The following is a 72,089-nucleotide window of genomic DNA, read 5'->3' on the forward strand; positions in this document are numbered from 1 at the left end:
TTATATAAAAAAATATAGCATGTGTAACAGAGATAATAATCTCTTCCTCATCCTAGTGATAAATAATACATTCAACCAAGCAAGAAACAAAGCAACAGGATGAACTTGGGCACATTGCTTTCTGCTATTATTTGATTTGGTATTTAGATATGCAGGTCTCTGTCATTTCATAAAGTGCAACAAACTTGCAGAAACTATGGATGTAGAGGAAGAGTTGCACTTGTGAATGCTGTGAATTTTAATAGCAGGAGACTGACATTTTCAGGCTCGTAACCAGGCCTTTGGTTACTTTGAGAAAGGCTAGGGTACTAACATCAGTCTCCTGCTATTAAAATTCCCACTCTACATGTATATATATATACAAATTTTGTGCATACTGCTACTAAAAAGTGCCTTCCCCTTTAAACAAAACAGGGATTGTCTGTCCATATATTGCAATATATTTAAGCTGGCCAACTATGTCAAAGTCATCCCCGGTCTGGCCAGTCCTACAGTCAAATTTCATTAAGAATTCTATTTCAGTAAACGCTCCATGTACATGCTCATTAAGAGTGTTTTGATTGGAGTCTAAAATAAAGAAACTTTTGCTCTTCAGAAACACTGGTTAGCAAAGTGAATTCATGATTTTATTGAAAATCATGATTTAATGAGCATTGATCTCATTTCTCAAAAACATCGGTCTTCCGGTAATAAGCGCAAGTATTCTCTTAAAAAATTGTAAGAAAAGTGGCTGGGTTATTTACAAACAGCAATAACTCCTTCCCAACTCTCACATTCCATTAGTAATTATAACAATTACCTAGGGGCCAATTCACCAAGCTCGAGTGAAGGATTCGAAGTAAAAAAACTTTGAATTTCGAGTAGTTGTTTGTGCTCCTCGACTATCGAATTGGCGTAAATTCGCCTGAGTAGAATGATTCGAATAGATCGAGTGCAAAAACGCTGCGACTATTCACCATTCGATAGTCGAAGTACTGGATCGAGCGCAAAAATGCTGCGACTATTCGCCCATTCGATAGTCGAAGTACTGTCTCTTTTAAAAATACTTCGACTGCCTACTTCGCCACCTAAAACCTACCGAATTGCTTTAAAAGCCTATGGGAAAGTCCCATAGGCTTGTTTTCCAAGTTTTTGATCGAATAAAAAGGCATTTGATCGAATGAAAATCCTTTGAGCGAATATTCAATCGAGCGCCTATTCGCCTGGCGAATATTCGCAAATTCGACTATTCGCCAGCGCGTAAATTCGCCAGAATTGCCTATTCAATTCTATTCCCCAGTCGAATTTCGAGGGATTTAATTTTGTTGTTTACAGCCGCTATTAAGAAATTATTGTTCTTAAATTGGCTGGCTGAATCCACTCCTTCATTAACAGATATACAATCCCTTTAAAATCAACTTTGTTGGCAAGAAGCAATAAGGATTAAATCAGCAGAACCCCATCTAAAAATAATATTTACTGAAACTTGGTCAATATTCTTGGACCAAATTGATTCTAGCTTTAAACCACGTCCTCTGGACTTGTTATGGTTATAATTTACCTTATAGTGGTTAATCTGATGTGTCCATAAAATGTACTGTAGTTTTACACAAAGTTCATACATACAAATACAAGAGATCCTCTGCACTCAACCCATTATCAATATATTTAAGACATTGAGATATTTTGTGCATTAAGCTACTAAAAATGCCTTATTCTTTAAACAAAACAGGGATTGTCTGTCCATATATTGCAATATTGCCAGACCAGGGATGAATGTGACGTAGTTGGCCAGCTTAAATATATTGCAATATATGGACAAACAATCCCTGTTTTGTTTAAAGGGTAAGGCATTTTTGGTAGTTTAAAGTGATACTGACACTAAAAAATTTATCTTCAAAATATTAATCTACATCAAAAGTTGCCTATGGGTCACGTTGATCATTTTTTGCTGATAGTTCTGATTTTGTACGTAATTGATACTTGAAGTTCCTAAACCTGACTGTTTTGCCAAGCTGCCTGTCCCTTCTCAGCTTGTCAGTTGAAGTTTCTAAAGGTGGCCATACACGGGCCGATAAAAGCTGCCGACAGACTGTGTCGGCAGCTTATTGGCCCGTGTATGGGCCCCCCCGACGGGCTTCACCGATCGAGATCTGGCCAAAAGTCGGCCAGATCTCGATCGGATGGGACAAAAAATCCCGTCGGATCGCGGCCGCATCTATTCGTTGATGTGGTCCCGCGATCCGACCGCCCGTTTAGGCACCGTTAGGATCCGATCGTTGGGCCCTAGCGCCCACTATCGGATCAGCCCGATATTGCCCACCTCAAGGTGGGCATATCGGAGGGAGATCCGCTCGTTTGACGACATTGCCAAACGAGCGGATCTCTCAGTGTATGGGCACCTTAATACTGATATTGCAGCCCCCTCCTAGAGGAACATGGGGGGTAAGAAAGGTAATGTAAAAGCATCACACAAATACTTTTATGGCAAAATTATAAATAACATTTAAAAACAGTTATGACAAATACAAAAAAAAGGTTATTTTCTGGTGTCAGTATCTCTTTAATGGACAAAATGTCTCAATGTCTTTAATATATTGTTAATGGGTTGAGTGCAGAGGACTTCTTGTATTTGTCTATATATAAATATATATTTACAAAAGCCATGAATATCCTGTAAATTATATCCTTATAAACGGTGCTTACTGGTGTCATTGGTTATAATCGGAGCTTAGTGATGTAATTTCTGAATTATAAATAAATAATAAATAAAGTACCCCCTGTTGCAAAATATGAGGATATTATAAGTCACCTAGGAGTTCCATGACCTGTATAATAACACTCGCCCTTCAGCCTTGTTTTTATATGATCATGGAACTCCTCAGTAATTTATAATATCCTCATATTTTACAAGAGGGGGTACTTTATTCACTATAGTTACATAGTTACATATAGTTAAATCTGGTTGAATAAAAGACAAAGTCCATCAAGTTCAAGCCCTCCAAATGAAAACCCAGCATCCATACACACACTCCTTCATACATTTTACATATAAATTATATATACCCATACCTATACTAACTATAGAGGTTAGTATCACAATAGCCTTTGATATTATGTCTGTCCAAAAAATCATCCAAGCCATTCTTATAGTCATTAACTGAATCAGCATCACAACATCACCCGGCAGTGCATTCCACAACCTCACTGTCCTGACTGTGAAGAACCCCCTACGTTGCTTCAAATGAAAGTTCTTTTCTTCTAGTCTAAAGGGGTGGCCTCTAGTACAGTGATCATCTTTATGGGTAAAAAGGTCCCCTGCTATTTGTCTATAATGTCTTCTAATATAATTATAAAGTGTAATCATGTCCCCTCGCAATCGCAACCGCAACCATGACAGCCTACCATCATAATTTAAGTCTTCCATCCCTCTAACCAGTTGCACTTCTCTGCACTTTCTCCAGCTCATTTATATTCCTCTTAAGGACTGGAGTCCAAAACTGCACTGCATACTCCAGATGAGGCCTCACCAGGGACCTATAAAGAAGCATAATTATGTTTTCATCCCTTGAGTTAATGCCCTTTTACATGCAAGGCAGAACTTTATTTGCTTTAGTAGCCACAGAATGACACTGCCCACAATTTGTTATCTACAAAACCCCCTAGATCCTTCTCATTTAAGGAAACTCCCAACACACTGCCATTTAGTGTATAACTTGCATTTATATTTTTTTTGCCAAAGTGCATAACCTGCATTTATCAACATTGAACCTCATTTTCCAGTTTGCTGCCCAGTTTTCCAGTTTAGACAAATCACTCTGCAAAGTGGCAGCATCCTGCATGGAACCTATAGTTCTGCACAATTTAGTATCATCTGCAAAAATAGAAACAGTACTTTCAATGCCCACCTCCAGGTCATTAATAAACAAGTTGAAAAGCAAGGGACCTGGTACTCCACTAACAACACTGGTCCAATTAGAAAATGTTCCATTTACCTACACTCTTTGTAGTCTATCTTTTAGCCAGTTCTCTATCCAGGTACAAATACTATGTTCCAGGCCAACATTCCTTAATTTAACCAGTAACCTTTTGTGTGGCACTGTATCAAATGCTTTAGCAAAGTCTAAGTAAATCACATCCACTGCCATCCAGAATCGAGGTCCCTGTTTACCTTCTCATAAAAAGAAATTAAGTTAGTCTGGCAAGATCTATTATGCATAAAACCATGCTAGTATACACTCATAGTATTATGATTTGCTATGTGTGAACCATGCATCATTAGTTGTATTACTAGAATTGGGACTATTAAAAAGGAAACCTTCATTCACTGGTTCCTCATTTGTGTAGACAGATGAAAAATATGAGTTCAGAATCTGCGCTTTTTTGTTTTCTTTAACCAGCTGACCCCTCTACAATTAAAGGTCCCACCCCTTTCTGCTTCATTTTTTTACTATTAACATATTTAAAAAATAATTTTGGATTCTTTTTACTGCTTGCTGCAATGTCCTTTTCCATATCAATTGTGTCTTATAGCTTTTTTGCATGATTAATTGAACTTGAAAGCCTTAAAAGCATGTATTTTCTTACCCACCTCAACATAAGCAATTCTATTGAACCAAAAAGGTTTTGCTTTGCAACGACGTTCCTTGCTCACAAGGGGAATATACTGACATGTACCATGACATGAAGCTGGCTGCATAGATCTCTGTATGACCAACTGGACATGGTGCAAGCACAAATTTGGACAGACGGTGCATAGGCAAAACAACATGCTATGTAGAGAAAACTTTTAGCAAATACACAAGGGCATTGATTTATGAAATTTTTGTATTTTTACTTAGCACATAATTATTGTTACCATTCGGTCAAAAACATTTCAGAGAACATTTAATTTTTTTATGTGCTAGAATTCATCTTTCAAGCACAGATTATAACTATTTAAATCATTAATCATTCCGTTTGCATGAGGAATTGCAGATTTAAAGGGGCATTAGCGCTTACAGGGAAGAAGGCCAGGGTAGTCAAGTGCTCACTGCAGTGAAACACATTCTGCTGAAATTCTTCTGACACATTTGCTGTATCTGCTTTAATAAATGTGACAGTTTGTTAAAACACTTTCCTGACTCTCAATGGAACAATGAAAAATCTTGTACTGTTAAGTATCCTTTTGGATTCCGCTGTTTAATTTTTGATAAATCTGCCACTTTGGACAATGGAGGTGGATGGGGTAGTGGTAAACGTGGAAATTGTAGGTGGATCATAGGCCCAAATCTATATTTAAAGCAACGCACACACACAGAGGGGAGGTTTGGGGAAGATAGAAAGAGTGCTCCTCTTCATAAGCGCTTTATGATGAAATAGTTTCTAAGCAGGATGAAGATCAGTCTGCACAGCTCTGAATATTTTCCTAAAAATAGGTAATAACTGGAGAACCACTTTAAATCTTTAAATCACGAGATGTCAGACCATCTGCATAGTCCCTTGCGTATAGGCACACACAAACAGTTTGCACAAAGTGGTGGACAAGTTCCTGGGCACACAATATCCGAGTACATGTTCCATGGCATCTACCAGGGCCTGTGGAGAAGGGCAATCCAAAATAAGGCGCATCTACTGTATGTCATGTGCTTGTTGGTGATCCTGCTGAAAGTCACATTTTCCCAAACAGTCTTTATTGTGGACAGGACCTTCTGTTTGGTGCTAGTGATGGGCGAATTTGCGCCGTTTCGCCGAAAAATTCACGAATTTCGCGCGAAATTCGCGAAACGGCGCCGGAGTCTCGTTTTCTACGCCGGCACCCGTTTTTGATGCCGGCGCCCGTTTCTTGCGCCGGTGTCCGTTTTTTCGAAAAAAAAATTTTGACGCCGACGAATTTTTGCCGCAAATTTATTCGCTGGCGGCGAAACGTGCAAATTCGCCACGAATTCGCGCCTGGCGAATAAATTCGCCCATCACTATTTGGTGCCCTCCAGTTCGTTTTTGCCAATGAGTGTCCTAGTTGCAAGGGTACTACTTTTCATATCCCAAACTCCTCCAAAGGGAAAGAAGAAAAAACTGAGACATGGAGCTCCTTGTACAAATAAAATTTTTCAAATGCAATTGCATACTTAGGAACCCTCAGCGTGGTGTTATATTGGGTATGTCCTTACCACCTTTGTGGGGCTTTTTTACATGACTTCATGCCTGACTCTGTCCATCTGAGAGTTCTAGATGAAGTGAAACACTATCCTTATGATAGCTCTGCAGATGGTAGTTAGCAGGCACCATGTCTGAGCCATGTACTGTAGGATGGGAGGAATCTCATTCTGCAGAACCTTTCCTTCTATGGTGAGATCTCTGAGCATCTAAAGGCCAATTTTCTGTCTCACTTTTACCTGTCTCATCACAGAGCTTCATTCAAAGCTAGAACAAAAGGGGGTTATTGTTGTAGTCCACAATTTGCACAAATGCTAGCCAAGAGTCCAAGTCCTTATGAAACCTAAAGATGTTTGTATTAAATTAGTTAAATATCTGCTCATCCAAAGCTTATATATTAATGAGGCTTAGTCATGAGAATATTTTTAAATTTCCAGATGGAAGCTGTTAGAGTTCTTGCTGCTTATAGGATATGTAACACCGCCATCCTGGTGGGTCTGGGAATAGCATCCATGCTAATTTTAAATAAAACGAATGTTGGGCATGGACAAATCTGCATTTTAGACATTGTAGAGATAAGCTGGAAGTCCGTGATCCATGATTGTTTCACATTTGCACATGATTGTTGAACATTTTCACCACATGTGATTTATTTAAGCATCCTCTCCAACATGTACGAGAGTAATTAGAACTAATTTGGGCCATTTTAATAGGGAAATGGTACCATTTTAAGAAGATCTTCCTCAACATTTCCACACAGCCAATACAGCTGGTAGATTTACTGGGCATTGGAGGGTTGTCACCCAATGGTTTTCTGTAAAAGTCAGAGATCAATCTTCAACGTTGCCATTGATTTGGTCTAGCTGAAGCTTTTATTATCAATCATAATCATAAGCAGAGGGGGTTTGATTTGGTGCCATGCAAGATGGACGCATAACCTTGAAAGCTCCCCACCAGTCTCTCCTAAAAAGCAAGTAAGCCCGTTCCGAACAGTAAAGAAACGAAGGGAGGCAATGGAGAAGTGCTTGCACGTCTTCAGCTTTATGGGCAGAACCAAAAAATCCTACTCCACATTAAAACTAACTGTGCTCAAAAGCACCACACAGGGGACCCACACATAGCCCACAAAAAATGGCACTGCAGCTTCAATAACAGCAGCAGTTGCTTCACAGACATGAACAGTCTTTTTAAATATAGAAGAGCAAAATGGTGAATATAACCAGCCAGTCACGGAGGGCAAATTAAAAGAACAGTTAAATACTCTGTACTATGTATTACACTTCAAAGCAACCTAAAACAAACCCTGCCAGAAATAAAGGCAGAGATAAGAGGTCTAGGAGAATAGCATATTTAGAGAATAAGGCAGAGGGTACTGTCTCTGCACATAACAAAGTTGTGAATATCTGTACTAAGCTAGAGGAAGATATACTACAGAAAAAAGTCATTGATTTAGAGGAACACTCACATAGATACAATGTGCATTTCAGAGGAATTTCTGAAGATATTAAAGGCCTAGATTTGATTTGCTTTCTCAAGGTCATAACCTTAGCAGTATTTCCACAGGTCTCAGACCATTTACTAACCCTAGACCTGGCTCACAGACTACCAAAATCCCATAATTCTCCAACCATGGCACCACAAGATTTCTAGTACAATAGCATTTCTCCAATATAAAGGAACTACCAGAACAATTACCAGAGAATTACCAGAACAATTCAGAGCTTTCTGCATTTTTGTAGATTTGTCAGTGGCTACTCTGGCCCAACGAAACGTAAATTCTCTTCAATGTATTATAACCCTAATTTGTTTACTGTCCCGTTAAATAGCAATTAACCCTTGGCAATCCAGGGCCCTGAGTCCCTTTTGCGTATGAAAAGTACTAGGAACTAAGATTTACAGCGCAGTGGCTCCATTTAGGGAACACTAAAGCACCCACTTTAGGGGATTTCCACTAGGAAAAATAAAACGCACACAGTTTGCAATAAAACAAATATAAACATTATGTAAACTGTGTATAGTAAATGTAAATGCAAATCACACAATATCACTTTACTCTGGGGAACCTGTGTGGACTATGGACTCCTGGCACAGTCTCTAAATGCCACAGTCCCAGTAGAATAAATCCAGTCAGTTCAATGTCCCTTCCCCAAGAGCTCTTATGTCTCCAGGTAGCGCTACCTGCTCCAAGGTACCTTTCCCTTTGAAAGTAGTAGCCGATCCCATGCGGCAGGTACAAGAGCAAGGCCTGTCCTCAGCCTGGGGAATCACATAGCGGCCAAAGTATCCACAGGCAGGAGATAGAAACTAGCTCTCCCTGATGCTCAGATAGGTCTTCAAGTTGAGCAAAACACAGCCCTTTCCTTTTCCTTCACCCTGGAAAATCCTTTCAAGCAGCACTGTCACACTCCACAGATCTGGATCTCTCTGGCTGCTGCAGCAGGGATCCCTTTATAAGCTCTGTCAGAGACCCTGTACATTTGGCTTCAAAGTCAGGCACTCCCCCTCTTCCAAGGATGGACTGGGGCACCCAGCCAATTGGATGGCTCTCCAGCCTGTAACTGGGCTGGATGATGTCACAGACAAAAAAAATAGAATACTAAATAAATGTTTATTATCTCAAAAAGTTGACATTACAAATGAAATTGGACAGGGTTGCCCCTTTCTCCATTAATTTTTAACCTAACAGTAGTAATACATGCTTAAAAAATTAGAACCTCTAAGAAACTATTGGTGTTTAAATTGATTGTAAAGATCATTGGTTTGGTTTATACACAGATGATATTTTTATTGCTTTATCTAATCCTATAATATGTTGAAATATCTGGAGGGATAATAGAGAAATGTGTTCTCTGTTTCCTTCTCCTCTGGCACCTATTTCTGTTTTGGAACTAATATTAAACATTGATCTGTTAATATGAGTTAGGAAAGCACCATTAAAGCTAATAGATTTGTACTGTGCAGATCATTTAAAGATAAATTAAATTCCTTCATGTGTCTTAAGAAAGAACTATACTTAGAAAAAAAGACTCTCACAAATACTTGCTAATACGAAATTATATAACAACACTTCTTCATTCTAAACTCAGACCATTATCATGCTTTGAAAGTTACTTTCATGATGGCCTGAGAATAAAAAAAGGATTGGCGAAGATTTATGGCCTATTAGGAGATCCAAAGGAAGGACAGAAAATACCACGTATCAAATGGGAACAAAGACCATACAATGAAGGAATGGCAAATGGCTCTCTCCAGAACACAACAGTTCACTAGATGTGCTATGCATCAAGAGGGCTATTACACAATCTTATATAATTGGTACTTAGCCCCTTTAAGGTTATCAAAAATGTACTCTGGAACTTCGAATTTCTGTTGGAGATGCAGCAGGAGACATTGTCCATATTTGGTGGACATGTGAGAACTTACAGAAATATTGGCATAATTTGAGATCTTTGATTAGAGAGATAACATTGGTCTTCATCCTAAAGTCCCCAGAAGCTATGTTGCTGAATTTTTATGGAAAACTTCCAAGCAAGAATTTAAAAATTATGACATTCCAAATAATAAATTCTGGCAGAATTTTGATTGCTAGAATTTGAAAAAAAATAAGATGTCCATAAGATGTCCCTAGTATTACGCAAGTACAAAGAGATACGAACAACAACGAAAAAGTAGTCCCGAGTTGCTTTGGGAGGAAAAAAACCATCTTGGAAGCTCACCAACTTTGGATGTCTAAGGTCAAAATCTAATTCATACACCATTTATGTGTTATTTCTTTTGATTATGAACTGTAACTACCTTGAGAGACATACAGATGCAATATATGTTACTATCCTTTTTTCTTTGTTTTTGTTTAATTATGTGTATTTTATTTTGGTTAACTCAATGGGTAATGTTATACCTGTTATACAATAATTTTGAACATTACATACTGATACATTGTCGTGTTGATGGAAATTAATCAATAAAAAAACATATAAGCAATAGATATATACCTTTTGTATTTTTTGGTATTCGTGGATTGGGTTGACAGGAATCAATTGGTTTATTGTATGATTACATAAAATGTCTTAAACGCAGATATAGAAAAAACTCCTTCTTAGGGATATGAAACCTGTGTCAAAGTTGTTTGAAAACTTTGAAAACTGCCATGGTTTTAATGAAATCTGATTTAATGGAAAAAGGGACTGAGCCAGAAGTCAGGTTCCACTGATCATAGCCTCTGACTTTCTGGTGTTGACTCCTGAAGTGCTCTCAAAGTCCTTGCAGGTTTGGATGAGTGCTCTTCAGTGGAGAAGGTGGTCACTCTGTCTATGTATAGCAAGTACTTGATCTGAGATTTGGCACATTCTGGACAAATTTTACAACATTGTACCGCGATTTAGGTGCTAGTACCACATAATAGCCAAAATACACATGCTCACATGCCACATCAAGGTCCCTCAATGAATGTCCTACACTGCCTGCTTTATACTAAATATTAAAGTGTGCTTAAAACATTTAAAAACTTTAAATAGAACTCCTAGCAACAGTTTGCCTTTTATGTCACTTTTTGTTTACTCTTTACTTTACCCTTGCTCAGAAATGAAACCAGCAAGCACAATTTTAAAGGGGTTGTAAACCCAGCCATAATGCCATCCCACAGAGCCCCCTAGTTTTCTATAGAAGTTGCTGAAAAAACACAATTATAGATGCAGGAAATTCACCAATAAGAATTTTGCTGATCAAAAACTTCATTATAAATGCAAAAGAACTGACCAATGAGAACTCTGATTCCCATTTACCATGCCAGGCATCTTGTTGTTATCTTTATCTCACATATAAATCATAAAATAATAATTATGATTTTTTTTTACTTCATTAAATTACAATGGAGACAAACATGGGGATAAAGGACAGACATGTTTAGTGTTGGGAAACTGTACTTAGTTTCTTTAGCATTTAACTGGTTGGTCTAGGCAAAGCTTATCTGGAGTATAATACCAGAACATTTGTCTAGTCTTTTGTCTAGTGCATGTCACCATTTTTTGCCTTGCCCCAGATACGTTTTCAACCCATACTAGAAAGGGGCTCTTGGTGGAGAATGAGTAATTAATTTATACATCTAAAACATTAGCCTTTTTTTGTAGGAGGCCATTGCTGGCCAGAGACTTATAGGTATAAAAAAGGGGTTGTGTATCTTAAGATGCAAAAATTCACTTTAATTGAACATACCTTATCTAAATATTAGATTTGCAATGATACTTACTGCTCAGTAAAACATTACCCCATGTTTAATGTTTAACAATTCATTCCAGTGTGAAAAATAATTTTCCAAATTCTTTCTGCCTACATGTAATACACATGAGTGTCAGAATTCAGCCAGCTATTGACCCCATTCTTTTATTCATATTTTGGAATGGTTTCAACTTAATTTGTAAAGTATAAGTAAAGTGGATGAGAATCCTTGGATAAGAATTGACCTGCAAAGGTGTGCAAGTCTGCATTGTATGAGTATTGCTCAAAGCAGTTGAACACATTCTGCCGAACTGATATTGGATATCCTTCAGATCTATATTTCGGTTGTATAAAGAAAGAATCATAAGATACGTATTTTAGTAACTTTTTAACAAAGTTTAGAATCCAAAGGAAGAAAAGATATAGCTAAGATGAAAAAAAACCCCAGTTACTTCCTTCTGTGCCACATTATAGCTAAATTACTTATTATCTAATAACCTTAACTTGAAAATGTAAGCACAGCAAATTTGGTTTATTTGAGTTATGAAGGCCATAAAGACACCTCGTCATTGTCCCCTCCTTTAAATATCCGTATAAAAGGGGCAGCTAACTAACCTGCAGAACACTGCTTCTGAAAGCTGCTTTGAAACATATAATTAACTTCTTTTTTTGTTTCAGGGTCAAAAGGACAATGCATACCTTGCTAACGTTTCTGATTTTATTCTTGGCATCTGATGGATCCCATGCCCAGACGTGCACAACAACAGGTAAGTGTCCAAGCTGAAGTACCATAAATGTTCTTTAATTATTATTACCATTTTTCTGCTGACATCAGGGTATGTTCAACTGCAAGTACAGTGCACAAAGTGCCATTTCAGATACAAATCTCCATGTTGTTCAGCCACAATGTAGCATTTTTTCCCCTTAATTTCCCACTAAGCACAGCTCTGCATTGACCTTAATTTTGGCCAATAAGTCAAAACAAACACAACAGTATGTCCCTTTGTTCATTAGGCGGAAACATGTGGCTAAAATTTTCAATTTTCAAGAAAGCTATAAAGCTCAACTTCAAGTGCTGTTAAAATGTCATTTGCATATGCAATTGTTGGGTAAATGCTCAATTAGCCTGTAAATGGTGCAAATATTAGATTGTGGTTTAAAGGGCTGTTCACCTTTGAGTTAACTTTTAGTATGATGTAAAGAGTGATATTCTGAGACAATATGCAATTAGTTTTCATTTTTTATTATTTGTGGTTTTTAAGTTATTTAGCTTTCTATTCAGCAGCTCTCTGGCAATTTCAACAATCTCGTTGCTAGGGTCTAAACTACCCTAGTAACCATGCATTAATTTGAATAAAAGACTAGAATGTGAATAGGAAAGGACCTGAACAGAAAGGTGAGTAATAAAAAGTAGCAATAGTAATACATTTGTAGCCTTACAGAGCATTTGATTTTTAGATAGGGTCAGTGACCCTCATTTGAAAGCTGGAAAGAGGCAAAAGATCAAAGCAAATAAACATAAAAATATAAAAGAATGAAGACCAATTGCAACCATTTGAAAGCGGGAAAGAGTCAGAAGAAAAAGGCAAATCATTTAAAAAATAATTTAAAAAAACTATAAAAAAGAAAAAAATGAAGACCAGTTGAAAGGTTTCTTAAAATTGGCTATTCCATAACATACGAAAAGTTAATTTATAGGTGAACCACCTGTAGCGTTCCTGCAGGTGGGCCTGAGAATAGTGTTTAAGTAGTGTAACCTGCTGCCAGTGTATCCTGGACACCCTTGGGCTGTGGCAACTCCCAGCAGTGTGTGTTGACCCCATTAAGCTTACCATCAGATAGATCCTGTATGTCTCCTGTGCACAGATCAACCAGGTTGGAAGTAACAGCAGTCCAGTGGGTTGTTTCAAACAAATAATTTTTTGATTGAACAAATGGCAGAGGTTCTGTCTCACAGCAACCAGGCAGTATAGATCTTCAAATACATTCACGGAAATCAGTGAAAAACCTTTACACTTTCGGAAAGTACAAGTAGATCCCTCTCAGGGGTAGTGCAACCTGTCTTGGGCTTTTTACTCATTCCCTCTTACTAGGTTATATATGAGTATTACTTTCCTGCCTGCTTGACTTTTCCTGCACTAACGATCGACTCCAGGGTTAAAAGGTTAATCTTGGAAGTAGTCCTGGCACAGATCATTCTGTTTTTGCAGGGCAGGCAGGCAGGCAAGGGCAACACATAATCAAGTAAGGCAGAATAAGTTAAAAACACCATTTAAAAAATGAGCAGCACATTGCAGTGCAGAGGAGGAGTTTTGCATTGTGGTGGAGGAGCGGAGTTTTGTTATGGTATAGTCACATACCTGAACATGAAAGAAAGCATCAGCACTGTAATAAGAAAGCTGTAAGCCCTTACCCTGAGTGGCCAATGTAGTATAAGCCATTAACTGTGCTGCCGGATTCTTCCTGTCAGTTAAGCATTTAACTTTCCGGCCTTGCAGCTCTGATTGACAAGCCCCATAAGAACGTGTCGGAGTCCGACACTCGCTTAAAAGTGAAGTGACCTATGTCCAATTTACATAGAAAGAGGTCACATTGAGGAAAATGGTCTAAAGGACATATAGGCATATTTTGATGAAGAATTCAATTATGCTAAAACCTGAGAAGTGTCACTATTCCTTTAACATATCTGAGATCTCTTTGCCTCCAGTTTGTGATTAGATATTGATATAGTGGTAGGGTTGCCAACTTTCACTGGCTGTACAAGGGGTAGACCTGTGGTGTCGGGGAGGAAGGCGATGATATAGTGGGCAGGTGACTGCCATCAATGGGTGGGGCTATTGTGTGGTAATCATCGATTGGCTGATCGCCATGTCAAGAGGAATCCTGCCTGGTTTTCCTTATTTGGAAAAACGGGCAGTCAGTCATGACCCAGGCAGCCCTTCTGAAAACTGGGCTTTTGGTCTAAAGATGAGGAATAATAAGATAATTGACAAGATACAGAAATGTATATACAATTCTAGTTATAAACTGAACCTTAATACCTTACATGCTTCTTCCTCTTTATTATCCATCTAAATTCCACTGATGTATACTTTGAATGATTATTTTAACCCAAATATAGTGATATAGTTAGATTTTGCTTTGCTCTGTTGTTATTTGTTATTTTTAAACTTCTTAACATTTAATTTTAATATATATTTTTTTGTTTTATTCAATGTATTGACTGTTCTAATCATCAGTTTTGAAATTATGTTACCTTATATACTCGTGTATAAGCCGACCCGAGTATAAGCCGAGGTACCTAATTTTACCTACAAAAACTGGGAAAACTTATTGACTCGCGTATAAGCCTAGGGTGAGAAATGCAGCAGCTAAGTTTCCCTAAATGTGGCTCTTCTAGCTCAGAGAGCACAATTGTGCCTCTCTGGGCTAGCATCGTGGAACCCACAACCTCCTCCAGAGCCAAAAAGATGAGGGGGGGGGGCAGCAGCAAGCAAATGGGCCAGGATCACCCAAGTGGCAAAGCTCTCTGTCAAGCATCACCTAATATCACTTGAGGTTCAAAGCAGCCTGGCAGTTCCAGTGCTCTCAGGTACCATATAACAATAGGATGGTGATAATAAAACTGTTTAGAATGTATGTGATAAATGTATGGCAAAATACCTTCTTCAGAAGAACTGCTGTCTCCATCGTACCCTGTTTCAGAGCAGTCACACTCAACCTTAGCAGGGAAGGGGTTAATCATCACCCCTGGCTAGCTTCTATTACTAAACTGCAATGTTACCGTGGTAACCCGTACCGCACTCTCTACTGGCCACTGCCATCTTGCCCACTGAAAGTCTCGTGAGAGTTGCAGAGGCTGAGCGAGAGCGGACGGGGAGTAACTTGTACCGGTAACTTGTGCAAGATTAATACGGAGTCCGGGAGGATCTGGCGGAGAACGTCGCAGTTGTGGCGGACATGTTTGCGGACAGTGGCGAGAGAAGAGGCGCTGGTCTGTGAGCGCTGCCTGCAGGAGCAGCCGTAACACAATCCCAGGTACTGTGTGTTGTTCTGCAGGGAAACTGCATAGACATTGTCCTATTCACTATTTTAGTACCTGCCACGGACCCCAATAGTGAACCCGAACCTGCCCGCGGATATCTCTGGTGCGCATTGGCTTTATCGCTCGCTTGTCTGCAGGGTCTGGTCTGGTACTGACTCGAGTATAAGCCGAGGCAGACTTTTTCAGCACATTTTGGGTGCTGAAAAACTCGGCTTATACTCGAGTATATACGGTACATATCTGAATGTCTATGTTAAAACCTCAATAAAAACAATTGAAAAAGAAAAGAAAAAGAACATATAAACCGCAAGAGACAGGCTTTACAAACTTTTTCTCATAACTCAGTTCTCCCCCACACAACCATGGAAAGGTATGTTGCAGATATATATTCATGTGGTATCCCTTTCCTAATAGAAAGTGTTGCTACTGTACTACGTATGTAAACCAGTAATGTAATAGTAATTGTAAATGAAGTAATGTAAGTCATGTAGGTTGCTGTAGGTCCAGTAACTCATTGCAGTCAATACCATGTTTGCATACCAAGGGCAGACCGTAGATGCAACCTGCTTATTGGTTTCTATTGAGACTAGAAATGGAACAATATGTGTACCCTTCATTCAACAGGGATAATGTATATTCAACAAGTTTCGTTGCAATCATTTCCTTTTTAATAGGCCCACTTCTAATAATTTAATGACTAACAACTGGTTGGCTTAGGACCTGTTAAAGTAAATAAAGGTTCAGGACTGAATGGTATTCATTCCAGGGTTCTAAAAGAGCTCTGCGATTGGCTTTATTTTCCAGGATTCCTTGATGTCGGTAATGATACCATGGTGTAATATGGCACCATTATTCAGAAATTGATCCCTCTCTCTGCCTGAAAATTATAGGCCGGTTAGTTTGACATCAGTGGTAGGAAAACTTTTGGAAAAGGGTCATAAGGGATATGATATTGGTATTGTATCAAAAAAAATCACAATCATATAGGCTTATTCCAGAATTATTTGATGCATAAGACAGAAACGTAACTAGAGGGGGTGGGCCCTGGTGCGGGACATGCCCCCCTCCGTACGCAATTTCATGGCCGGATTCCAGTGGAGTGCGAGCTGCCAGGGGGCCCAGAGGGGGTGCGGGCCCTGATCCAATCACACCCTTTGCATCCCCTGTAGTTACACCACTGGCACCAGAGATGGTTCCTGACATATTTAATTACCTTCTCCAAGAAGGTGAGCAGAAACCTAGACACTAGGATGGCAGTGAATGTGATCTACTTTGCTAAAACATTTGATACATAACCACACAGAAGGTTACAGGTTAAACTAAGGAATATTGCCCTGGAACATGATATCTGTACTTGGATAGAGAACTGGCTGAACAATAGATTGCAAAGAATGGTGGTAAATGGAACATTGTTGAACTAGTGTTGTTAGTGGAATACCATAGAGTCTAGGTGAATGCTTGTCTTTGTAATATATTCTTCCATTATATTCTTAAATCACTAACAACTTAACACACTAACAACTTTGAAAAAGTTGTGATTCCTCTATAAAAATAAAAAACTGTGAGTATGTTTCCCTTTTTGTCTTTCAGTCACATCATCCCTGACTTATTTAGTGGACACAACAGGGTCAATGTATGATGACCTCCAGCAGTTAAGTTTGGTGAATAATTGGATACTTGATCAAACAACGGCAAGATTTCCATGCGGAGTGCGGCAGTATACAATGGTTGAATTCAACGACCCAAGTATGGATTTTCCTTCAATTTTCCTTTTAAAATAATGCATTTGGACGATAATGAGAAAAGTCTATGGAAAGCCCAATATAATAAGTATTAAAATTATTTAAGTATAATATGCATATAAGGCCAGGTGGCACTTGCAAACCACGAATTTCCCTATTGGTGAGAAACGTTACTGTTTCTGAATTCCCTATTAAAGATCAACTACAGGGGATCATGCAGGAGGATCATTTGGGAACACAACTGTATTGGATCTGAGACAATATTGGACAATGTGGCAATATTCATATTATTGCACTCTCACCTTGACATAAATCAAATCCAAGATTGTGTCAACATGAAGCCTGATTTTTTAGATACAAGTGAGCTGCAGCCATTGATACTCTACCCTTATTAATGCACTACCTGTTCTGGAGTGGTGGTAGATCCAGGGCTCCTCTGTGTCAACAGATGTGACTTTGATCCATTTGAAATGGGTGTCAGAAAGGACTGAGAAGCACCATGCTCAACCAATTGAACACCAGATTTTCCATCATTATTTTACACTGCTTCAGACCTTTTACAAGGATAATGTCATGGGAAAAAAACAGTTTCAAAACACATCAGTTAATAGTGATGCTCCACCAATTCTGCACTGAAATCAGTTTCTCAAATGAGCAAATAGATTTTTCGATATTTAATTTTGAAACCTGACATGGGGCTAGACATATTGTCAGTTTCCAAGCTGCCACGAGTCAATTGACTTGTGCTCTGATAAACTTTAGTCACTCTTTACTGCTGTACTGCAAGTTGGAGTGATATCGCCTCCCCTTTCCCCCCCAGCAGCCTAACAACAGAACAATGGGAAGGTAACCAGATAGCAGCTCCCTAACACAAGATAACAGCTGCCTGGTAGATCTAAGAATAGCACTCAATAGTAAAATCCACTTCCCACTGCGAAACATTCAGTTACATTGAGTAGGAGAAACAACAGCCTGCCAGAAAGCAGTTCCATCCTAAAGTGCTGGCTCTTTCTGAAAGCACATGACCAGGCAAAATGACCTGAGATGCACCTACACACCAATATTACAACTAAAAAACATACACTTGCTGGTTCAGGAATTCAATTTTATATAGTAGAGTGAATTATTTGCAGTGTAAACAGTGTAATTTAGAAATAAAAACTACATCATACAAATCATGACAGATCCCATTAAGTAAGTTCAGGCAGTGATGCCTGGAGATGTGTGCAAATTATTTCACCATTTTTACACCACATAACATATGGGGGCAGATTCACTAAGGGTCGAAATTCGAAGTAAAAAATACTTCGAAATTCGACCCTCGAATTGAAATCCTTCGACTTCGAATATCGAAGTCGAAGGATTTAGCGCTAAACGTTCGTTCGATCGATCGAAGGATTTTTCGTTCGATCGAACGATTAAATCCTTCGAATCGAATGATTTGAAGGATTTTTAATCCAACGATCGAAGGAAAATCCTTCGATCAAAAAAAGTTTAGCAAGCCTATGGGGACCTTCCCCATAGGCTAACATTGACTTCGGTAGGTTTTATCTGCCGAAGTAGGGGGTCGAAGTTTTTTTTAAAGGGAAAGTACTTCGACTATCGAATGGTCGAATAGTCGAACGATTTTTCGTTCGAAACGTTCGAATCGAAGTCGAAGGTCGTAGTCGAAGGTCGAAGTAGCCCATTCGATGGTCGAAGTACCCAAAAAATACTTCGAAATTCGAAGTATTTTTCATTCGAATCCTTCACTCGAGCTTAGTGAATCGGCCCCTTAGTGTCTCTAGAGCTGGAAAGAGATGGGTCAACGAAGAATGGCAAACTCACTGAAAAATAGTGCAGGTGAAAGTAAAACTTGCCAACTGACCAGACAATGCTTAGGGCCATATTTTTTATGCTGTATAAAATGAAATTCACAGAAAAAATGGTGTATAAAAAAGCTGTATAAAATAAAAAAATGTCCATTGACCATATGTGGTGAAATTTTGCTATTTCACACATTTTTCCATGATTTTGCCAATTTTTCAGCAAAATTTTTCTTTTAAAATTCAACTACACCGTTCAGTAAGCATTTGATGTTAACAGGTGACTCACCTCTCTACGTCCCTGGTCCGGGTGCAGCACCCCGAACCGGCAGCTTGGGAGACACAGTGGACACTATTCCCTTGCAGTGCACACTCAAACAGCAGACAGCGGTGTGATTAAAACATCTTTACACACCAGACAATCCTCCTAACGCGTTTTGTGTGAACACAAACGTACTTACAGTATAGGCATAGGCACAGTTTGCTCATCTCTATTTACAGGAGCTGTGAGCACGGTGGATGTCAGGGAATTAAGAAGAGATGTGAAATACAAAGGCTTATAATTAAAAAAACAGTAGAGGATTCTTAATGAGATAACATTTCAGATTTATTTAATTTGTTCTAAATAGCACAAACATAGAGTTTGATTTTTGACTTTGAAGCACCTTTGTAAGTAAGTTCTAGCAGTGATGCCTGGTGATGTGTGGCAAATGATTTTCACACCATATAATATATATGCCCCCTAGTGTCTCTAGAGCTGGAAAGAGATAGGTCACTGAAGAAGTAAAGAATGGCAGACTCACTGAAAAATACTGCAGGTACTTGCCAACTGCCCACACAATGCCATAAGGGCCATATTTATTATGCTGTGTAAAGCGAAATTCGCTGAAAAAATGGTGTAAGAAGCTGTGTAAAATAAATGTAGAATTTATCAAGGTGTGTGTAATTTTATGCCATGTGTACGTCAGATTTGCAGCTGTTATTTTACATTGCTTCAGGTTGAAGTGTAAAATTTTTTACACTGCCAAGCCTGGTGATGTGTGGTGTATTATCCCAATGTTTTTTACACAGCAAAATAAATATGCCCCTAAATGTTCCATGCTGACCAATGCTGACTGCACAAATAGCCAGTGAGCCTAAATGAAATGTTAGGAAGCCTCCACAAAACTTATTATACCCTATTTTGCATGTGGTCTGAGAGACTGAGGAATACAGTCAATTAAATACAATCAATTAAATATTCTGCATCGATTCTGAAACAATCAAGTTTATCTTCACGATCCCTCTCTCAGCATCTGTTTCTCTTCATTCTCTCTTCATGCAGCAGTTGGGCGTTAGATAATCATTGACAGTTAGATCCATTATATCTTATAGGGGGCTCCCTTTCCTAGCAGATGTATTAGAGCTCACTCAATTAACTGATTCCAGTAGAAACAATATCCAACAAAATAACTGCCTTTTGCACAAATCCTGGATGTAGAGAGACATGATATCTGATGATTTCAATAGAATGAGCTCTAATACAGCTTCTAGGCACAAGGAGCCTTCCGATAAGATAAATTGGATCTAACGGTCAATGAATAGCTGACACCCAACTTCTGCCTGAAAAGAGAATGAAGAGAAGCAGATGCTGAGAGAGGGATAGTGAAGATAAACTTGATTATTTCAGAAACAGTACAGATTTTTTTAATTTATTGTATTTAGAAAGTTCCTTATGTCAGTATGGCGAAGCTTATATTAAATTTTCATTTTCACGATAGTTCCCCTTTAAGCATTGTTGCTTTAATCATGGAACCCGGATGTTGCTGAACTAAAGTTGTAGCAACATTTCAATAAAGTATGGTCGAGCAACTGAATCCCCATTTAACTTGTTTCCTGCTTTGCTAATGCAAATATTCACCCATGATTATAAATTTTCTTAAATTAGTTTTTATTATACTATTATTATAATTTCTCCAGTATCTCACTTTGTTTTGCAGCATTTGGACCAGCAAGGGTGACAAGTTCAATAGATGAGTTTAAGACATTTTTCAATAAACTCACTGTTTCGGGTGGAGGCGACTGCCCAGAATTAGCAATGAATGGGCTCAAATTGGCTTTAGATAAATCTCCACCTGGATCTTCCATTCTGGTGCTCACAGATGCATCTGCTAAGGATTACAATGTTGTCTCCATTCTAAACAGCATACGTTCACTTATCCTTACTAAACAGTCACAGGTACAGTAAAAGTTTTTTTCAATGTTTTAATAGTTTGTGGTGTTTCTGATTCTTTGTTTTGAAAAGCTTTTTTATGTGTTCAGTGATATTTTTATTTACTCATATTCACTGTTTTTCCCCACAGGTTATCTTTTTGATTACAGGGCTTTGCTCTGGTTTAAATGATCCAAAGTTCCTTATTTACAGAGATATTGCTTCTCTGAGTTATGGACATATTTTTCAAATTAGCCTCTCAGATCTGGGCAAGGTAAGTTTAGTATAGTCCATATGGAGGCTCTGCATATTCATACATTTCTTTTCAGAATGCCAAACCTACTCAAGATTAAAGGGTTCTAAAGTCAATGGGGCAAATTCACTAAGATTAGTAGTTGCGCCAGGCGCAACTTCGCCGCGCTTCGCTGCACTTCGCCAGGCGTAGTTTCGCCAGTGCTCCGCAAATTCACTAAAATCCTAAGTTGCGCACAGGGGTAGCGTAAGGTTGCGAAGTTGCGCTAACGTTGATTCGCTAAGTGAAGCGAAGTTACGCTAGCGAAGGTTAATTTGCATACGGCGCCAAATTCAAATTTCAATGCAGGAATACGTAGAATCACTACAAATGCCTGGGAAACCTTCAAAACATCAAATATTTTTTTTTTTTTGCCCTACACATGTGCCCACTGTATAGTTAAGTTGCCATGAGTCAGAAAATGTAGGGGGGGAAGGAGGGGAGCCCCAAAAAAATTCTCGATCTTTTTCAGCCTATCACCCATAATATAGAAAACACGCCAGCGTTTTTTGGGACTTAGAAACAATTTGAACTTTTTTGGAAGCAATCCCTATCTACTCTATTGCGCTTCGCCTGGTCTGAGGTGGCGAAGGAAGTCTAGCGTAAAAGGCAGCGTTCAGTACTCTGCGCGCTTTAGTGAATTTGCGTAGTTACGTCTGTAGCGAAAATTCGCCAGGCGTAAGGGTGCGAAGTAACACTAGCGAATCTACGCCAGCGTTCGTTAGTGAATTTGCGAAGTAACGAAAATGCCCAATGCTAGCGAATTGACGCTAGCGTTCGGCGCTTCCGCGCTTAGTGAATTTGCCCCAATGAATATACTCAGCATTTATACAGGTATGGGACCTGTTATCCAGAATACTCGGGACCTGGGGTTTTCCGGATAATGGATCTTTCCGTAATTTGGGTCTTCATGTCTTAAGTCTACTAGAAATTCATTTAAATATTAAATAAACCCAATAGGCTGGTTTTGCTTCCAATAAGGATTAATTATATCTTAGTTTGGATCAAGTACAAGCTACTGTTTTATTATTACAGAGAAAAAGGAAATCATTTTTAAAAATATGGATTATTTGGATAAAATGGAGTCTATGGGAGACATGCCATTCCGTAATTTGGAGCTTTCTGGATATCGGGTTTCCGGATAAGGGATCCTATACCTGTATATAACCCTGATATAAGAAAGAGCTGTAACAGATGAATTTCTAAGCATCTGTAATGCAAAGCAGTAACTATAGTTTAAAAATACAGCTTATCAGAGCTACTGTGCTCCTTAGCATGTGAATGAAGAGTGGGCATATTTCACTCTATGCTAGGATTGCCAACTTTTGGGTTTAGGCAGGGGGCAGGTTTTACAGGTATTCTTATTTTTAGTACATTGTTCAGTTTTGTTTTTGTTTTTTTTATTTGGATCTTTTAATACCTTTAATGGCATTTGTGGTTTTAGAGAAATTAGTTTTAATTGTGGTTTCAAAAAGCTCTAAAACCACTATAATTCAACCTTTAATAAACGGGCCTCCTTGTACAGTCAGTTTCCTTATGACATTGGCACATGCTGGACCCTAATTAAAGCCGCTGGTACACAGTAGGTATCCAGTCCCCACAATCCTTAGGGCTCTTACACATGAGCGTTCCGACCTGCGCTCCCCTGCGTTCCGTTTTTTGGCGTTCAGCCGCAGGGGAGCGCAGGAATAGACGCAAGTCATTATTTGAAATGGGGCTGTACTCACTCAGGCGCGTGTAGGCGCTGAACGCAGGGAAAATGCAGCATGTTGCGTCTGAACCTGCGTTCGGCGCAGGTCAGAACGCTCATGTGTAAGAGCCCTAAAAATGGAACTATCGCAAAAAAGAAAATTTCATTTAATCTTCAAGAAACGTATTAAATACAATCAATAAAATATTCTGCATAATTTCTGAAATAATCAAGTTTATCTTCACTATCCCTCTCTCAGCATCTGTTTCTCTTCATTCTCTCTTCATGCAGCAGTTGGGTGTCAGATATTCATTGACAGTTAGATCTAATATATCTTATAGGGAGGCTTCCTTTCCTAGCAGATGTATTAGAGCTGATTTAAAAAATTGATTCAAGTACAAACAAAATCTAACAAAATAACAGTACCTCAATCCGTGTATTTGTCACCCACAATCTCTGCCTTCCTTACCTTTGCAAAAAAAGATGGTGGGGAAGAAGCTCATTTATCAACACTGGTCAAATTTGCACCTGGGCAGTAACCAATGGCAACTAATAAATATGCTTTTATTTTTCTGCCTGCAGCTGGCTGAAAAAAACTATTGGCTACTATAGGTTACTGGTCAGGTGTAAATGTTCCCACTGATGATAAAATTAGCTTTGTGTTTGTTTGAAGATGTCCAAGCACCTGGTTAAAATTATGAGAAATGTAACCAGAGTTTTAACATTTTTTTCCCAAGGTATTTAATTATCTGGATTTCACTCTTTCAAGACCTGTTAACAGTACAGTAAAAGTTTTGTATGAATACTATAATGACATCAGTCACTGTGATGACTTTTCAGTAACAAGTAACTTCTCTACCTTACTGGTGATCACTGATGGACCGATTAACTCAATAAGAGTTCTTGGACCTGACTGTAAGTATGAATAATAGCGAATAATTAATTACAAATTAACAATGGATATTGACCCAGTATGGGACCAATACAATTACTCCTAAAATTAATATATGAATATGGTGATGGTTCAGATATTTTTTGGACCAAGTGGAAAATCCCATTGGACAAGAAGAACTGCATTGGGTGATACAAATAGCCCAAGACCAATGGCAATGTATAAAATTGTGACATAATACACCTTTCATGGGAACTCTCTGTATATCATGCACCAGTCAGTACTGTCTACTGGTTACCGAGAGCAGACAAGAAGATGCATATGTTACAATACATTGTTACACACTTTTGTATTTGTTTATTGTGTCTCAGTATATGCAACTTATTGCCTTGCAACTTCAAGGATATACAGAAAGAAAATCACAGTGAACAAAAAGAAATTTTATGTACATTTATATATTTTTTTTTCTCCTATTGCAGCTAAAGACCCAAACCCAAAGACAATTGTGTCTGAAAAGTGGGGATCACTGTATGAGATTAGAAAGCCCAGCAAAGGAGCATGGACCATATGTGTTGTTTCTACTGGCCCCCATGCTGTTCAAGTGGAGGGATTAACTGGTAAATAAGAATATATATATATATATATATATATATATATATATATATATAAAAAAAATTCTCAAATGATCATTACTCAGCCCCTAAATCATTTGTTATGTGTTATGTCATACATACATACATACAGGCTTGATAAAGGGTCCAGTGGGCCCGAAACGTTGCCTGTTTGATGTGTTTTTTGGGCATATAAATCAACCTTTGCAATCACTATACTACTTGAGATATTTATGATCCCGTGGCAGGCTTGGATCTCCCAGTTCAGCACCAGACACCGGCGATTGGATGTCACTATGTGGGAGTTTGAGCATTCCATTCCTGTTACCTATACATACATACATGAAGCATGGTACTATTACACAATTTAATATATATATATATATATATATATATATATATATATATATATATATATATATATATATAATATATATATATATATATATATATATATATATATATATATATATATATGCAGTCCCACAGTACCAGCACTCAGACAGATGTTGCCAGTGGTGCACGATGAATAAATCGTATATAGTCTTATGAAGGATCAGCACACACTGTTCTGTAGTGAAGTAATAGTGTTTATTTTCAAACAAAACACATTTTTATCCCTAAAAATGTGTGGGGTAAAAATGTGTTTTGTTTGAAAATAAACACTATTACTTCACTACAGAGCAGTGTGTGCTGATCCTTCATAAGACTATATATATATATATATATATATATATATATATATATATATATATATATATATATATATATATATATATAATGCAGCAGCGACAGCACTTCCTTTGGAGTGCTGTCGCTGCTGCATTTTTTTATTTTACCCTATTCTGACTAGAACCCAAGCTATATTTTTTTTAATGCATCAGAAAGGTAGTAGGTAGCACCATCCATTGATAGAAATTTGCATAAAAATTAGTGGTGTGCAGGGTCACATGATATATAGAATATATAGAGAAAAGGAAGAAAAAAAAGTATGTCCCATAACATTGCATCTTCCCACTATTTTGACTAGGGATGTAGCGAACTGTTCGCGCGAACTTCGACTGTTCGCGTCCGCCGCAAGTTCGCGAACGTCGCGCGACGTTCGCCAATAGGCGTTCGCGTCAAAATCGTTCGACCATTCGACCATTCGATCGCTAAAATCGAACGATTTTCGTTCGATTCGAACGAAAATCGTTCGATCGAACGATTAAAATCCTTCGATCGTTCGAATCGAACGATTTTCGGATGTTCGAAGTTCGCGAACAGTTCGCGAACTGTTCGCATTTTTTGCCGGTGTTCGCGAACGGCGTTCGCGAACACATACTCGGCGGTTCGCTACATCCCTAATTTTGACCTGAGATCCCACTACTGTAGGAATAAAATGTAACTTTTACTTATGACCACCTAAAATTAATATGAACCAAAAAGTGTGAATATTAAAAACAAGGTTAGGCAAGGAAACTGATTAGACACAAAGTCAGCAGCTAATAGACGGTATTTAAAAGTTGAGATTGTGGTATGGGTTTTAACCACAGTAATAACTGTTCCCCAACACCGTTCTCAACTGCAGTAGATGCTGGAGAAACTCAGTATATGGGTGGTATTTGGGGTTGTATTGGCACCTTGATAATGGACCCAACGTGGTTGGCGTTCAGCAAAAATGCCACAACAAGCACCTTTTACTTAAAATGCCTGTAATTAAATGCATACGCAAATGACCATGGTTATCATTGGCGACAATTCAAGTAAGGTTACAGTGAGGAGGGATTGTCATATTGTAATGAATCATCTGCTTCCTCCCACACCACATTCATATCACCACCTGTTTCGTGGCCAGAAAAAGGTACTAGAGTTATAAGAGGAGGAACAGACCTTCCGGTATCGCATACATTCCCTGCTTCCTCCCGCAACACCCTTCCTTTGAAATTAGTCCATAGAAACTGGAAACACTAGACGCTCGCACCCCCTGCTCCCCCAGTAGTTCTGCCACTGCCTTAAGGGGTTGTTTAATTATGGCCAGGACAAACTAGCAGGAGCACTAAGGGGTGCAAAAGCATATCTCAATCAAAGAGTATTTCTGTCCAGCCCTGTTCTTACCATCAGCCATAGGACAGACAGTTATTGAAGTTACAAGTTAGAAAAAGAAGTTACCGGTAATAAAAGGAATGTCGGATGCAGTTTCACAGCAGCTACAGCAATGGCTACTTATTCTCTTAGGAATGTTCTTTTTTTTTTTTTTAAATAATTTTTAAAAAAATAATTATAAAACATATTATGTTTTTCTCTTTCAGCTACCAACACTTCAGGTAAGATGCTCTCTATATCATCTAAACATACTTTTTAATACACACATACTTTGTACACACTTTTACCTGTACCCAGGCATGCTGTGTTTTTGTTTGGTGAGTGCTCTTATACTGTATATATATAAGGCTTTATTCAATGATATCCTTAATATACTGTGGGAATGTACTCAAATGTTAGCCTTAGCAGTAACTTCAAGGCAGTGACATCCAGGTAACTTTAAACAGAAATCCATCCATCCAGAGTTTTCAAGAGAGAAGTAACTTGCAACAGCACAACACAAGTAACAGTCGCTTGTTAATTAACCAGAACAGCCTGTTCCACTGGCAGACTGGCTGCACAGGTCTTGCCCCTTTGCAGCAAAGTTTTAGCGCCTACAGGATAATTAGTTTATATAACTATTTACAACTGCCTTGTTTGCTCCAGAGTCATTACACTCAACTCTTTAGCAAGCTCTCACACAGACTTTCACTTTCTGTTTCCCTTCACCTGACGTTGCCTAGGAAATTTATTTTTACAGCTATACAACAAGAGAATATATTTTTTAATCACTGTCTTTCATAACTTATGCTGCTAAAAAGTTCTCATTGGTATGAAAAGCCACAATGTAATTGGTCAGATAGGCAGGCTGGCCTGTAACCAGCATTGGCTGGTAAGCCAATCAGGCTTGAAGGCTTGAAGACTGCATAACTGTGTGCAGCATCCTTCAATTGTATATAACTTCTTCTCTGCTATTGCAATTGAATGGTGAATTGAAAGTTGAATGGTGCAATCAAAAAAAGGCAGACCTTTTGAGGTAAAAAAAATGACAGATTGAAGCACCCAAGCAAACCCTTAAAGGAACAGTTTAGTGCAAAAATAAATATTGGGTAAATAGACTGTGCAAAATAAAAAAAACATTTGTGACATAGTTAGCTAAAATTGTAATATAAAAAGGCTGCAGTGACTGGATGTCTAACATAACAGAACAGAACACTTCTTCCTGCTTTGCAGCTCTCTAACTCTGAGCTAATCAGTGACTTTAAGCGGGGCACATGAGACATAACTGTTCAGTGAGTTTGTAACTGATCATTAGCATTCAGCTCAGATTCAAAAGCAAACAGTTATGACCCATGTGCCCCCCTCCCTTGAGTCACTGATTGGTTACTGTCTGGTAACCAATCAGTGGAAACCAAGAGAGCTTCAAACAGGAAGTAGTGTTCTGGCTATTATTTTAGACATCCAGTCACTCCAGCCTTTATACATTACATTTTTGGCTAACTAACTATATTGGAAACATTTTTTATTTTGCACAGCCATCTATTTACCCAGTTTTTATTTTTATACTAAACAATTTCTTTCAGCACATGTTTTGTCCTTTCCCAAAATGCCTTGTTGAATAGTTCTCTAATAATATGGAAAGATGTTTCTGATTGGTATGAGTGGAATGGGAGTCTAAATGGTCACATGGGAGGCTTGGAATTTTGGGGTAAACAGACGGCAGGCTGAAATTCTGCACCCTTGAAACCCCCAAGATATATGTTTTGTTGCATTTTGTTATACCCTGGGGAATGATGAAATCTGATGGTCAGAGAGCATGGTAGGCTTTTGTGAACAGGAGGACTGAAATTTTGCTAATAAAACAGTTGTTGACCTTCTCCAGAATGAAAGAAAAGTCCCTGAAAAAGATTGGTCCATTCTGTGTTCAAATGCAACCAAATGAGATGGGGCCTAAGATATGAAGTCCCATTACATGGGGGGGCCCAATGTTAATTGAACCAAGTACTTGTTGACATCATCTCATTCAAGTAAAATCATTAACTTAAAGCAGTGGTGTAACTAAAATATATCACATATTTTGCTTATTTATTCCAGTGACTGAACGCTGCTCAGACTGTCATGCCGATGCTATATGTGAAGCGTATCTTGACCTATTCGAATGTACCTGTAAAGATGGATACGTTGGAGATGGCTTCTCATGCTTAGATGATGATGAATGTGCCTACCCGTGGTTAAACAACTGTACTTATGGATATTGTGAAAATACTAATGGCTCCTATGACTGTGTGTGTCCTGCTGGCTACACAAAAGGAGAAGGAGACACTTGTGTTGACATTGATGAGTGTTCTAGTCCAGAACTAAATGGCTGTCATCCATCAGCAACTTGTGTTAATTATGTAGGAACCTACACATGTCAGTGTCCACCTGGAGTCCCTGGCGATGGATTTAACTGTGAAACTGATCCATGTGCCAGAGATGTTTGCGGGAGTAGTAAGGAGTGCATTCCAAATGGCAGCTCCTATTTTTGCTCTGATCCATGTGTCAATCACACTGTTCTTGATGAACCCTGGAGAAGTACGGCTAATGATTTATATGTGAATATCAAATGTGACAATGACAAAAATGGATGGTATCGCTTCATTGGAAGTGGAGGAATACGCATGCCGGAGTTCTGTGTTCCAGAAAATAGGTGTAGCACCCATGCGTCAATGTGGTTAAATGGATCACATCCCGCTCCAACTGATGGTATTGTCAGTCGCACAGGTTGTGCTCACTGGGGAGGAAATTGTTGCCGGTATTCATCAACTATACAAATTAAGGCTTGTCCTGGTGGATACCATATTTATAAGCTGATAAGTACACCAGCCTGCTCCTTAGCATATTGTACAGGTACATTGTTGGCACTTAAATATATATATATATATAGAGTACTAGACTACTGGACTACGAATACCAGCATACGTATACATTTTATTTTTTTATCTCATTAGATCCCAGTTCACTTAATGGTGAATGCTTATGTGCTCCTGATGAGGAATGCAGATTTGTTTCTGGATCCCATGGGTGCTACTGCAATGACAATAGGACAATATCTGGTAAGTATAATCTGAATATTATTTTATAAAAATGTATTGCATTTACTTGTGTAGCTGCAAGCAGAGCAGTATACATAAATTACAGTACACTGAGAATATGTAAGTGCTATAACTTTCAATACACAGTTATAATTAGATGGCTAAATAAAATGCTCTTAATTTTAATCATTGAAGACGTTTCACTAGTCATCCAAGCAGCTTCTTCAGTTCAACTCTTAATTTTAGTTGATATTTTTGAGAAATAAGAATGTGGCGGGGCACTTTGTCACAAAATACTGGGATCAATGTGTCACATAATGCCGGGGGCACTAGGACATGAAATACAGTACTTGGTAAGCTTGAGTTACAGCAACAAATATTGCTAATACTGTAGCATTTTGTGTTGAAATAAAAAAGGGTACAGGGTGGCTAACAGGGTTCTTGGGTGAATGGATATGGGCACAACTCAATAATTAATTGTATAAAAAAATACAGTTTAAAAAAATAATTTATTGTTGCTGTTTAAAGCTTTCTCAGACTTAAGGCCAACTGTGAGCTGTGGAACACAAAGCATGAAAACAACTTTCCGCAAATGTGAGCTCAGGGCTCTGAACATTGACGTCAAGGATATAATACTCGCAGACGGTTCCTGCTTCAATGTCCTGAATGATAATAATACCAACACATATTCAGTTCTGTCCACTCTGCAAGCAGGGAACTGTGGGATGAAGTTTATTGTAAGGGATGCTCACACTTTTGCATTATACAGTTGATTGCAAATGTTAGGGAACCCCAGGCTACATTACATATTTAGTTAATTTTGTAAATTAAGGGTAGTAAAAAAACACTGCAGGAATCATTGTGTTAAAAACAACATATATGCAAATCTTAATGTATAGTTACTTTATATTTTTGTGATCTTTAAAGCATAGAAAGAAAAAATTTTTTGATTGTGGCATGTGCAAAACCCTTCCACTTGTCTAAAAATAAACACTGTTCTTGCAAAGTCCCTGATTACATCATTAGGCCTTAAAACCCATTATGAGTTGTCACCTGTTGAGAACTGCAACGCTGAAATATCTCTGATACCCCAAACTTTGAGTTGTCACTCAACAAAATACCTACAAATAGAGGAAGGTTGCCGTAAGATAGCCAAAATCCTTTCTAGTTTGTAATTTCTACTTTCCATAATGTCTTTAAGAAATGGTCGTTAAGGAAAACTGTGGAAGTCTAGGCAGGATCTAGAAGAGCAAGAAAACGTTACTGCAGTCTAGAAAGACAGAGGAAATATTTAGGGGAGAGATGGCAAAAATTTCTACCACAAGAATTTAAAGGCTCTTTGATAGAAAAAGCATGTACAAGCTGTAATTTGTGCCAATGAGTGTTTAAAAGGGAACCAAAGAAATAATTCCAAATACGTTTCTATCATGTTAGATGGACAAAATAAACTTTACTTACAATATGATTACACTTTACAAGTACATTAGAGGACATTATAGACAAATGGCAGGGGACCTTTTTACCCATAAAGTGGATCACCGTACCAGAGGCCACCCCTTTAGACTAGAAGAATAGAACTTTCATTTGAAGCAAACGTAGGGGGTTCTTCACAGTCAGGACAGTGAGGTTGTGGAATGCACTGCCGGGTGATGTTGTGATGCTGATTCAGTTTATGACTATAAGAATGGCTTGGATGATTTTTTGGACAGACATAATATCAAAGGCTATTGTGATACTAAGCTCTATATTTAGTATAGGTATGGGAATATAGAATTTAATTAAAAGTAGGGAGGGGTGTGTGTATGGATGCTGGGTTTTCATTTGGAGGGGTTGAACTTGATGGACTTAACTTTGTAAATTTGAATCTCCTTCACTGCAAAATTATAATTAGCATTCAAAAACAATGTTATGACAAATACAAAAACAGGTTATATTCTGGTGTCAGTATCTCATGTTTTGTATCATCATTCCAAAACCTTGTGTATGTGCTAGAATGAGGCACGTAATGCCTGTGCCAATCACAAGTTACACAATTATAGACCATGAGGAAAGAGGGGACATTGTGACTGAATGGAATGGCATTTGCAGACTGACAGTTCAGATTTATAAAAATAAAAATATAGGAAAAAATAAATAGGAAAACCACAAATCTTTAGAAAAAAAATTTCTGGAAAATTGAATTAGATTGTTAGTAAATGGGCCCCATAAAATATTTGCAGAAGTTATTAAAAATTAAAACATGTAGTTGCCAAAATTCTTTCCCTGTTACTATACACATAGGACAGATTGACCTCTTCACTACCAGCAGTTTTGAGATTTTGGAATACTGGGTATCCAGATAATATATTCTATATCTGTATTATTTATACTCTTGTTTGTACTGATTTATTTTTTTCTCATTTTTATCAGACAAATGGAACCCATGCCTCTTACATGAACAGTTTTGAGTTTTACTTTGTACTTCCCGGGAACATTATTAGAGATAAGCTGATAACGACTTCAACTTGTATTTACCCGCTTGATATGAGGCTTAGTCTACAAACTGCCCTGAATCCCATTATCAGGTAAATGTAATATTTAAATCTGTTATGATTATGTTTATGTATAGTTACTAAGCTCATACACTGTTTGTAATGACGCCTGTGTTTACTTTATCATTTGATTAAATATTAATTATAAATTTATAATCAACTGTCCTTTTTTAATGTGGGTAGCAAGTATTATTCGTGTCATTTCTAACATTCTTTTTAATGTTTTTTTATTGTATTTATCTTTTTTTTATATTGCAGTGTGAAATGAGCTTTTGTAGGTGTTCTGCATTCAACTATGATTTTTTTGAATACATACTTGTATTATATTATTATATTCTTATATATTCTTATATATATTCTTATATATTCTAGTATTTTCTATATAACTATTGGGCTATTGGGATATATATATATATATATAGTCATATTCCTCCTCAGCCCTTCTACATCCTACAATGCCTCAGATTCACTTAGCTTTAGTCCACAAGTACTGATTCAATGTACTTATGTAAGGCTGCAAAGAAATAACACAGGAGCTGTATGTATATTTTATTTATAAAGATTCAGAACTATTTGTTTGTGCAGTACTGCATAGCAGAACAATACATCAACAGAACAAACAAAAGCAGTGTCAGAGAGTAGAGCATCCAAACACTTGCACTGAGAGGAATGGAGGAGTCAACCACAAATGCATGGAGACACAAGAAAAGTGATGTAGTAAGGTGCAGAGGAATGAAGGGTTTTTGTAAAACATATGTAGAGTTTATATAAGTTATTCTATCTTTTATGTGAATCCAGGATAAGCACTTTAGTAAGGGAGGTGGCTGTTCTCGTTTATATACTGTACAAAGCCAAGTTGTCATAGTCAAGTTGGGTTGAAAAAAGACCTCTCGGGTATATTTATCAAAAAGTGAAGTTAAAGATCGCCACAGTCCTTTGAGTGTAATTCAGCTACTCTCCATGAATATCTATGGGATTTTTAAAACAGTATTTATCAATGGGTGAAAGTGAAAGTTTTTCAAATGAAAATGAATAAATCAGCCTCTACATGTGTCTTTGGTTAAATGTTTTTCTCCTCGAAATGTCTTGTACTGGAATATGAATGTGCTCATTTGCATTGTCTTTGTAGCTCTACAAATATTTCTATTAACGGCACTGGACAGTTTAAGGCTCACATGGCGGTTTATAACGGCAGTGACTATAAATATCCATATGAAGGAACCCAAGTTGATATATACACCAAAACGGTGATTTATATTGGAGTATTCCTTGAGGGGCCTGATCCATCTCAGTATGCTATGGTACTGAAAAACTGCTACGCTACTCCATCAAACAATCCAGATGATCTAAGGAAATATTATATCATCCAAAACAGGTAAGGTATCAGGATGCCAAAATTTTTAAAAAAAGATACCAGACACAGTATCATGCGGTGCTCATGATTTACACATAAATTGATTGTCAAACACTGCAAAAACTTTACAACAAGTGCAGTAAACAAAGTGCAATTTTGAGTGAAACTGGAATGTTTTTCCCCCACAATGCAGTGTTTTCCTCATGATTCCAGCATAATTGTGCTGCCAGGGAAGATGCGTCTGACACATTTGCAGCCCATGCCTTAAAACCGATACAATTGCGCTTGCACGTCATTGCAAATCAAACACAACTGAAATTTTCTAGGTTCAGTTTCTGTAATTTAAGGTATTTGCTGTGCAAGTGACATTGAGCCCTATTCTCTTAGTGAAACTGCGCTGCTCCAGCTGACATGGGCCACCAGTGGCGTAACTACCGGCGGAGCAGGGGGTGCGATTGGGCCACTGCCCTCACACCCTCAGGGCCCCCTGGCAGCTTGCGAGCCACTGGAAACACACAGAAAATAGTGTACAGAGGGGGGCCTGGCAGCATGTCCCGCGCCAGGGTCCGCCCCCTCTAGTTACTGCAGACCACTGTGGGAACCCTGGATCACTTCGAGCGATTTCAGTTTTTTCCCACAGAAAACTCGATTAAATTAAGTTTTCTGGTTGTTAACCCAGAACTCGCGGATTCAAGTTTTTTCCATTTGAGTTTTTTCTTAAAGTGGACCTGTCACCCAGACACAAAAATCTGTATAATAAAAGTCCTTTTCAAATTAAACATGAAATCCAATTTCTATTTTTTATTTAAGCATTCATAGCTGTTGTAAGCTCATTTAAAAATCTCAGCTGTCAATCAAATATTGTCTGCCCCTCCTCTATGCCCGTGGCATAGAGGAGGGGCAGACAATTACTTTCACTTTCAATTCAGCACTTCTTAGATGTCACTGCTCCCCACACATTCCCCCGTTCTCTTTACCATATAACTGTGTGGCCAGGGCATAGGGATGGACATTGGGTCCCCCATTCTGGTGCAAAAACAAAATTCTGAGATGATGCAAGGCTTGTCTTAATAACAGTGTCCACAAAATGGCTGCTGCCTGCTTGCTGTAATTTTGAAATCCCAGACTGAAGGAAACAATATTCAAATAATTTATATAGTGTAATTAAAGTTCATTATCCTTGACTAATCTGATAAAATAGGATTTTGAATAATTTTTTTGGGTGACGGGTCCCCTTTAAATTAGAAACCATTCGAGTTGTGAATTCATGTGAGGTCTAAAAAAGCTCACATAACTCTAAAATTCAACCATTGATAAATAACCGCCTTAATGTTGGATCCCTTTCAATCATGCAATATTTTCTGTCTTTTGAACAGGTGCCCCAGCACAATTGATAACACTGTCAGCATAGCAGAAAATGGCTTATCTAGCCAAGCACGGTTCTCTTTTGAAATGTTTGCATTTGTCGGGGATCATAAGCAAGTCTATCTGCACTGTGAGATCTATGCGTGTAACAACAGGACCACCGTTTGCTCACCTGTGAGTACAACCAGTGTTAAAATGATTGTACCTAACGGAGAAATATGAAATCATTTAAAAATGAAAAATAAAAATATTAGGACTTATGATATACTATATGTTCATCATCGGCAAAATGAAGTTAGACAATATAAACCCTGCCCATTTTCTGATTAGTGTCACCACTTTTTGATCTTCAAAGTAGGTTGATGGATAGGGATGGGCGAATTTTTTCGACTTGTTTCGTGGAAATGACTCCCATAGACGTGTGACAAAAAATTTTTTGACGCCCATAGACTTTAATGGGCGTCGGCGAGAATTCACCAGCGGCGAATGTTTGGCGAAACGAAACGGCTCAAATTCGCCCATCTCTAATGACGGAAAGATTGTATGCCTAAGACCTAATGCATTACAGCAAGCGTTGGGAAAATCAGTATAGTAATCTGAATGTAATTTGGGAGGACTGTGGTAGCAAAAAATATTGGTCCTAATAAAGCAAAATACAGTAATAGTTTCACCACCATGCCATATTAAAAGAGAAGGTGAAAATTAATGAATTTGTACAGAAAACTCATTCAAGGATGCATTAATAGAATAATGTGATAACTATGAACGACTTTTTGGTGCAGCAACTTTTTTGTAGCAAAATATATTATACAGGTATGGGATTTGTTATCTGGAAACCCATTATCCATAAAGCTCTGAATTATGGAAAGGCCATCTCCCATAGACTCCATTTTATCCAAATAATCAAAATTCTTAAAAAATAATTTCCTTTTTCTCTGTAATAATAAAACAGTTCCTTGTACTTGATCCAAACTACTTGATCCAAACTAAGATATAAATTATATAATATCTTTATTTAATGTTTAAATTATTTTCTAATAGACTTAAGGCCAAGGACCAAATATGGAAAGATTCATTATCCAGAAAACCCCAGGTCCCAAGCATTCTGGATAACACGTCCCATACCTGTAGTCTATGGATAACTTTTTTTCTCACTCCAGTTGCATTAAAGTCAATGGAGGTTTTTTTTCTCAAGTTTTTTCTCACTCCAAATGCATTAAAGTTTATGTGCATATTCTCAAGTTGTGTCTCACTACAAATGCATTGAAGTGAATAGGTCATTTTTTCTTGTGTAGGGATGGGTGAATTTTTTCGCCTCGTTTTGCCGAAAAAATGACGCCCATAGACTTGTATGGCGGCGTGCGTCAAAAAAAAAAAGACGCGAATCAAAAATTTTCGCCACGCGACAAAATTATTTTGACCCCCATAGACTTTAATGGACGTCTGTGACATTTCGCCGGCTGTGAATTTTTGGCGCAACAAAATGGGTCAAATTCGCCCATCCCTATTCTTGTGTTTTTACTTGCTGGAAATGTTTTCACATGTTATGACTAGACTGGGCAAACCAACATGTAAAACCAGAGCTCCAAATTACATGAAGACCACCTCCTATAGACTCCATTTGATCCAAATAATCAACATCTTTTTTTAAAAAATATGTGCTTTTTCTCTGTAATAATAAAACAGTACCTTGTAGATATAAATAATCTTTCCTGGAAGCAAAACCAGCCTATTTGGGTTTATTTAATGTTAATTTTCTAGTAGACTTAAGATATGGAGACGCAAATTACAGAAAGACCCAAGTCCCTAGCATTCTGGATAACATGGATACCTGTTCTAGAAATTCAAGTTGCAAATATATTTTAGGAGTCATTCACGTTGGAGAATGCAGTGTACAACGTTAGGGACATATAAGCATCTCCCTCCCACTTCAATCCCTTAACTCTTTACAATGCTTTTGTGCACTAGCACTTGTACCCCAGGGATATACAGTATAAATTACCTCTTTTGTATTTGTAAAGATTGAGTGACATTCAGGGCGACTCCAGCCAAGGTAGGAACATGGAATTAAATCAATCCCGGGATAGAGTCTCGTAATCCACAACAGCCTATCCACAGGTAGCTTTAACTGATCACATATTTGATAAGGCGAAGATATGGTTGATATACTGTAGCTTACTAGACCTGCCCCAAGTCATTGAACTGGCAATGGAAAGGGTATAACAAAGCTTCCAACCTACCTCTTAGCTGATCCTATTAAAATAAAATAATCTTAGACAAGTCTGGATATGAACTAAAATGTTCTTTGAATCATACACTACAAACAATGTATATTTATGTATTACAGACATGCTCTGGAGCCCGTGCTTTGGATGTAACCACAGAAAATACCTTTAACCTGAAACTTGGACCATTCAACAGGCTGGGTGAGTAATCACATGGGGCTGTAAACAAAAATAAGAATGAAATGTCACAATTATGATGTACTATTGTTCATTAGCAAGTTTTTTATATTCCAAATAGGGATAAGTGAATTTTTTTCAACTGATACAGATTTGTGGCAAAATTTGCATTTTTTTTGCGAGTGGCAAAAATTGCTCTAGAATTTCACCACACTTTTAGTTTTGAAAATGGCATTTTATTGGCACAGATAATTTTAAATGTTACATACTAGTGATGCACTGCATCCAAAATTTTCATGGAGGCAGGCTTATTAAAATTAAAATTTGAGCATTTCTTTTGAATACAGGACTTGCAGCCAAAATGCTTGTGTTTTTCTGCTACTGTGAATTTACAGACTTTTTACTTTACCCCCCCTTCACCCTTTTTCTTTTCCTCCCCTTCCCATTCATCCTATTCTCATAATATATACACTCATGTATATGATGTTGCGTATAAGAAACTGCTTAAAAAAAAATTGAGAATTTCTTAAAAGAAAATTCCAAATATGATATAAAAACACAAAAATCTCGATCGCTATCTTATTTATGAATAAAAACCTAAAATCTTGAGAACTCAATTGTTAAAAACTCATGGCAAAAAAGAAAAAATGCATTTTCAATGAGTCTGCAAATACTGTACTCATATTTGAAAAGCCTGGGTGTGCAGGTGAAGCTCATTTCAAGCACAATTATTTGGACTTTGAATGTGGGTTTTTGTTTTGGTTGCTCTGAATGAATTAGGTGCATTGGCTGTTACATTATAGACATGATCTGTGGATGACTGTAGCTCCCCATGGCTAAGTAGTCTATAACACAGGCCCAGCTGTGTGGAATAATACTAAGTGAATAGGCAGGAATTATATTAGCATCACTGTATAGCACAATAAACCACTGGACTGATTGGTCACTTTCATGTGCCTTGATGTTCTTGCTCATATGGAAACCTAATTAGTAGTGCTCCACAAATAACCCATAAATTGAGCCCCTGGCTTGTTCCCTTCCACCCCAATCTTAGTTTTTCTTCTCTTCCCCAATATTTCTCTAATAAGACCTCAACCTGTCCACTCATGTTGTCATCACTCCCCACTGCCCCTAGTTTTATTTTCTGCAAAACATACACAGACTCCGCACACACTCAAATTATGCAGTTGGGGAGTACTTTTGGTTATGCAATAAATGGAGTAAGCTCCCCAACTGCATACTTTTAGTATGTGGGTCCTGTATATTTTGCACTTGCTAAGGGACCAAGCCAGGTCAATGGATAACATCACCACCAGTGCAGTATACAGTATGTGATATACAGGTGTAAGGTGGACCAATCACATTTAATCCTAGCTTTATTGTCTCACCCCAAACATGTCATGAACCACCTCTTCTGTTGGCACCCCCCCCAGCCAGCCAACCAGTAAGAACATTTTTAAAAGGTGACTACCACCACTACATTGTTCCTTACAGGGTTGAACATTTCATTTCTAGAATTGAATTTTAAAAAACACTTCGGTAGCTTTTAGTTGCTGAATTTTTTAAAATGATTTTTCAAGTTTTCTTCATTTAATTAATCGCAAACATTAGTTAGAGTTTGGAAGACTCAAATTTGAAAATAATCATAATCTAATTTTTTTTTGCAAAAAAACCCCCTCAAATCACAGTAAAACCAAATCTCAAATGTAGTTATTATACAAATAAGGGTTAGGGATTTGGTGCATCCCTATTACATGCAATATGCACCGGCAAAAGCTATATAAAGCATGGTCTCCATCTGTTTTGTATTATGTATATATGTATATAGTACCAGGCTTCATTTATTCATTTATGACATAACAAATTATTTTGGGGCTGAGTAATGATCCTTGGAGAATCATTGTTGGGTAAATCAATGAAAGAAAAAACCTTGAGTCAGCTTTTAAACTCAAGGTTTTTGCTTTTGATTGTCTTTTTTCCCAAACCAATTAAAAAAAATAGTGTCTTTCTATTAGTGGGATTTTGCAAAAGATAAACAGTTTGGCAGGTTGTACGTGGCATTTGTAGGATCACTTGTAGGATCATTAATCAACTCCCTAGACTCGTGCATGATCAGTGCAACTCTATACTGTAGTAGGTGAAACATCCAGTGAATAGTAGGTGAACATACAGTGAATAGTAGGTGAAATATAAGTCAATAGTAGGTGAACATACAGTCAATAGTAGGTGAACATACAGTCAATAGTAGGTGAACGTACAGTCTATAGTAGTTGATCATACAGTAAACAGTAGTGACAAATGCAGTCAATAGTAGTTGAAACATACAGTCAATAGTAGGTGAAGCATAATGTCAATAGTAGGTGAAGCATACAGACAATAGTAGGAGAAGCATACAGTCAATAATAGGAGAAGCATACAGTCAATAGTAGGTGAAGCATACAGACAATATTAGGTGAAGCATACGGTCAATGGTAGGTGAACATTCAGTCAATAGTAGATGAAACAGACAATCAATATTAGATGAAACATAAAGGGTTTCTTTACAGTTTAGACATGTAATCACTAATACTAAATGAGGTCCATTATTTTCTTAACTGAGACAGAATTAGTGTAGTTTAAAATCTCTACTCTGTAATATATAACAATGTTGTAGTCTGTTAAATGTAATAAACTTTATTTTGCATTACAGATTCACCTTCGTCGGCAGCTTCTGGTAAATCTTCCCTTCTTTGTGACTTTATTTATTATTGCACCTAAGTTCAGGCAACGTTGTGTAATATATCCAACAAATTGATTTTCCTCATTATTTTATCTTGACACCAATTTAAAGGGCCAGTTATTCCAAAAATTTAATATTATCATTAGGCATGATATTTTATTTGTTTCCATCAATGTATTTTAAAGAGAATATAAAGTATATTTACTGCCAGATTTGCACTTTTAAACAATACTGATACCTCAGCTTGAAAATTCTGAAAACTGATATATAGGACCCAATGTCGAATATGGTAGTTACCCCTATATGCTGCAGCATCAGCAAATTCACAGGATTTTGCTACATTTTCAAGGGCTTAAGAGTGATCATAGCTGTAGTCCAGCAACATCAGATATTTCTTTCTAGTCTTCCAGAGCCAGTGGCCCAGCTGTTTCAAAAGGATCCTCCAGGGAAAATCATTAATTAATTACAAAATCTGACATCACTTCTATGCCCTGACACTAGTCTCCTCCCAATACACAGCACTGACTCTGCAGAGTCCCTTTTGCCCCAACTATAGTGGGTTACTAGCCTATATGTTTTACAAATGTACAACACTTCTCTTGACCACTCTGTTATCTCTACTGTATTAGTTTTATATTTTTTGTTTTCTTTAACATCAGTCCACATTTTACACTAGAGTTCTAAATGACAAGCCATGATGTTCAAAGTCATATCATTTTTCACATACAAGAGTTGTTAATGAATTTGGATTTATAAGGAATATGTACAGAAAAGGAAAAAGCATATCACCATCCCCCAACTTAATATCTACTTATTATTAAAGTGGTTGTGTCTACTTTTAGTTTCTAAATTACGCTGTTTGTAAATAATTCACTCTACCATTTAAAATGTTATTCTTGAACCAACACATGTATTTTTTAGCTGTACTATTGGTGTATAGGCAGCTATCTCAGTGCTTTGTGTCTGATTCTGAGCTTTGAGAAGGAGCCAGCACTTTAGGATGGAACTGCTTTGAGACAACTATTATTTTTTCCCTTCTTATTGTATTTCATCACAACCCAAGTTGTGCTCTCTACCCCCTAGTGGTAGATATAAGAATAACACCCAAGCAGGAAAAAGCAGGGTTTTACTTTTAGCAATGCAAACACATCCCTCAACACAGGTGTCAGGTCGTAAGGTTTGAAATAGACAACATTTCAAAATTACATATAAAAAAATCAGTTTGCTCTTTTAAAAAACAGATTTCATTGCAGAATTCTGCTTGAGCAACACTATTAACTCGTGTTTTGAAAAAAAACGTTGACCCCGCTACAGTATGCCTTTAAAGACAAACACACAAACGTTTACTTCTAAGTTGATGCAGTCACATGTGGGGCCGATTCACCAAGGGTCGAATATCGAGAGTTAATTAACCCTCGATATTCGACTGGGAATTAAAATCCTTCGACTTCGAATATCGAAGTCGAAGGATTTTAGCGCAAATAGTTAGATCATTCGATCGAAGGAATAATCCTTTGATCGAACGATTAAATCCTTCGAATCGAACGATTCGAAGGATTTTAATCCAAGGATTGAAGGATTATCCTTCGACCAAAAAAATTTAGGAAAGCCTATGGGGACCTTCCCCATAGGCTAACATTGACTTCGGTAGCTTTTAGATGGTGAACTAGGGGGTCGAAGTTTTTTCTTAAAGAGACAGTACTTCGACTATCGAATAGTCGAATAGTTTAAAGATTTTTAGTTTGAATCCTTCGATTCGAAGTCGTAGTCGAAGGTCGAAGTAGCCCATTCGATGGTCGAAGTAGCCCAAAAAAGTTTTTTTACTTCGAATCCTTCACTCGAAGTTAGTGAATCGGCCCCTTTATAAGTTCCACTCCTTCAAGAAAAGGTCTCTTCTATTTGAGGTTTACAGGGTGTTTTCTTTTCTGGTGGAGAAGTGTGTAAATACTGTGTCTGCTACTGTCCATTGGTTCAATTGGAACCACCTAACACCACTTGTACAGGAATTTCTCTTCCTGAAAATGTATTTATGTGATGGCATGATACCCTTACCAAATAATATTGCAGGATTACAAAAAAAACACTCTAATGCACATAATCAGGTTGAGAACTGTTGGTACATTGTAAAAACATTTTCAGATTGTCCCCAGAAAAGTCAATGGAATCCAGAAGATATAGTTTCAGGCTACCTAAAATATAGTGATGGAAAAACACTGCCTTTGATATTTAGCCATTAATCTCATACATATTGAACTCACAGTCATATACAAACCATTTGTTTGCTTGGCCTAACATTGTTATAGTAATATTCAAAGCAATTGTAATTGCTTTGCTAAGATTGCTCTGTTGTCTGTTCCATGAAAATAAAGATGCTCAGATTTTAATCTGGTGGTAACTGTTACCTTTATAAGCAATCACTAATATGAAACGGAGTATCCTAATGCCTTCTTCCATTTTCTCCTCCAGGTAAACAAGCATCTTGGGCAGTTACTCTGCTAATGTTTTTGTCAATAGTCTTGTTTTGTGGAAATAAGTCATCTTCTGGACTGGATTTCTAGAAACCTGCAAACCAAGTCACTGCAGTATTCTTCAACTATCATGGAAAACATCCAGTCTTTTTTACATATATTTCCCTTGGAAGATGTGCTATCATTGTGCATATTAATTGGAGCATTGGAATAGTTGATTATTCATTGATGATTATGTTAGCCAGTAAAATAATAAATGCTTATTGCTGAAAATAATAAATGCTTGCTAATTTTGTATTCACACTTTTGATGTGACCCTATCTACATAAGCTTTGTCTGCTCTTGTCTTCCTGTAACAATCAAATCACATACTGTATATAAGGATTGCTTCATTAGAAGACTTACTCCACCACTGCTCCTCTTTGGAACTAACCGTTTGATTTTTAGAAGCCCAGCTAGGGAGCTTGGGGTGTATTTTGAAAACCATGAGGTTAGCTAAGCATTCTTTTCCATCTCCTCTCAAAAACACCTTTAGACTTTACATCTCTTTTCACTCAAGCTTCAGAATTTCCAATCTACTCTACTACCAAAGACATCCAGAACCATAACAGACAGGGGCGATCCTGGCCCCTCCTCCGCTTGAGGCAGGTTGGTGTTGCTGCCGCCCCCCCTCCCGATGCACTCACCTTTTTGGTCCAGGGGGGATCCACGAGGGCTTCAGAGGGGGCCAGGACACTAGCGCAGAGAGCATAATTGCAATCTCTGTGATAGAAGAGCCGAATTCCGGTTTGAAAACTGGAAAACTTAAAGTACCAGGAGCTGCATCTCCCATTGTCTTTAGTATGTTTGCATAAATACATTTTTCTTACATAAAAAAAGCACAAAATATCGAAAATCGCCCAATGTCTCAGAAAACCCCTATATCACATTAAAGGGATAGCAAACCCTGCTGCGCTGCACTACTCAACCAAACTTTGTTTTGAACTACAGAACCCAGAATAATGTAACATATAATAAAAGTTGAAGCATGCAGAGGGATGTAGTTCAGCAACATCAGGGTTCTTTTATTTCTAAACGTTTATTTATTTCCAGCATAAATTTATAGCAGTGGAATTTTTCTTGATTATGGCATATACTTTCACATTCACAATGCACTGGAAAGCTTACAGTTTTAACCCCTGAGTAAAACAATAAGGGGAAGAGTAGGGTTTGATAGGGAGGAAAGGAAAAGATAGGTGGAAAATTTAGAAGGGATTGTAGTAGGGGGAGAGGGTAGTAATTGTGAGAGGTCACAATATCGGTGATACCGAGAGGTTACCATGTCTGTGAGGAAGTTCAGAAGCATGAGTGGGTGAAACTCAATTGGTAGTGCCATTAGGCGGGAGATATATGAAGCTATTTCTGTCCAGAACATTTGAATTGAAGGACAACTCCAGGCCAGATGGTAGAAGTCAGCATTTGAGCTCTTACACCTATTAAATACATCAGGGAATGCAGGGTTAATTTTATGTAGGATGAAGGGTGTATAGTAAGCTCTATGCAGGTATTTAAATTGCATAAACCTGTCTCTGGCTCTAATTAGGGGCTATATAGATTTAGCAAGAATTGTTTCCCATTGCTCCTCTGTGAATCAGGAATATTTGTAATCCATTTTTGGTACAGTTCACGGTTGGTGATTTTATGCTGGGCCTAATATGATTGTAAATAGTGGATAGTGATTTGTGTAGTAGTTCTTCAGATTAGTTTTTCAATTGGGATTAACTCAATCTGAGTTTCCCCTGAGTTAAATTGCTGGGTAAGAGCATGTCTCAATTGTAAATATTGAAAACGCATCTTATTTGGTATATTGACGTTGTCTTAAGTTGTTGGAAAGAGAATAGGGAGTTGTCCATATAGATGTCTTCCAAGTATTTCACGTTATGTTGTGCCCAAAGGTAAGGATCAGATATTGTGATTAACTCCTGGAGAGTAGGGTTATGCCATAATGAAGTGTGTGGTGATAAAACCAGTGAGCTATTCCCTTTTCTGTTAGAGCATATACGCCAAGCTTTAACCAAATTTTTCATCATTAGGGTGGGATAAGTCATGCCCGATGGCCTTCTATATATCAGGTTCCTCAGAAGTTCTAAAGAACCTATTATTTGGGCTTCTAGTAGCGTCACAGGGTCCTCTGGGTGTGGATTGAGCCATCTCCTAAGAGGTGCCAGCTGGGAGGTAAGAAAATAACCCAGCATGGCTGGTGCAGCTAAACCTCCCTGAGATAGTGGCTTGGTTATAACATTGTATTTTACCCTGGTAGGGCCTGGTGACCAATTGAGTTTATTTAGGTGGCTTTGGAGTTGCTTAAAGAATGTCGGGGGAATCCAGGTACTGTAGGTGACTTCATTTTAAATAAATTTTAAATACATTTATTCTACCTATCAACAAAAGTGGAAGTTTGAGCCATTTGTCAATTGTTTTTTAGGAGTTGTGTCATCAATGGGTCAAGGTTTAATAACTTGAACTTCCCCATTTGTGGATCTATGTGTATCACAAAATATTTAAGTGTGTTTACTCAGACCAAATGGAGCTGGTGATCTATATATTCTAAAGCCTGGGGTCCACTAGCAGCAGTGATGACTTAGCCCAATTGAGGCAAGTATACATTTACAATGATATATGGGCAGCCCACTAGCGATACATGGATAAGAGTGAATTTATCTTCGGAATCATTCTGGAGATTCAATAGTTGAAATGGAAGTGACCTGTTGCTTAAGATTGAGGTGTCTCTAGCATAGATAGAGGAAACAGCATGGTAGGCTTGTGCTGTCCAGTGCTTTTTTAGTGGGTTGGGGTTGGAAGACTTACAGATATGAGTCTCCTAGAGGCATATTATTTGAGGATATTAATCCCAACATTTCCCACCCTATTTCCCAGAGTAATGGATAAGTGTAGTTCCTGTAACATTTTTTCTTAAGAGGGCGCACCTAAAAATTGGTCACACTGTTAACTGAGTAATAACAATACTTTCAAACAAAACGGAAATCTTAGCAGATTTAAAAATCAGTAATATAACAACAGATATATGTTAGGGTGACAACACACTGGTTGCTCTGTGAACCCCACTTAAGGTGAGGTAATCCAGGTTAAGTGATCCCTATAAATCATGTTGTAGGGTTCACTAGCTCTAGGTATTAGACATGCTACAGTTCCAGATCTGTTTTAGCTTCAGGTACTGTAAAGTAGGGCTTGATAAGGCACATACTGTATATGGAACCTGTGATGAGGCTTGTTGTGTGATAGCTTTGTGTGATAACTTGCTCTACTCATTGTCATCGGTCGAGCCAAAGGAAAGTCTCTGTAGTTGAGGCAAAAAATTGAGTTTTCCCATCCACTGAAACACTAGGTTTGGTGGGATATATCATGGCATACTGGACCCTGCTTCTCTGAGTCATCGCTTAACTGTTGTAAATTGCTGGCGTTGTTTGCGTAGGTCATTAGAGAAGTCGGGGTAAAGAGAGATGATTGTATTTTAAAACTTCAATTCCCCTCTGCATCGGGCAGCTGCATCCCTATCTCTAAAGTTCAAGAGGCAGGTTATAATGGGTCTTGGGGGAGCACCAGGTGGCGGTGGTCTGGCTGGTATTTGATGTGCTCACTCAATAATGAAAACTGGAGAGAAGGTTTCGGGCCCTACGTTAGATTTTGAGCCAATTCTCCAAAAATGCAGTGGTATCAGATCCTTCAGCTCTTTTGGGAAAGCAATAATCCTCACATTATTCCTTCGTAGATGATTTTCGAGGTCGTCCGATTTTGCCTCTGCTGCCTCCAGCCTACGGTGTAATTGGTCCATGCATTCAGGCAAAAGGTGGCATAAGTCTTCCAATTCCCCTACTCGCCTCTCTACAGGGTCGGACTGGGGGGCCTCACATATTGACCTCACAAATCATTTATTTCCCTCCTGTGCTGTGTTCAGGTTGTTCGCCTTTGAGTTAACTCTTTTTTTTTTTTTTAACGGTAGTTCTTTATTTATTTTATAAACATTACACATTGACAATACATTAAACATTGTTATTACATTTGTGTGTCACTGGATTTAGTTTACATTGTATCTTATTATTTACTCCTTACTTACAGGATGTTCTAGCAACTAAAATATTTATTTGCAAGGGGGCACCTTCATTCCCGTATCATGTCCCTGATCAAGTGCCAGGGTCCAACTCCCACCATGGGCTCCACACTTTGTTGAATTTACGGGTTGTACCTCTGGCTTCATGTGTGAGCTTAATCAGGGGTATTGCAGCATTTACTAAGTTTACCCAGGAGTCTCTTGTGGGGGGGGGGGGTCCCATGCAGTGCATAATTATGTTTTTTTTTTGCATAATACAGTAATACCCTAAATCTCAATCTTGCATGATTGGTAGGTTCTAAGTGGTCGACTACCCCCAGTATACACACCATTGGAGACAGTACCTGCCGGAAGTCTAGGGTGATTGCTAGGGCTGACATTATCTGCGGCCAGTAGGTATTAATTACTGGGCAGGACCAGATCATGTATATGAAATTGGCTGCTGGGGTTCTGCACCTGGGGCATATATCATTGTCTCAAATTTCAAAAATGAATTTCCATGGCTCGTTTTTCGTGAAATAATAAAAGCTTCTTTATTTATTGTTATATTAATCAGGGCCGGACTGGGAGTAAAAAGCAGCCCGGGCAAAAAAAAATCAAAGCAGCCCACATGTAAACACACAATGCTCTTGTACTCAGACACACTTATATATTGGGTTTAAAACGTATATATTGGTGTCCACTTCGAGAGTCTGTTTACCCTCCATGTATGCAAAAAAATGATCCTCAACATAATTGTGATATACTGGCATAGATGCTATAATTCATCAGTGCAGTTGCCTATATAAATCAATCAATGGCTTGAAAATTAAAGCAAAGGTCCAAATTGCTGTTATGGGGAACCACTCTGGTGCAATTTAGCATCTGTTAGTAAATCATTCCCAGTGTATTTGAAGTTTTTTTTAAAGAACTACCCTCAAACCTTCCTGTTGTATGGTAAATAGTGCAAGAGAATACCTATGCTGACATGGTTTTCTGGTATCTCTCTGTACAGACTATGAGCAAACTTAGGGACTGTTCCTGCTGAATTGTGCTTAGTACAGGGGAATACCTATGCTGCCATAGTTTTATGGGATCTCTCTGTACAGACTATGAGCAAACTTAGGGACTGTTCCTGCTGAATTGTGCTTAGTACAGGGAATACCTATGCTGCCATAGTTTGTGTATAAATTTAAATGTATGTATAAATACCCCATCAGGGGTGACATCTGTCAGATGAGTGGCAATTCCATGTATAAATACCAACAAAAATCATAACAGAAAAATGGCACAACTGCAATTTTTGCTAGCAAGGAAAGGGTTAAAATTCACAAGGCCGTGTAATAAACATGATTTGTAGCCTTAATTGGCCAGCATTCTTTCTGCACTAATAGTCTGGGGGGGGGGGAGAGGATGAATCTGCAGCACCATGATTTCTCCTCTCATGAACCCACTATTACTATTATTCTATGCAGGGGATTCCAGACGTGCTGCAAAATCACTTTGTCAGGCTGCCAGCAGACAGAAACTGTGGGTACCAGCCCGGCAATGCAACAAGTGCCAGTCCCGGTCTAACAACATACCTCGTCATTTACTGCAGTGTGGGCCTGGCCGGCACTTTTTGTAACTCGATCTGACTGCTGCTGCACAGTCTCTATGTCTAAACGGACTAACCCAGGCTTCTCTCACAGCATTTCCAGCCGGAACGGATTGGAGCAGGGGAGTAAAGAAGCACCCGGTGACGAACGATCCTTTTCCCATCCCACCTCTCCGCCGCTCACTCGCTCAACCGCATCTTAATCTGCTGCTACAGTCAGCCTACGGCCAGCACTGGTTAGCGCACGCAGGAGTGTGCGTGCATATTCTGCTGATGCTGTGCTAAAATGCTTGCGGCCCATTTGACCTGTAAATTGAGCGGCCCTTCGGGCAATTGCCCGAACAGGCAAATTGCCAGTCCGGGCCTGATATTAATTGCATGTCAGCTTTGACACAGTGCACATTGTCATTACTACTGACCGGTTTCGTACCTCATGGTACTTCCTCAGAGTATACGAAACCGGTCATATAAATAAAATATAATAATAATAATAAATATAACAATAATATAAAAATAATAAATATAACAATAAATAAAGAAGCTTTTATTATTTCACGAAAAACGAGCCATGGAAATCCATTTTTGAAATTTGTGAGGACGCTCTGTTGCCAGGGAGCTGGATCTTGGACACATGATGGTCGGGAGCCAATTGGGGAGCTTCACACTGGTGAGAGAAGTGTTATATATCTTACCCATAGCCGTAAGTTTTACCGAGGATGTATATAGTTGATGGAACACTTTATACTGAATCAGCTGAATCTTTTACTTGATATTATACTAGAATATATTGTTTCTGTGGCTTCATCTTAATCCTCCTAGGTAAGCTTCGGTACCTGTGACAGCCATTTATTTTGCGCTGATTGGAATGGGGGAGAGATACCGGCTAGAAGATTGTGGTATAGTTTGGATATCAGCTTAGCAGGCTGTTCTATCATAAGGGAATCTTCTATTGCCAGTGTGGTCAAAGTTGGGAATATTGTTCCGAATTGGGCCCTAAATACATGTGGGATTTGAAAGTATCTGTACATGGGTAGGCACCCTGGAGCACATTTGGCTTTGAGCACAGGGTATGATACAAAATTATTATTTAGTATTAAGTCACCCAGATATTAGATATGATGCCCCTTTGTGGCCAATAGAGAAAGTCTTCCAAATTACAGAAGTGTGGTAGGTTAACGTTCTCGGAAGTATATAGCGAATTCCTCCACTATAAGCTTTGTGTCAATAACCACTATTGTATCTATATAGAAAATTAGCCGAACAACACAAGCTGGTGTAGCGGGGATCTCCCCTGCAAGTTTATTTAGTCAAGTGATGTAACGTTTCGGGGGCGTGCCCCTTCATCAGACATGCAGATTCACTCCAAAACAGTGTTTAAAAACCCTTAGTGATTTGCATAATTGAACATATATGTGTGAATATATTAAACATACAGCGTGGAAATATTTGTGTTATACAAAAGCCATAAAAACTTTATAAGCATTTTTTTAAAAAACCGTATTAAAAGGTGAAGCCTTTATAATTTAGATAAATATGTGGCCATTTGTGCGGAAATAGTCCCAATTTCAAGTTGGAAAAAATCTTCTTCTCTACAGGACACTCCCTTGTGTAGAACTTGGAAAGATAGTGTAAAAATTGTGCAAAAAACTGTATATGACAAAATCAGTAATTATAAAGAAGAAGAATCAAAACCTAATAAATAAAGAAAAACACAAATACAATTGTATGCAATGAACAAGGCAATTATTCCGATAATAAGTAATGACAGTATATAAGACTATCTTACCCTATCCACAAGCTGTCCCTGGATAGTGGGTTGTTCAATGCATTATCTATAAAAAATCAAAGATTAGTAATTCAGACTAGAACCTTGATGTAAAAATACAAAGACACCAATTCTAAGAGTGTTAAAAGTTGGATACATTCCAACAGCACTTTAAAATTGGATACAATTTCCATTAAAGATAACAGTTCAAATTATACTCCTCATTTAACCCACGTGGATATTTAGTTTTAGTTTAGTTATTTCCCAATAATAACCCTCAGAATTGGCCATTTGTACTAGGTCATTGACCAGCCAAAGTGGGCTCAGTCTCCATATTCACGAGGTTGTAGGGGTTGACCAACGGAGGGAGAGTAGCAGGGGGGAGTGATCAGAAAGAATACGTGGAAGGTTGCACTTTATCAATAAGGGGGAGGTTGTCTGTAGATGTAAGTGCCAGGTCAATCCTTTAGAAGGACTGACGGGTGGTCGAGTGACAAGAGTATTCTCTTTAGTCTGGATGTTTCCCTTTTCCAAGTGTCTATTAATTGAAAAGCTGCCACCCATTGAGCTAGTTTTGTGGGGCCTATGGCTTGCGAGTTCAGTCGATCTACCTGAGGGTCCATTGTGGAATTAAAGTCCCCTAATATACATACTGGACCAGGTGGTAGAGATGCTAGTTTGTTACCGATTCTGTCTAGTAGAGTCTCTTTGTATGGTGGGGGCATATAGATGTTAATGATAGTGATAGGTTTATTTTCTACTGTACAATTTAGTATAATGTAGTGACCATAGTGGTCTGTCATAACCTGTAGCACAGAGAAAACCATGTTTTTCCTAATGAGTATGGATACCCCTCTTGTGTGAAGAAAATGTGGAATGGTGAGACCATCCCACCCAGGGACGTTTGAGATAGAGGATTTTTTGTCCTGTAAGGTGGGTTTCCTGTAATAGGAGAATAGATGGCGCATGTTTCTTAATATAGTTATACATGAGGTTTCATTTGAATTTGGAGTTAAGACCCCTAATATTCCATGAAATGATATTATAGGTTGACATGGTGAAGGAAGTATTCATGGATAGTGGGTATAGGTCTTGGTGCCTGTGTTGTGGGTACATTCTGTGACACAGTAGTATTATAAAATATAAACATTGATAACATCAACAAACAACATTTCCCGTCTTCCCTCCCGACCCACCCCCCTAACTTAGGTGGGTCTAATACCCATAACATAAGACACTTTGCTGATCATTAACTGGGTGCATGCCCCTTTATCACCAGAAAACATTTAAATTTGATATATGTGATTTTAGTCCCTTTATGACCTGGCTGAATTATGGACTAATGGTCTGCCCAAGTATCGGTCCGGCCCTTTATTTAGTTGCACACACTATCAGTAGTGGATACCGTCTATGCATTTTGATGTGCTCTCAATGTTCATTCCCATAGTACCTGTTTTGGGTAGAGGTGTTGAAGACCAATTGCAAAATTGCTGGGAATTGTGCATACTAGAACATACTAAAAGTCACCTCAAAGGTGAACCACTCCTTTAATCTCTAGCCTAAACAAAGCCACATCTAATCTTTTTTTATTTAATGGTGCCTAAGAGAATGCATAGTCATGAACTGTCCTAAAAATAGAAACTACTTGTAGTTTGAAAGTGGATATAAAATATATTTCAGCTTTGGTTGCAGAATTTCCATACAAGATAGAGCAGGCGTATTGACGCCAATGTCATAATAAATGAACATTGATTAAAATACTTTGTCTAAATAATTGACACCACATTAAGTAGCCAGTGATTATTTGCTATTGAGCCTAAGTGCATATAGCACAATGGTGCAGCATTCTCCAGAATATTATCAGGTGTGACCTCATGATGGGAGCTGTAGATTTTTGAACCTACACTGAAAAATAAAACTTCCTCCATGCTCATTGTCCCAACTGCTTCAAAAAGATCCTCCAAGGAGAATCCAATGAACAGTTACAAATTAAAATTTCCTTAAAACATTTTCATATTTCATCCTTACATTTTTCTTTACCCCAGGCACACGTGCATCTTGGATGGTTACTGGAACAATGCTAATGTTCTTGTCAATAGTCTTCATATCTGGAAAGCAATAATCTTCTGCATTGGATTTCTGGAGCCTGCAGACCAAGCAGTATCTATAATGTATTTATAGATACCCCTGAAAATATCTAGTCTCTATGTTTATATACTGTACATATTATATATCAATACAATAGTGAGTGGTGATTAATATGATTTTCACCTTTGTGAGATTGCGCATATCATGTCATGGGCGGCTCACTGCCATGTCTACATATACATGTGAATGAAGGCTACGTGTTTATAATTACCCAGAGTATGTATTCATTATTTCTTATTTATTTGTTGCTCTTTAAAATAGATGAAAGGAAAATATATGGTTAAATTGTTGCAGGTGCATTGTTTTATCTGTATTATAAGATCACTAAAAATGGAGCTGTGCCTGAATAAATTAATAAAGATATATATGTTTCAGAAAAAGAGACATGTTTTATTTTTATATGTGAATTTCATTACAGGGCCTAAAGCACTATAAATAGTTATTCCTTACGTATTTAATGCTCTTATTTCATGACATTATTTTTGTGGTGTCATGCATTTTAACCAATGGGACAAATTCAGGCAACAATAAAATTCTAGCTGTAGAAAAACTGTCAGAAACCGCCTCATCAGGTAGGCCATAAACGCAATTCACTTCCCTAATAGAATTGTGCACAGTTCTAACTACCTTGAGTTGAGCTTCATCAGGAGAAAAAAATTCTAGCTCCAAGAATAGTAGATCCTTAGGTGAAAAACAACTCTGTAGAGAAGAGTCTACAGAAATGTTTTAAATATCTATCATTGAATCTTTAAGGAGGAAAAAGCTTCTTGATCTTAAAATGGTTTCTAAAGGTGATGTAGAGTCTGAATTAGAAAAGTACAAATGAGAAAGGGCATCTGCCAGGTTGATAGATAATGAGAAATTGGAATTTCATTAAAAATATAGCCCAGTGGGCCTGTCTGGCCCTCAGATCTGAGTGGATTTATTCCAGATTACGACAATCAGTGTATATGCGTAATCGATGATTAGCACTTTCAAAAAGATATCTCTCTTCCTCAAATCTAATTTTATAGCCCACAAATCTGTCTTGAAAAGAAAGCAGCAGTATATAAAACCAATGTTTGAGAAAGAACAGCTGTCGCAGCATAGCCCAGTTGTCACATATGGCAAGCCCAAACCCCAGGGGAGACTGGATTCCTGTCTAGGCGTGCTCTTCTACCTATAACAACCATCTTTGGCTTTCAGCCTGGCCCTCAGCTACTTGGTGCCACCAGGATTTACCACACGAGAATCCAGTACTCCCAGAGGGACAGGCAAGGGCACCAAACATACAGTATACACAAGGAAGGAGCTGAACGGTTCAGAACCAGAAAACATTGGCAGAATTGTGAGGCAAACTCATGGTGAGGAACAAGCCAGGTCATAACCAGGAAGAAACACAGGGGACAGGAGGAGGTAGCAGGAATCAAGGAACAAACAAGCATCATTTGGAGCACCTAGGAGCAAGAAAGCTTGACCTATTATGAGCAGTGAGTCAGTGCAGAGCAGGAGGTTTTATAGCCAGACTAAAGATTAACACAGAGTACCTGTGGCCAGATTAATAGCAGCTGGATCAAGCCACACCTACTAGGATATACAGGGATACCAATAACAGTGAACCAGAACCTTAGCTGTCTGCTCATATAGAGCAGAGGAAATGCAGATAGCATTGAAAATACCAGTTCAAGCCCAGGCAGGATGTCACAACAATGCATCCAACTCCAATATAACTGGCAAAGGTGGGAGATGAAGTGAAAACCTTCTTCAAGGATATAAAGTCATCTTATGCATGTGAGGTCCATACAAGCTTTTGAATTTTCAATTGAGTGAGGTCAGAAATGGGTAGAACTATTGGGGAAAAATTGCAAATGAACCACTGACTGGTCAAGGAAGCAGGCCAGTCCAGAAAATACAACATACAAGAAAAATGTAAATAGTTCTGGAATAAGAGGGAAGAGCATATTGTTTTACTTATGGTGATCCTTGGTACAGAGTTGTGATGCCACATGCAGAGACCAGACAAGGCTGCACAGAACCATTGTCAAGTAGACAAAGGTCAAAGCAGGTGCACATGGTTGTGGTCATAGTAATTTGCTGGAGGTTCAGGTGTCAGAAAATAGGCACAAACAGTTGAGCATGTTGACACATGCTAAGAACTGCAGCAATGAGGCTGACGAGGGCTTGTGTCAGAACACCGAATCACACACATCTGCAATACAGGGCCAGGCCGGGCAGCTGGGCTCCCTAGGAAACCCCGCTGACCCTGCATGTGCGCCCAACAAAGGAGAGATCAACGGAGAAGAGGAGAATGTGACGGATGGGGGAGTAGGGGAGGAGAACGCAACATGTCTCTTCTGCCTACCCCTAGTTCCGGCCCTGCTGCAAGAACATACAGGGTCATACCTGGGCATGCAGCAAACTATATTTATGTACACGGGGAAGCATGGATAAACACACATGAATAAGAGTGATCAGAAACCCGGTTGCCTTACACAGAAATCTTCTTGTATAGTAAAAGAAAAAGTAATTCTACACAACTCTCACATTTCCATTAATAACAAATTTTAAAAGGTATAAGGGTAGAACTACACGGACTTCTTAAAGAGTTTGTGAGTTAAACTTCCAGGTAATTACACATCTGGACACGAATAATACGCAATCTCAAATCTCAAAAGATAAGATTTATTGAAAGGTGCACCAAACTGCAGATCAGGTCCGGACAGTGGCTCTTTACCCTCTGTAATACAGTTTTATACACAAGATTAAAACATCATCAACATTTTTGATTACGTAACTTATTTGATTTAATTTCATAGGTTAGTACATCACATATGTAATTATTGCTTATTTCTCATTGGGGTTTTTATACAGACATTATCTCAACGCCTAAAAGTAATTGAAAAAAAACTAAAGAAATTGCAGACATATAATATCCTTGAGACACTGAGCTTTTTTCATTAACTGTGTTCAATTTCCTTGATGGTTTCAGGGCTTTTTGATAAGAACCACATACCACAGCAAACACTTTCTGTTCTTATTTTACAAATAAATGCAATATCACAATTCACAGTATTAAGATTTAATTCTATAATAGCAAGCATAAACAGATTGATCTGTCTTTGAGGCCTGTTGCTTATTTTTAAGCTTAACGTCTCATCGGAACGGAAGGTACCAGATGTCAAAATGCCCATGTAGTTCTACCCTAAAGTTATTTGTAAATGGTAGCCATTGAAAACAGTGTATTTACACCCTTCTATTTTCTGATTATGACAGTTTAACATGAGTCGGTTATTCTAGATCTGCTAATGAACTGACTTGCAAAATTGTTTTTAGGAGTCAGAGCCAGGGGTGCAGAAGGACTGATACGGGATTCAAGTTTTAATTACATTTTCAAATAACTTTAAAACAACTTTAAATATTAAATTAGTATTTCATCTTCTTTTACTACGTAACAAACCTTTTTTCTGGTAAGAATCCCAGCTGATCTGTATCAATCTGGCTCCATGTTCTTTGTTCCTGCAATTGGAGTTGGAAGCTTTAAGCAGAATTTCCCAGCACTGAACAAGTCTGTCCTTTATTCCCATGTTTTATTCTAGTGTCATATAATGAAGAAAAAAAAAGGACATAATTATCTCTATATTCAACATTAGAGATGTCGCGAACTGTTCGCCGGCGAACTTGTTCGCGCGAACATCGGGTGTTCGCGCTCGCCGGAAGTTCGCGAACGTCGCGCGACGTTCGCCATTTTGGGTTCGCCATTGTTGGCGCTTTTTTTTGCCCTCTCACCCCAGACCAGCAGGTACATGGCAGCCAATCAGGAAGCTCTCCCCTGGACCACTCCCCTTCCCTATAAAAACCGAAGCCCTGCAGCGTTTTTTCACTCTGCCTGTGTGTGCTGAAGAGATAGTGTAGGGAGAGAGCTGCTGCCTGTTAGTGATTTCAGGGACAGTTGAAAGTTTGCTGGCTAGTAATCGTTTTGATACTGCTCTGTTATTGGAGGGACAGAAGTCTGCAGGGGTTTGAGGGACATTTAAGCTTAGGTAGCTTTGCTGGCTAGTAATCTACCTTCTACTGCAGTGCTCTGTATGTAGCTGCAGTGGGCAGCTGTCCTGCTTCTGATCTCATCTGCTGACTGCTGCAATAACAGTAGTCCTTGTAAGGACTGCTTTTATTTATTTTTTTGTTGTTTTACTACTACTACTACTACTACTACTATAAGAGCCCAGTGCTATTAGTCTAGCAGTGTTGGGGAGTGGGACTGGTGTGCTAATCTGCTGCTCCTAGTAGTTCAGCAGCACCAACTTTAATTTTTTTTTTTTAATATTCATTTTTTTTTTATTTTACTTTTTTTATTTTACTACCGCTGTAGTAGTGTATAAGTTGACCTTTTAGGCATTATTTGCCCTGTAGGCATTATTTGCACAGTGTTTTCTTCAACCCGCCATCTAGCTGTGTGACCTTGTTCACATTCTGTCTAAATATCCATAATATTACCGTCTCCAGAAAAAACACCGGAGTGACTTTTTTCAAGCAGCCATAATATATTTTACGTAATCCGTATCCACCGCTGTAGTAGTGTATACGTTGACCTTGTAGGCATTATTTGCACAGTGTTTTCTTCAACCCGCCACCTAGCTGTGTGACCTTGTTCACATTCTGTCTAAATATCCATAATATTACCGTCTCCAGAAAAAACACCGGAGTGACTTTTTTCAAGCAGCCATAATATATTTTACGTAATCCGTATCCACCGCTGTAGTAGTGTATACGTTGACCTTGTAGGCATTATTTGCACAGTGTTTTCTTCAACCCGCCATCTAGCTGTGTGACCTTGTTCACATTCTGTCTAAATATCCATAATATTACCGTCTCCAGAAAAAACACCGGAGTGACTTTTTTCAAGCAGCCATAATATATTTTACGTAATCCGTATCCACCGCTGTAGTAGTGTATACGTTGACCTTGTAGGCATTATTTGCACAGTGTTTTCTTCAAACCGCCATCTAGCTGTGTGACCTTGTTCACATTCTGTCTAAATATCCATAATATTACCGTCTCCAGAAAAAACACCGGAGTCACTTTTTTCAAGCAGCATTCATATATTTTACGTAATCCGTATCCACCGCTGTAGTAGTGTATACGTTGGCCTTGTAGGCATTATTTGCACACTGTTTTCTTCAACCCGCCATCGAGCTGTGTGACCTTGTTCCCATTCTGTCTAAATATCCATAATATTACCGTCTCCAGAAAAAACACCGGAGTCACTTTTTTCAAGCAGCATTCATATATTTTACGTAATCCGTATCCACCGCTGTAGTAGTGTATACGTTGGCCTTGTAGGCATTATTTGCACACTGTTTTCTTCAACCCGCCATCGAGCTGTGTGACCTTGTTCCCATTCTGTCTAAATATCCATAATATTACCGTCTCCAGAAAAAACACCGGAGTCACTTTTTTCAAGCAGCATTCATATATTTTACGTAATCCGTATCCACCGCTGTAGTAGTGTATACGTTGGCCTTGTAGGCATTATTTGCACAGTGTTTTCTTCAACCCGCCATCGAGCTGTGTGAGCTTGTTCACATTTTGTCTAAATATTGATAATATTATCGTCTCTAGAAAAACCACTTGAGTTACTTTTTTTCAAGCAGCATTCATATATTTTACGTAATCCGTATCCACCGCTGTAGTAGTGTATACGTTGACCTTGTAGGCATTATTTGCACACTGTTTTCTTCAACCCGCCATCGAGCTGTGTGACCTTGTTCCCATTCTGTCTAAATATCCATAATATTACCGTCTCCAGAAAAAACACCGGAGTCACTTTTTTCAAGCAGCATTCATATATTTTACGTAATCCGTATCCACCGCTGTAGTAGTGTATACGTTGGTCTTGTAGGCATTATTTGCAGAGTGTTTTCTTCAACCCGCCATCGAGCTGTGTGAGCTTGTTCACATTTTGTCTAAATATTGATAATATTATCGTCTCTAGAAAAACCACTTGAGTTACTTTTTTTCAAGCAGCATTCATATATTTTACGTAATCCGTATCCACCGCTGTAGTAGTGTATACGTTGACCTTGTAGGCATTATTTGCACACTGTTTTCTTCAACCCGCCATCGAGCTGTGTGACCTTGTTCACATTTTGTCTAAATATTGATAATATTATCGTCTCTAGAAAAACCACTTGAGTTACTTTTTTTCAAGCAGCATTCATATATTTTACGTAATCCGTATCCACCGCTGTAGTAGTGTATACGTTGACTTTGTAGGCATTATTTGCACAGTGTTTTCTTCAACCCGCCATCTAGCTGTGTGTATTATCGTTTCCAGAAAAACCAACTGAGTTTTTGTTGTTGTTGTTGTTTTTTTAAAAATAATGCCAGGCAAAGGCAGGCCGCCACGCAGAGGCCGTGCTAGGGGCCGTGCTGCTATGCAATCCTGTGGCCCTAGCAAATTGCCCAGTTTTAAAAAGCCAATGACCCTGAACTCCCAAAATGCTGAAGAGGTAGTTGACTGGCTTACACAGCACACCCCATCCTCTACCGTTTCTAACTTTACCACAACATCCTCCTCATCCTCCACTGCTATGGCCACCCCACGTAACACTTCCTCCACCACCGGTGCCCCTTCTTCACTGGGGTCAGAGGAGTTATTTTCCAATGAGTTTCTTGAACTGAGTAATGCGCAACCATTATTGCCAGAAGAAGATGAAGGAGATGAGGACCTTACACCAGATTTAATTCTGGCAGAGAACACGATAGAGATGGACATAATGAGTGATGAGGAGGAGGTCCCCGCTGCTGCTTCCTTCTGTGATGTGTCAGAAGAAATTGATGCATCTGAGGAGAATGATGATGAGGAGATTGATGTTTTGTGGGTGCCTAGTAGAAGAGAGCAAGAGGAGGGTAGTTCAGATGGAGAGACGGAGAGTCAGAGAGGCAGTAGGAGAATAAGACTTAGAAGAAGCAGGGAGGACAGCCCGCAGGGATCAGCAGGGCAACAACATGTATCGGCACCTGTGTTCAGCCGGCCAACGCACCCGCCATTGCCGCCAATACCGCCAACTCCGCCAACTTCTACTGTTACCGCCAGATCGCACACTTCCAAAAAGTCAGCAGTGTGGGATTTTTTTAATGTGTGTGCCTCTGACAAAAGCATTGTAATTTGCAATGAGTGCAGTCAGAAACTGAGCCTTGGTAAGCCCAACAGCCACATAGGTACAACTTCTATGCGAAGGCACATGAGCGGCAAGCACAAAGCACTTTGGGAGCAACACCTCAAAGGCAACAGGCAAACTAAAAGCCACACTCCTTCTGGTCCAGCATCTTACTGCTCTACCTCTGCTCTCCTTGACCCGTCTGAACCACCCTCCACTCCGCCTTCCACCTTGACCACCTGTTCCCATTCCCAGTCATCTGCCACCAGCCAAGTTTCTGTGAAGGCCATGTTTGAGCGTAAGAAGCCAATGTCTGACTGTCACCCCCTTGCCCGGCGTCTGACAGCTGGCTTGTCTGCACTCTTAGCCCGCCAGCTTTTACCATACCAGCTGGTGGACTCTGAGGCCTTCCGCAAATTTGTAGCAATTGGGACACCGCAGTGGAAGGTACCCAGCCGCAATTTTTTTTCTAAAAAGGGAATACCACACCTGTACCAACATGTGCAGAGCCAAGTTACCGCATCTCTGTCACTTAGTGTTGGGCCAAAGGTCCATATGACTACTGACGCATGGTCCTCCAAGTATGGTCAGGGCAGGTATGTCACCTACACTGCCCACTGGGTGAACTTGGTAATGGCTGGGAAGCAGGGAATGGGTAGCTCAACAACAACAGTGGAGTTGGTGTCACCGCCACGGATTGCACGCGGTTCTGCCACCACCTCTACTCCTCCATCGCTCTCTACCTCGTCTTCTTCTTCTTCTTACTCTGCTGCTGGGTCCTCCTTCTCCTCCTCCACACCTGTGCACCCCCAGCTCCCCCTAGGCTATTCGACGTGCCAGGTACGCCGTTGTCACGCTGTCTTGGGGATGACGTGCCTGGAAAGCAAAAACCATACCGGATCTGTACTCCTGTCATCTCTGCAGTCACAGGCCGATCGGTGGCTGACCCCACACCAACTGCAGATCGGAAAAGTGGTGTGTGACAATGGAAGCAATCTGTTGGCAGCGTTGAGACTAGGCAATTTAACACATGTGCCCTGCATGGCACATGTGTTAAATTTAATAGTCCAACGTTTTGTCTCCAAGTACCCAGGATTCCAGGACGTTCTCACCCAGTCCAGAAAGGTGTCGGCCCATTTCAGACGTTCCTACACAGCCATGGCACGCCTTGCTGACATTCAGCAGCGCTACAACATGCCAGTCAGGCGTTTGATTTCTGACAGCCAGACTCGCTGGAATTCAACGCTCCTTATGTTGGAACGTCTGCTGCAACAACAAAGGGCCGTCAACGAGTACCTTTTTGAACTGGGTGGTAGGACTGGATCTGCACAGCTGGGGATTTTTTTCCCCCGTTACTGGGTGCTTATGCGCGATGCCTGCAGGCTCATGCGACCTTTTGAAGAGGTGACAAATATGGTCAGTCGCACCGAAGGCACCATCAGCGACCTAATACCCTTCGCTTTCTTCCTGGAGCGTGCCGTGCGACGAGTGACAGATGAGGCTGTAGACCAGCGTGACGAGGAGCTGGAAGCGCACGATTTCTGGTCGGAATCACCAGAACGAACCCAGGCACCTGCTGCAACGCAGGGAGAGGTGCCAGAAGTGGAGTCAGAGGAGGAAGGTGGCTTTGTGGAGGAGGAGGAGGAGGACCAACAGGAGCAGGCTTCCCAGGGGGCTAGTGGTGACCTTTTGGGGACCCCTGGTCTTGTACGTGGCTGGGGGGAGGAGACCGTGGATGATGCAGTCCTTGATAATGAGGAAGCGGAGATGGATAGCTCTGCATCCAACCTTGTGAGAATGGGGTCTTTCATGCTGTCATGCCTGTTGAAGGACCCCCGTATCAAGAGGCTTAAGGAGAAGGACCTGTACTGGGTCGCAACGCTACTAGACCCTCGGTACAAGCATAAAGTGTCAGAAATGTTACCAACATACCACAAGTCCGAAAAGATGCGGCATTTACAAACCAGCCTGCAAAACATGTTGTACAATGCTTTTAAGGGTGATGTCACTTCAGGAACTCATCAACATTCCAGGGGCAGAGGTGCCAGTAATCCTGCCACGAGCACACCTGCAAGGACAAAGCCCTTTGGCCAGTCTGTAACGTCAGACATGCAAATGTTTTTCTGTCCAAGGCAGCGCCACAACCCTTCTGGATCCACCCTCAAAGAACGCCTCGACCGGCAGGTAGCGGACTACCTGGCATTAACTGCAGATATCGACACTCTGAGGAGCGATGAACCCCTGGACTACTGGGTGCGCAGGCTTGATCTGTGGCCAGAGCTGTCACAATTTGCCATGAACCTCTTGTCTTGCCCAGCCTCAAGTGTGCTCTCAGAAAGGACCTTCAGTGCAGCAGGAGGGATTGTAACTGAGAAGAGAACTCGCCTAGGTCACAAAAGTGTCGATTACCTGACCTTTATTAAAATGAATGAGGGGTGGATCTCGGAGGGTTACTGCACGCCGGAAGACTTGTTCTGACTTCTATGCAGCTGTCCTTCTCTTCAAGCCTCATGACTCCACACACAGCTGTCCTTTAGCGTCCTCCTCCTCCCTCCGCCACCGTTACAAACTAGGGTGCAAACCCTACTGGTTTAATTTTTTCTGGCCTCTGTGCTTCAGTGGCTGCAACCAAAAAAACTGGGCAAACAATGTCTACAAGGTCAACGTATGGCAAAAAATGACTATTTTCAGCATTTATATGGCATATTTTTTCTGGCAACTGTGCTTCAGTGGCTGCATCCAAAAAAATGCATATTTTCTGCATTTATATGGCATAATTTTTCTGGTCTCTGTGCTTCAGTGGCTGCAACCAAAAAAATGCATATTTTCTGCATTTATATGGCATAATTTTTCTGGCCTCTGTGCTTCAGTGGCTGCAACCAAAAAAATTTATATTTTCAGCATTTATATGGCATAATTTTTCTGGCAACTGTGCTTCAGTGGCTGCGACCAAAAAAATGACTATTTTCAGCATTTATATGGCATATTTTTTCTGGCCTCTGTGCTTCAGTGGCTGCGGCCAAAAAAACTGGGCAAACAATGCCTACAAGGTCAACGACGTTGACCTTGTAGGCATTGTTTGCCCAGTTTTTTTGGCCGCAGCCACTGAAGCACAGAGGCCAGAAAAAATATGCCATATAAATGCTGAAAATAGTCATTTTTTGCCATACGTTGACTCAACGTATATGGCAAAAAATGACTATTTTCAGCATTTATATGGCATATTTTTTCTGGCAACTGTGCTTCAGTGGCTGCGACCAAAAAAATGCATATTTTCTGCATTTATATGGCATAATTTTTCTGGCCTCTGTGCTTCAGTGGCTGCAACCAAAAAAATTTATATTTTCAGCATTTATATGGCATAATTTTTCTGTCAACTGTGCTTCAGTGGCTGCGACCAAAAAAATGCATGTTTTCTGCATTTATATGGCATAATTTTTCTGGCCTCTGTGCTTCAGTGGCTGCAACCAAAAAAGTTTATATTTTCAGCATTTATATGGCATAATTTTTCTGTCAACTGTGCTTCAGTGGCTGCGACCAAAAAAATGCATATTTTCTGCATTTATATGGCATAATTTTTCTGGCCTCTGTGCTTCAGTGGCTGCAACCAAAAAAATTTATATTTTCAGCATTTATATGGCATAATTTTTCTGGCAACTGTGCTTCAGTGGCTGCGTCCAAAAAAACTGGGCAAACAATGTCTACAAGGTCAACGTATGGCGAAAAATGACTATTTTCAGCATTTATATGGCATATTTTTTCTGGCAACTGTGCTTCAGTGGCTGCGTCCAAAAAAACTGGGCAAACAATGCCTACAAGGTCAACGTATGGCAGTTGTTTAAAGAGAACAGCAGATTACTAGCCAGCAAAGCTACCTAAGCTAAAATGTCCCTCAAATCCCTGCAGACTTCTGTCCCTCCAATACAGAGCAGTATCAAGCAGATTACTAGCCAGCAAACTTACTATCATCTGTCCCTGAAATCACTAACAGCTCTCCCCCTACACTATCTCTTCCAAGCACACACAGGCAGATTTTTCAGATACATTTTTGCCCTTGATCCCCCTCTGGCATGCCACTGTCCAGGTCGTTGCACCCTTTAAACAACTTTAAAATCATTTTTCTGGCCAGAAATGTCTTTTCTAGATGTTAAAGTTCGCCTTCCCATTGAAGTCTATGGGGTTCGCAAACCGTTCGCGAACCGCTCGCGTTTTTGCGCAAGTTCGCGAATATGTTCGCGAACTTTTTTTCCGACGTTCGCTACATCCCTATTCAACATTCTTATTTGTCAGTTATTTTGCATTTATAATGCAATTACGTTTTTGATCAGTAGAATTCTCATTGGTGAATTTTCTTGCATCAATAATTATGTTTTACAGCAACTTCTAAAGAACAAATGGGGGTGCTGTAGGATGGCGTTATGGCTGGGTTAACATCCCCTTTAAACTAGCCTATTGAATGTTTTGAATTATTTAAGTTTGTTTGGTATTTTTATGTTGTCTCACTTATTTCACTGTCTGACAGATATTTGTTTAAAGACATAACAAAACTTGAAATATTTAAGAAATCAAGCAATATATTGATGTAACATTTGCAATGTACACATGATAAACACAGATGAGTCCCAACTTTTTAATTAAAATTAATTTAATTAAAATTGTGCCATCACTTGTACTATATATCTACTTGAACCAACATATCCTAGAATTCTGCTTTAGTTGAAGGAGACTGAAATTTTGGTATATATGATGCACTAGTCTCTAAAGTATACCAATGTTTCCATATAACTGTAATCTTTTCACATTTTCCTAATTTAACCTGAGAGATTCCGAATGCCTCTTTAGTAAATATGCTTCTCTTCTAAAAGGTCTTTTGGTTTTCCCTTTTTCAAAATAGTTTGAGACATTTCTTTTACACATTTGTTGGCACAACATTTTTTGGCATTCCAGAACAAGATGATTACTGGATAAGTCTGTAGAATAGCAACATGTTTTGTCATTAAGAAAACGTCTAGTTTTAGTTACCCGATGCTTGAAGGCTAACCCTCTAACACAGTTGGCGGAAAAAATCTTTGAAGCAGAACTTATTGATCCAGATTTAAAAGAGCAACTATTTAAGGAGTGTCCTGTTACAGCTGTTTATATACACTCCCCAAAGCACATAAATATTTTTATCAGCCACCTGGGAGACTATAATGGCCACTGGCCAACACTAACTCAATTTCCACCTCTTTGTCTATTTATCTTGACTGGGTTTAACAAACTTTTGTTTTCTTTCATTTATAATAACGTTTTTGATCAGTAGAATTCTCATTGGTGAATATTCTTGCATCTATAATTAAAATTTTATATGTTATTGCTGGGTTTACGTGCCCTTTATATAGGCCCTATATGTAAGTCATAATGTAACTAGAATTTATATTTCAATTCCCTGTGTAAGGTTAAGGCTTTCTGAGGCATAGTCATCAAATGAACATAAATGTTAGTAGAACTGAATGTACAAAATGATGAAATTAAGTTATTATACTAGCTTCCATCCCAGAAGTCCAATGAGATAATTAAATGCATTAAACATATTACAGTATGTCAGTGACATACTGTAATTGGCAGTGCTAGGACCCTGCAACATGCAGCGGGCTTGGGCGCCAAATAAAGAAATCCGGGCCTGCAAAGCTCTAAAAACCGACCTTTATTAAATAACTTTCTTGATGTTTTTCTAAAGAGGTTCAAGAACATCTCAGGTAAATAGAGAAAATGTATACTGTCATCTATCTTAATAAACTTGCCATGAGCAGTGAAAAAGATAAAAGGTGTTATGAAGATATATTCATATTTTTTAGGGATGCACCGAATTCACTTTTTTGGATTCGTCTCAACCCCTGAATCCTTCGCGAAAGATTAGACAGAATAACGAATCAGAATCCTAATTTGCATATGCAAATTAGGGGTGGAAAGGGGAAAAACTTTTTACTTCCTTGTTTTTTGACAAAAAGTCACTCGAAATCCTGGCCCAATCCTGAACCGAATCCTGGTTTCGGTGCATCCCTAGTATTTTTAGAGGTTTGAGCTTCATATACAGGTACGCAACCTCTCTCTCTCCAGAAATCTGAGAATTAAAGGAAAACTATACCCCCAAAATGAATACTTAAGCAACAGATAGTTTATATCAAATTGAATGACATATTAAAGAATCTTACCAAACTGGAATATATATTTACATAAATATTGCCCTTTTACATCTCTTGCCTTGAACCACCATTTTGTGACTCTATCTGTGCTGCCTCAGAGATCACCTGACCAGAAATACTACAACTCTGTAAGTGAGGAAGCAAAAGGCAGAACTCTGTCTGTTAATTGGCTCATGTGACCTTTCATGTGGTTTGTATGTGTGCACAGTGAATCTAACGATCTCAGGGGGCGGCCCTTATTTTCTAAAATGGCAATTTTCTATTTATGATTACCCAATGGCACATACTACTAATAAAGTATATTATTATGATAATGGTTCATTTACATGAAGCAGGGTTTTACACATGAGCTGTTTCACTCAGTATCTTTTACTAGAGACCTACATTGTTTGGGGGGTATAGTCTTCCTTTAAGGGAAGGCCATCTCCAAATAGAGTAAATTTTAAACAAATAGTTCTACATTTTTTTTCGGTAATAGTTAGGCAGTGCCTTGTACTTAATGGTGACTACATTGCATAAATCCATATTGTTTTCAATATAATCCTATTGGTTTTAATTGATTTTAATGCATTTTGGTAGGCTGAAGGTATGGAGACCCAAATTAGAGAAAAATCCTTATTCAGAAAAGCATTTGGGATCAAAGATCTCATATCACATATATTTCACCCCCCCTCCAATTAAGGCATATTAAGTTTAGAGAAATTAGATATTAGTTAAGGCTGACATAGTAACATAGTAAGTTACACATAGGTTGAATCAAGTTCAACCCTTCCTCAACTATTTTAACCTGCCAAACTGCCAGCTGATTCAGAGGAAGGCAATAAAACTCCATTTAAAGCTTCACCAATTTGCTTTAGAGGGGGAAAGAATTCCTTCCTGATTCCAAAATGGCAATAGGACCAGCCCCTGGATCAACTTGTACTATGAGCTATCTCCCATAACCCTGAGCCATCCAACCCCTTCTTAAAGCTATCTAATGTATCAGCCTGTACAACTGATTCAGGGAGAGAATTCCACATCTTCACAGCTCTCACTGTAACAAACCCCTTCCGGATATTTAGGCGGAACCTCTTTTCTTCTAATCGGAATGGGTGCCCTCTTGTCAGCTGGAAAGACCTACTAATGGTAAATAAAGCATTAGAATCCCCTTATATATTTATACATAGTTATCATATCATCCCTTAAGCGCCTCTTCTCCAGCGTGAACATCCCCAATTTGGCCAGTCTTTCTTCATAGCTAAGATATTATTCAAAAAGTTGTGACCTGTCTATGTTTCTCATGAGCACATTGCAATAATGGTATAATAAGTCTCTTCTTGACACTTCTACACACTGGAAAGAATATTCCAATAACAAAATACTATGTTATATTAAGTATTCATATATAATGCAAGTGTTAATACAGAATCAGATATATAGATAAGACAAGTACAAGAGTATTAAATGACACAAATCTAATATTAGATGCAAACACTTCCAACTACTTATTCCTTCCCACTTCCAGAAAGTTAAACATTTAATAAGCCAGTTAAAATATTAACTAATGCATGTGATAGAGAAGTTGGGGACACGCTCACCTGGTAATCTGAATAACGAGAACACGCCAAGGTTATGATTGTTTTTTTTTTAATTTTATTTATGTATTCTTTTGTTTACAGGTATGTATAATTGTTTTATATTTTAGTTTATTGATTGTAGACACTAAAGCTCCAGAAAATCTATAAGTTTTGGTTTTTATTGCCCCTCAAATTGGATAGAGGAACTATACAAGATCAATCAATTGGCTTTTGGGAAAAACAGTGACTGCGAGTATTGTACATAAGTACGTTATCACAATCACCACTAGTCTTCCTGTGCCTTTATAAATTGTGCTAATGTACATTAGAAAGGACTAAGTGGAGTCCAAAATGTCGCAATTAATAAATATATTCATTAATATAAATAAAATATGAAGGAAATATTACAATATTGCAACCTTTTTTTTAAATCTGATTTTGAAATGCTGCTGTTGTGGTTTTGCATACTGTGGGTAAGGTACCTTTAGGCATAAGATTTGCAATGTGCTTCAGCCATTGCAATTTTGCTATGTGTAAAGTCATATATACATTTTGTTCATTTTATTTTTTTTACAAAGATATAGCAATGATTTTAGATATATTTGTCTATAAGAAAGCAATTTGTCTTTCTAGAAAAAGTCAATTGATGGGGCAACACAGAATTCTGATGGCAAATTTATCGACGTTATACAAATTTTCATTAATCAATTAATTTTTCACTAATTTTAATCATTAATAGTCCCTGCCCAATGGAACATGCAGTACACTCCAAGGTCACTAGAGTCACTTTCATCATGAGTCAGTTCACTTACCTGAAAGGGGTTGTTCACCTTTTACTATTATGTAGTGAGTGATATTCTGAGACAATTTGCTGTTGGTTTTCATTTTTTATTTTTGAGTTATCTAGCTTTTCATTCAGCAGCTCTCCGGTTTGCAATTTCAGCAATCTGGTTACTGGGGTCCAAATTACCCTAGCAACCATGCATTGATTTGAATAGGAGACTGGAATATGAATTGGAGAGGGACTTTTTAGAAAGATGAGTAATAAAAAGTAGCAATAACAGTTCATTTGTAGCCTTACAGAGCTTACAGGTTTTTTTGGAAAGAGTCACAAAAAGAAGGTGATTATTCAAAACCTATAAAAATATAATAAATAACGAAGACCAACTGAAAAGTTGCTTAGAATTGGCCCCCTAATTATTACTAACCAGATTCCTTAGCCCACAGTTTACACAAGCGCTTTTGCAAAATAACTTTTTTATTTCCTTCATGACAAAAAAAGGTTTTGTTTCTGCCTCAGTGAAAATAGGTATTTGTTTAAGATGAAAGCACTAAGAAGAATAATAAATACCTACCTGCATAGTTTCACGTATTTCAGTGGTGACGGACACACCCTGCTGTTGACACAATCTAGAGATGGATCAGTTAATACACAATTGTTCCCTGTACGGTTTCTATGCCCTTAGGGCTTTTTTTTCTAGCATCACATATAAATACCTACAGCTACATGGGAATAGAGTGCAAGGTAACATTACATTAGTGGGTCAAATTCAAACAGTTCAAAAATACCTTATGAAAACATTCAGATGCCATAAAAGAAAAAAAAAATCTTCTTCTCTTCTTCGGGATGACTATCTCCCCAAACTGCCTTCCCTGCCTTTCCTCGTGAGGCAACTTCGGGCGACTTCAGAAAACGAAGAGCTCTGAGTGCCATCCCGCCAACGATTTTCATTCTAGCCGGTGGGAAGGCAGGGAAGGCCGTTCGGGGAGATCAATCTGCCCCTAAAAGCTACAGGACATAGAATTTAAAGGAGAGCTAAACCCTTAAAATGAATATGGTTAAATAAGTTGTACAGGTATGGGATCAGTTATACTGAAACACATTATCCAGAAAGCTCCGAATTACAGAATTCCCATCTCCCATAGACTCCATTTTATCCAAATAATCCAAATTTTTAAAAATGATGTCCTTTTTCGCTCTCATTATATAACAGTAGCTCGTACTTGACCCAAACTAAGATATAATTAATCCTTATTGGGTGTAAAATAATTCTATTGGATTTATTTCATGTTTACATGATTTTCTAGTAGATTTAAAGTATGAAAATCCACATTACGGAAAGATCCATTATCCGGAAAACCCTAGGTCCCGAGCATTCTGGATAATAGTCCCATACCTGTATTTCATATACTGAACTTACTGCACCAGCCTAGATGTTGAGCATGCCTATGATTAAGTCTTTGTAACACAAAACTATTTTTTCACTTTGAACCAACTGGTGGACGATTCACTTTATTGAGTCCCTGCTCCAAAGAATTTTCGGTTTGTCTGTTCCCCGTGCTGAGGGCACAGGGTGGTGCACCTGGGCCTCTTCCTTACTGTGGTGAATAATCACTTACTATTTGGAGACCCAATCTTTTGATTGAGCATTCCTATAACAGTAAAGATCCAGGCCTTCAAAATTGTGCACAGGTGCTTGCCATCATGGATTTTGTTAGGCCATTTTGTGAGGGTCAGTGACACTGCACATGCTCAGTCTGGGCAGTTGTCAAAAAGCTAAGCTTCGGGGTTGCTGGACATCATCATGCAGAAAATGAGATTTGCCACATAACAGCTTATTAGCACATTAGGATTCAAGTAACACTCTTACGACATCTCCCTATTATTCCCCAAGTGGACAGGGGCGATTAGACAGTAGATTGGCACCAGTCTACCAGTGTAGCGATAATGGGACAGATTCAATTCAGTGAGAAAAATTTATCTCACGGTTTATCATGTGAAAAGTCATGGATAGAATTCAATTTAAGGAGCAAAAAACTTTTCTCCAAATTAATTTCCAGTTTTTTCCAAAGACTTAAATAAAGTTTTCACTTGATAAACCACAAGATAAGTTTTCTGAATTGAGTTGCACCTTAGATTGAATCTCATCCATGACTTTTCAAGTAATAAACTTTTTGTATTGAATCCGGCCCTATGTCTATACCTAGATGACAAAAGATACAATATCTACATGTAGCCTTAGAGATCTTGAGAGATCTATGCTTCAGGCCAATGATTTGCTTGTATTCATCCATCTCTTTGAAGAGAAACCACCAAAGCCTGGTGCTTATAAATTCTTTCTTTTGTCTAGTTACTTGGTTACTTGAAATTGTGTGGTTCTTCAAACCACACAATTTCATATACATACACATTCATTCCATTTTTATCAAGCATTCCTTTGGTAAGTGAGATATTGCCAGTTTCAATTTACTAGGAATAAGGATTTTGGTGGCATTTAACAGGTGTCTCTCTAAAACAGAATCGGGGGTCTGCCCTGACAGCCCAGTATCTGTGTGCACATTTGAAGAACCAAGTTCCAGTATGTCTTAGGTTAGGTGCATTCCCAGAAGATATGAACAAAAGTACCTATATCTAATTCTACAACAACTTACGCTAAAGAGCAAGTTACACATTTCCTTCTTTTGTACCTTCTGTGGAAATCTAGCCCTAGATCCCTCTCGCAAGATCTAATAAACAGCAGTTTCTTCCTTTCTTCTGAGGGAAGTTTGAAATCAATTGTTGAGTCCTGATCTACTTGGTAGCCCACCTTAGGGCCTAAATTTCAACTGTTTTATTTCTTTCCTTTTGATATATCACATGCAATGCATATATTTTCATTAGTGACGGGCGAATTTTCGGCGTCTTGTAAATTTGCGAAACGGTGCCGGCATCTCGTTGTTGACACCAGCGTCCGTTTTTTTTTTTACGCCAGTGAATTTTCGTGACAGTTTCGCAAATTTATTCGCCGGCAGCGAATCACGGGAATTCTCCACAAATTCGCACCTGGCGAATAAATTCGCCCATCACTAATTTTCATATAACATTAATGATTTTATAAGATGCAGCTTTTTTCAGAATGTAACAGCAAAAATTCGGAACCTAATAACTCATGCCAGCAGGACAGCAAATACAATTCAGACAGTTATAAATTAATTAGGTAACGAGTTATTAAGAAATAGAAGTCTGGCTAGATACAAACATTTCTACCCAGATACCAAGTTACCATTATGATGCTAAGGGGGTTATGTAATAAAAGGCAGTAGCCCATAGCAACCAATCAGAAGGTAGAAATTACTGGTCACCTGTTCAAAAGCAAAGAACTTATTGGTTGGTATGGATTACTGCTCCCGGGCAATCTTAGTGCCTTTTACTGCATATGGGGGTAAATGCCTTAACTAATCAAAATAAAAACCAATGCTTTTGATATGATACAGTATGTGATAAATATATGTGTAACGGTTAGCTGGGGCAAAACGTTCTATCTGAGCAACGATGCTTTTGTATTCTGTGCTTGAAAATAAACTTCCTTATCTGATTGAAACTTTGAAAAGGGCTGAAAAATAGAGACTATATGTTTTTGGTGGAAAGACACTTACACAGGGCTCTGTCTAGATGATTTCTTCCCCTAGGTATGTATAGAAATATCTAGTCCAAACCCAATTATGTAGTCCAAAAGTCCAAGGAGCAGATTCGCTAAAGGGCGAATTGTCGCCAGCGACTGATTCGCACACATCGCACCACTTTACCAGGTGCAAATTTGCTACCACTACGCTAATTCATTAAAATGTGAAGTTGACAGCTGGTGACTTTTCGCTAGCGCTACTTCGCAGTGTGAGCATTTCATAGCGAAGATGTGCTAGCGTTCGTTTGTGCCTAGCGAAATGTGCTAGTGAACTTGCGCTTAGGTCAATTTTCATATGGCAGGTAATTTATGGAGGTCTTTATTATAAATGTTAGTGCAAATGCTTGAAGTTACCACTTTTTATTAGTGATGGGCGAATTTATTCGCCAGGCGCGAATTCACGACGAATTTGCGCGTTTCGCCGCCAGCGAATAAATTAGCGAAACGCCCATGAAAATTCGCGCCAAAAACGGGCGCCGGCATCAAAAACGGGCGCCGGCGTCAAAAACGAGATGCCGGCACCGTTTCGCGAATTTTTCGCCGTTTTGCGAATTTCGGGCAAAATTCGCGAATTTTACGGCGAAGCGAAACGGCCCA

The 72,089-nt window shown here is 38.7% G+C and overlaps 1 protein-coding gene across 1 annotated transcript; it reads left to right on the plus strand.

Moving 5' to 3' along the window:
• The first annotated feature begins 6,244 nt into the window (after positions 1-6,244).
• On the plus strand, positions 6,245-53,536 carry LOC121397975 (uromodulin-like). Its single transcript, XM_041576299.1, has 17 exons — positions 6,245-6,306; positions 12,007-12,095; positions 16,964-17,119; positions 20,900-21,138; positions 21,263-21,385; positions 23,831-24,008; positions 24,465-24,602; positions 26,888-26,902; positions 28,755-29,549; positions 29,651-29,755; positions 30,263-30,471; positions 32,144-32,298; positions 33,395-33,640; positions 34,996-35,158; positions 37,332-37,410; positions 48,352-48,493; positions 53,356-53,536. The coding sequence occupies exons 1-17, from the start codon at positions 6,245-6,247 to the stop codon at positions 53,534-53,536; spliced, it is 3,075 nt and encodes a 1,024-aa protein (XP_041432233.1).
• The last annotated feature ends 18,553 nt before the right edge of the window (positions 53,537-72,089 follow it).

The sequence above is a fragment of the Xenopus laevis genome, chromosome 9_10L (assembly GCF_017654675.1).
Source record: "Xenopus laevis strain J_2021 chromosome 9_10L, Xenopus_laevis_v10.1, whole genome shotgun sequence".
In the NCBI taxonomy this organism is placed as follows: domain Eukaryota; kingdom Metazoa; phylum Chordata; class Amphibia; order Anura; family Pipidae; genus Xenopus; species Xenopus laevis.

Coding starts and splice junctions, on each gene's coding strand:
- LOC121397975 (XM_041576299.1), top strand. CDS start 6,245: ATGTCTGAGCCATGTACTGTAGGATGGGAGGAATCTCATTCTGCAGAA. Junction 21,386..23,830: donor GCCTCTCAGATCTGGGCAAG/GTAAGTTTAGTA, acceptor TTTTTTCCCAAG/GTATTTAATTATCTGGATTT. Junction 37,411..48,351: donor TGGACCATTCAACAGGCTGG/GTGAGTAATCAC, acceptor CTTCTCTCACAG/CATTTCCAGCCGGAACGGAT.